At 35.3% G+C, this 72,089-nt stretch overlaps 3 protein-coding genes and 1 pseudogene across 4 annotated transcripts in view; 2 read left to right on the plus strand and 2 right to left on the minus strand.

Annotated features, from left to right (window-relative positions):
- LOC133796612 (glyoxylate/hydroxypyruvate reductase HPR3-like) overlaps positions 1-156 on the plus strand; it is a 2,300-nt gene extending 2,144 nt beyond the window's left edge. Inside the window, exon 3 of the mRNA XM_062234194.1 lies at positions 1-156. This exon is cut by the window's left edge and continues 303 nt beyond it. The gene's annotated coding sequence lies outside the window, so the exon portion shown is untranslated.
- A 20,098-nt stretch (positions 157-20,254) lies between these two features.
- On the plus strand, positions 20,255-22,897 carry LOC133796613 (glyoxylate/hydroxypyruvate reductase HPR3-like; annotated as a pseudogene).
- Positions 22,898-31,559: 8,662 nt separating this feature from the next.
- LOC133793642 (gibberellin 20 oxidase 1-D-like) lies at positions 31,560-33,711 on the minus strand. Its single transcript, XM_062230950.1, has 3 exons — positions 32,728-33,711; positions 32,272-32,593; positions 31,560-32,116 (listed from the first exon to the last, which is right to left on the minus strand). The coding sequence occupies exons 1-3, from the start codon at positions 33,291-33,293 to the stop codon at positions 31,850-31,852; spliced, it is 1,155 nt and encodes a 384-aa protein (XP_062086934.1). The 5' UTR covers positions 33,294-33,711; the 3' UTR covers positions 31,560-31,849.
- Positions 33,712-36,825: 3,114 nt separating this feature from the next.
- On the minus strand, positions 36,826-42,998 carry LOC133796614 (polygalacturonate 4-alpha-galacturonosyltransferase). Of its 2 annotated transcripts, none has more exons than XM_062234195.1 (11): positions 42,566-42,998; positions 42,317-42,480; positions 40,639-40,673; positions 40,212-40,271; positions 39,981-40,109; positions 39,829-39,892; positions 39,699-39,745; positions 39,203-39,537; positions 38,739-39,096; positions 37,596-38,183; positions 36,826-37,416 (listed from the first exon to the last, which is right to left on the minus strand). In XM_062234195.1, the coding sequence occupies exons 2-11, from the start codon at positions 42,465-42,467 to the stop codon at positions 37,141-37,143; spliced, it is 2,043 nt and encodes a 680-aa protein (XP_062090179.1). In that variant the 5' UTR covers positions 42,468-42,480; positions 42,566-42,998; the 3' UTR covers positions 36,826-37,140. The 2 variants fall into 2 exon arrangements, with proteins under 2 accessions (XP_062090179.1, XP_062090180.1); XM_062234196.1 differs by having other exon boundaries at positions 39,847-39,892; positions 42,566-42,997.
- Positions 42,999-72,089: the final 29,091 nt, after the last annotated feature.

Genomic DNA, 72,089 nt, shown 5'->3' on the forward strand with positions numbered 1-72,089 from the left:
CTCTAGTTTTTGGCTTGGGAAGTATTATCGGCGCAATTTTTTTTATGGCTATTGTAGTTATTTATAATATAGTGACAGTTTTTTTTATTCACGTAGAAGGTAACTTGTTTGAATCTTATTTTTGGCAATGTAAATTAAAAATTAATTTACAATTTACAGGATGCTCTAAATAACTACATTGTACACGGTCATTAAAAAAAATTGATGAAAATATTTCTCGAGCTAAAAACACCAAGAGAGTGCATCGGTGTACCCCTTTTGGGGGGTGCACTGGAGAATCCTCTAATATTATGTGGGCCTTCAAAAATAAATAAGAAATATAGGTACCAATGGTTGGGCCTTCAAAAATAAATAAGAAATATAGGTACCAATGGTTATTGCTTTAGCGGTATAAGAGAATCACATATGGATAAACAACACAATTTGTTTTGTGTGGTTCCAGTGGATGTCGTTTCTTCTGTAATATGCACACGGAGCAGGGATTTAGCGGGGAGTGCTCCCCTTGTCCCTGCTTATTCCCCATCAAGGACGGGTGGAGAATCCTCACGAGGATTTCATTTATTTAAAAAAATCAATTTTATATTAAAATTAAATTAGTAAATTATATGTAAATTAAAATATTAGACAATATTTATGATTTAAAATACTGAACATGATCCCAAATAAAATTTAAAATATTAAAAAAATTACTAATATATTACAATAATGCATAAAAGATATAAAATACATATGAAATATTATAAAAATATATAATAATTTAAACAGTCTCTCTGGGTGAGAAGTGCAATCCCTGCCCCTGTCTGATTTAACATTCGTGGATTGAAAATTATCTGTATCCGTCCTGTTTCCCATTTAGACAGGCATTTCTCGCCCTTAATAGGGCGGGTTTCTGCAGGGCTCCGTCCACATGAGGAAAATGTGCATATCTAAATATGAGCAATTGGATGATTATTTTCCTATTTCAGTTTATGTATTAAGTATATAGTAAACATCAGTAATCATGGTAATTAGTTACTAAACTAAAAACATACAACTATCTAATTTCTAATACAATCCATATAATAATAATAATAATATGTGTAATCATGGTAACTAGTTACTAAACTAAAAACATACATGTAACTAATCTTCAATCCAACCCATATAATAATAACACCAATGAATAGTTGCTAAACTAGTAACATATGGTTTCTAAATCACAAACATGCCACTATTTGTAACCCATTATTGGTTTGTAAATCGTAAATAAACCAAAAATGAAAAAAATTAATTAACCAATAACTAAACCAATTAGAAGTTAGTAACTAAATCAATAACAAAGAATTTTTCAATAAAATCTAGAACTAATATTAGTCAAAATCATTTTCGTAAGTGATGATGAAATATAAACACATGGACATGACTGAGAAAGATGAAAATAATCTCTAAATTTAAAACTCGAAAATTTGAATGAAATAAAAAGATAGGTAGAAAAAAGAAGAGTAAAGTTGAAAAGAACTTGGAGTTCAATAGATGCACAATTGCACGTGAATTATAGAGGATGGAATGTTAATGAGTTGTCGCGGAAGTTTTTAATTAATTAGATAAAATATTTCTAAAATAAGAAAATTGAGATATTTGCAGTGAAAGTACCTAAATTATTACATTTGTAGCACTTAAGTACCCAAGTTATTTTTTAGCCGATGAAAGTACATTTCATCTATATTTTGTTGCGGTTGTCTCATTTAACTATTAAGTGCGTTTGTGACATGTTGGCAAAAGTATCAAATTAAATAAATATTTGCGGTGAAAGTACCTAATTTAAGAGATATATGCAGCAAAAGTACCAAAGTTATGAAATATTAGTGGCAAAGGTACCCAAATTATAAGCAAATTTGATGTCACGTGGTGGACTTAGCGGAAAAATAAACAGATTAAACAAAATATGGATGGAAGGTACTTTCGTCGGCAAAAAAATAACTTGGATACTTAAGTGTTACAAACATAATAATTTATGTACTTTCGTCACAAATATCCCTAAGAAAATTATGTATAATTAGAAATAAAAAGTTAATTAAAATAAAAAAAACATTAAATAAAGTTAATAATAACTTTTTAAAAAATGGGAAGTTCAATCATTAAAAGGAGAGTCTTCTTACTTATTGTTAGGTAGAAGGCAATCTTCGAGACAGATTAAATCTCCCAATGCAAACTTGCAATTTCATTCAACATAATTTCTCAAAGTATTACAAAATACTATTTATACTCAGTATCTAACTGAATTTGGTTACATACTCTCACTCCCTCAACGTCCCAATATCATCACGTAGTCTCTCAACCAACGAGGTCTCATGCTTTCTCTCTTGCTACACGCTATCCCACCCCATGTTTCGTTGCTGATCTTTTCTTCTTTAGCTCGAGTGTTGCAAGTGCCTTCTTCACGCACCAGAGCTTCTTCAATTAGCTGAGTCGAGTCCCTCTCCCAGCTTGCTCCTGGGTTGCAATAGAGTCTAGCTCAATTGGGCCTGCATCTTGGGCCTCACTAACACTACTCCCCTCCACGAAAATAACCTTGTCCTCAAGGTTGGGCAACTTGTACATGTGGATGAAAGTGTCGAAGTCTTCCCAAGTTGCATCTTCTGGAGAGCTCAAGGACCACTGTACCAACACTTGCCTAGTGGCTTTGTTGTTGACCATGTGAATCCGAGTAGCTAGAATGGTCACGAGAATCATGACAGGTTTTTTGGCAAGGCTTAACTCCGGTAACGGGTAGCAGCTGGTTGGTTTCATTCCATGGTATGGTTTAAGCAAGGATACATGGAAGGTAGGGTGGATACAGCTACCTTGGGGAAGCTTCAATGTGTTTGCTACTGGGCCAACTCGAGCTATGACTTCAAAGGGGCCAAAATAACGACGACATAGCTTGGGGTTGAGGTGCTTGGAAACTGTTGTCTGACGGTATGGATGGAGCTTTACAAGGACCAAATCACGAAGCTTGAATTCGAAATCCCTGTGTTTCTTGTTGGCTTGTTGGTGCATGTGGTTTCGAGCTTGCTACAGATTGTGTCTCAGTTGTTACAAAATTTCATCCCGTGTAAGCAGATCATCCTCTACTGCATGAATGGTCGTAGCACCCTGAGTGTAAGAGGGAATTGTGGGAGGAGTGCGTCCACAAACTGCCTGGAAAGGTGTTATACCGATAGTTGAGTGATGACTAGTGTTGTAATGGTATTCTGCCCATGACAAAAACTTGCTCCATTGCTTCAGATTCTCTGCTGTAAAAGCCTGCAAATATTGTTCGAAGTAATGGTTGGTGAGTATGGTTTGGTCATTTGTTTGGGGGTGGTAAGCCGAGCTCATCTTCAAGATAGTGCCCCTCAATTCAAACAACTTCTTCCAAAAGGCACTAGTGAAAATAGGGTCCTTATCCAAGATAATAGTTCGAGGCATGCCGTGAAGTTGAATCACCATGTTAGAAAAGAGATCAGCCACTTTAGTAGCAGAGTAGTGATTCGGTAGAGCTCCAAAATGAGCATATTTAGTGAACCTATCAATCACCACCAAGATATTAGTTACTCCATGTGAGTTAGGCAGTCCCACAATAAAATCCATAGCCAAATCATCCCAAACTCTCTCAGGAGTTTCGAGTGGTTGAAGCAAATCATAGGGAGCTATTGGTGAATATTTAATAGTTTGGCAAACCAAACAAGATGAAACAAATTGGCGTACATACTTGCGCATACCGTCCCAAAATTTTTTTTGCTCCCAAGTGTAAGAAGGTCTTGCTGATTCCCGCGTGACCCACTAGAAGAGAAGCATGAAATTCCTAGAGTAGTCGCTGCTTTAAATTCGAGTACTCATTGATAAAAAGCTTCTGGTGGTAATAAAGCAAGCCATCCCTAATTGAGTGCAGAGTATCAACTAACTTTCCTTACTGCAACTGTTCATGATAAAGTCAAAGATCATGGAAGTTTATATTCTCTCCTTGTGTAACTCCTCCAAAAAATCAAAATGACCTGCACTCATGGCCAAATGAAGAGAAGAAAGTGACCCCTCAGACTGCTTGGATGGTGCATCGGCAGCAGAATTTTGATTACCAACTTTATACTCGATGGAGAATTGGAATCCCAGAAGTTTTCAAATGAAGTGTTGTTGCTCCGGGGTCTGAATAACTTATGTTAATAGTTCTCGGAGGCTTTATGATATGTCCGAATAATGAAATGTTGTCCAAACAAATACTGGCGCCAGTTGGAGCAGCCTCAACAATGGCTCGCAACTCTTGGATGTATGCTGAAGCTCCAACAAACCTGGGACCAAGCTTCTTGCTGAAATATGCCAGGGGGTGCCCCTATTTCATTAATACCCCTCCTATTCCAACATTAGATGCATCTGTCTCAACAAAAAACTCCTTAGAAAATATGGCAGTCGAAGTACGGGTGTTTCAGTCACGACATTCTTTAGTTGCTCAAACGCAGCAGCTGTTGAATTAGACCAATGAAAATTGTCTCGTTTCAATAACTCCGTGAGTGGGGGGGGCATTCCACCATGGTTGTAATTTTTTAGGGATCAACTTGTACACCCTGCGAATACACCAAATGCCCCCAATATTCGATCGTACACTGAAAAAACTGGCACTTACTTGCCTTGGAAAAAAAAGCTATGCTCTCGGAGTAGCTGGAGGTCCATCATGAGGTGTTCAACAAGTTCTTCTTTATTATTAATGTATATTAAAATGTCATCATAGCAAATAAAATGACAAAATGCCTAAAAAATGGATGAAATACTTGGTTCATTACAACCTGAAATGTCGAAGGGGCATTGGTAAGCCCGAATGATATTACCACAAATTCATAATGCCCCTCATGAGTACGAAATGTCATCTTATGGATATCTCTGCGATCCACACAGATTTGGTGATAGCCAGCTCGAAGATCTAACTTAGAAAAAATCTCAACATTGCCCAACTCATTCAAAAGCTCATCAATGGTAGGAATAGGAAACCTATCCTTAACCGTAATTCCACATAGAGCTCTATAATCCACACAAAAACGCCATGAACCATCCTTCTTTTTCACTAACATGACCGGCGATGAATATGGGCTGGTACTCGATTGTATAAACCCCATCTCCATCATTTCTTTCACTAACTTTTCTATAACATCTTTCTCAATATAGGGGTACTTGTAGGGTCTGACATTCACAGGTGTTGAACCCGGTTGCAGGAAAATTCTGTGATCCACGAATTTATACAGAGGCAGTTGTTTGGGTTCATCAAACACGTTTGCATATTGAGTAAGAAGTCCCTTGCCTTGTGAAGGAAATGTAACCTCCAAAACAGGTAACTCTGCCACTGTATTACTTGGCTCCTCCATGAAAGCAGTTATACAATGCAATCCTCTAACCTCACCCCTCTCGCAAAAGGGCATTAAATTGAGTATACGACAGATGGTGTGCAGAGACATCTGTGGAACCAGTCAACTTCACCACACTTCCTTTCCAAGAAAATTCCATTGTCAAAGCCTTATGGTCATGAACACAAGGGCCCAAAGTATGTAACCATTGCATTCCAAGTACCGCATCAAGACCACAAATAGGAAATACATAAAGATCAACAACTTTGCAAATTTTCGAACATAGAAGAAAATTTCCATTTCCCATATACACCTTGAAATGTTTGGTTTCCTCCCAAGAAAGATTCATCTGAGCAGCTAGGGAATCTTGAATAAAGTTGTTGTTGCTGCTCGTATTAATCAAAACTTCCAAAGTTTTAGTACCGTGTTTTGCCATAATCTAACAAATCTGCAGATTCATCGAATTAGATAGTGAATTGAGGCTCACCTCATCCTCGACTGTTTATTCTGCCTCTTGAAACTCTTTGTCTTTGAATGAGTCACAATCCTCATCATCATATCCACACAAAATGAGCATACGATTCTTACAATTATGGCCATAATTAAATTTCTCGTCACAAGTGAAACAAAGTCCCTTATCCCTCCTATCCTTCAATTCAGCTGGAGACAAACGCTTAATTGGTAAGGATTGATTACCTGAGAAAGAAGTCTTGTATGCAGCTACCATACGAGATGTATTCTGCTTGCTCACTGGTTGTGGTAGTGTGACGGTACCCTGACTAGAATTTTTTGAACAAGAGGACCAAGTGGAACGTCCTACCTCAAAATGATTGTGGTTGCTAAGATCATCATGGCGATCCTCAAACAATTGAGCTTTTGCCATTGCATCGGGTAAATCAACCGGTTTCAGCATCAGAAGTTCCCTCTGAATTTATAGCTTAAGACCCCAAACAAAGAAATTCAGGAACATAGATTCAGCTACCCCCAGAATTCTTGGCATCAATGATTCAAATTCTGCACGATAATTCAACACCTTTCCTGTCTAAGAAAGCTTCGAAATACGCCTTAGTGGATCATCATAAATTGAAGTGCCAAAAGGGATCTGCAGAACCTGGAGAAAAGACTCCTAATCTGAGAATGCTCCCCCCTTTTCCATCCATTGAAACCAAGTGTCTGGAGCTCCATCCAAATGAAAATCAACAACAGACAATCTCATGGTATGGTCAACACGATAAAGATAAAAAAATTTATTGATCTTATAGTTCCAGTCCTCTACATTAGCTCTATCAAATCGAGGTACCTTAACCTTGAGTGTTTTGAGAATGAAATTAAGGTCACGAAAATCAGGCTGAGAATCAGAACGCTTACCCGCCGACTTGTTCGTATCCTTGGCAGCGCTTGTATCCCCTTCAGTGACCGGCGATGGTGGACGAGGCACTTGAGCGTGCTGGTCTAGAAGTGACTTGAAATTATCCAGCTGAGCATACGAATACTGGTGGAATTTGAGGTCCAGTGACTGCAACAGGGCAGTGATCTCTTCATTCGTCATGAAGATGATGAAGAAGGAACAATGAAAGCACCAATGTTAGGTAAAAGATTCTCTTAGAGAGAGAGAAAATCTCTCAATGCAAACTTGCAATTTCATTCAACATAATTTCTCAAAGTATTACAAAATACTATTTATACTCAGTAGCTAACAAACAATTGCTAACTGAATTTGGTTACATATTCTCACTCCTTCAACGTCCCAATATCATCACGTAGTCTCTCAACCAATGAGGCCTCACGCGCTCTCTCTTGCTACCCGCTATCCCACCCTCTGTTTCGTTGCTGGTCTCCTCTTCTTCCGCTCGAGTGTTGCAGGTGCCTTCTTCATGCACTGGAGCTTCTTAATTAGCTGAGCCGAGTCCCTTTCCCAGCTTCTCATTTGCTCCTGGATTTGCAATAGAGTCCAGCTTAATTGGGCCTGCATCTTGGGCCTCACTAACATAAAACATTTTTAAAAAATCTGGAATAATATTTTTTTTTTTAAATGTGGAAATCTAATTAAAAAGTTTCCCAATATGGAAAATTACAGAAAGTATAAATATTGAATCTCCATAAGCAATTAGAATGAGTGCAAAAAATGCTAAAATTCACGATAAAAAAAATCAACACCATCCCTCTGCATTTCCTTTTCGCCGATCACCCACCCTCTACAATTCCTTGTCGTTGATGAAGAATTTTCTCCAGTTCTCCTTCATTTTGTTGACGTTGAAACTACAATTTTATTACGATTGGAAGATTTCGCCAATGATAAGAACTGCACTCTCCAAGATCACCATCTAAATTCCTCTTTCTTGATTGGATGTTTGGGAGAAAGGTAATTTCTAGTTAAAATTTGTATTATGATATGATCTCAATAAATAATTTTTTCATTTGGTTTGATATAAAATTTTATTCTGGAATGTCTGCATTTTTTAAGCTAGTTCATCATTTTTAAAATTTTGCTAGTTGTTCATATTTTTCTGCAAAAGTAACCTGACATTTGTATCCCTATGTTTTTTTTAGTTGGATTGTGTAACTTGGTACCTAGTTGGATTAATTTGAGAGAGTTTGAAGAATTTGCTTTGATTTTGTGAATTGTTGCCTGAAATAGGAAAAAAATAACTTGGTATTTGTATCCCTGCCTTTTTTTTTAGTTGGATTGTGCAACATGGTACTTGGCTGGATTAATTTGAGAGAGTTTGAAGAATTTTCATTGGTTTTGTGAATTTGCCTGAAATAGAAAAAAATTAATCTAGTTTTTGTATTCCTACCCTTTTTTTGAGTTGGATTGTGTAACCTGGTACCTGTCTGAAATAATTTGAGAGAGTTTGAAGAATTTATTTTGGTTTTGTGAATTGTTGCCTGAAATAGAAAAAACATAATCTGTATTTGTATCCTTGCCTTTTTTTAGTTGGATTGTGTAACCTGGTACCTTACTGAATTAATTGAGAGAGTTTGCTGAATTTACTTTGGTTTTTTGAATTGTTGCTTGAAATAGAAAAAAAGTAACCTGATATTTGTATCTCTGCCCTTTTTTTGAGTTGGATTGTGTAACCTTGTACATGGCTGGATTAATTTGAGAGAGTTTGAAGAATTTTCTTTGGTTTTGTGAATTCTTTCTTGAAATAAGAAAAAATGATGATTTTTGTATCCCTGCCCTTTTTTTGAGTTGGAATGTGTAACCTGGTACCTTAGTTCTGTTATATGTTTCAGGAATTGATTTCATTAAAGCATTGATTCATTATGGAGGAAAATGGAATGAAGAGAATTGTTACTCGAATTATGAAGTAGTTGGACTACATATTCCACCAAAATGTTCACTTCAAAATCTAAAGAACTTGATTAGAAATGAAATAAATAGTGGCTTGGAAGGTTACCAAACATGGGCAAGATCCCACTCACCCAAATAAATAATGGTTGTTCTAGAAAAAATAGATGTCCGCATAAGACCTTCTTGCAAAAGGTAGGTTACCAAACATGGACAAGATCCCACTCACCCAATAAAATATATACCATGATGACCTCGAATATAGCTGAGTCTATCAGTGCAACAATTAAAGCAGCAAGGAATTTACCAATAACCTTAATGTTGGAATACATAAGAAGTTAGGTACAACAATAGGTATGGACTAATGGAAATGAAGCAAAATGAACATTCACAAATATATCATTAGAAGCAGAATCTGTTCTCAAAGAAAACTACTTGAATTGCACAAAATTTGAGGTAACAAGTGATAGTTAAAAAATTGCAATTATTTTTCAAAATGAATATAATGTAACCTGGTACTTTTATCATCTGAATATTTTAAATCAGGTTACCTTTTTAAGAAAACTGTTTATTTTTTTATATTATTTACAAGTTAGACCATGCACCACCATCATTGTAACGTCTCAAAATTACCTAATAAGGCCTAGGGCCTTGATTAGGAGGTCGGGATGGCAATATGTAAAAATATGTGTTTAATTGTTATGTTGATTTTAATTATGTGAATTACGTGATAATATGACTAGATGTGCATATTTAGGGGTATTAAATATGCATGTGGGCCCGCTTCTTATTAGAAAGGCTACTTTGGTAATTTGGCCCGTTGCGAGCATAATTGTGTATTTATGTGCATATATGTGATATATGTGAGAGACCACATTATTATGTAGGTTTATTTGAACTATTCGACATGAGGCGATCCTAGGGAGCAAGTTAGTGGGAAAGTCACAATAGGACTCGGTACCCCAAGCCTTGGGATTAACTTAAGTCACTTAAGGGACAAAAGACAAAAGTGAGAAACATGTTGTAATGACCCACTAATCTAGACTAATTGGACCATTATCGAAACTATACATAAAACTTACATTTTTACGAAAATACCATAATTTATTGAGTAACTTGAAAATAAGAGTTATTTACAAATAAACAGAATACTAAGAAGGATTTTGGGATCCCATTGTCTTTAAAACAAAACAAGATTTAAAATAAAAGACATTACATAATAATGCGGAAAATACACATAAAAACCATAAAAAAAACATAAAAGGAGACTATATCCTCGAATCGAATAACGCTCGGCCCCTTGACTCCATTCATCATCGATACACATTCTCCAAGCGTCACGAATCTTTCCGCCTCTAAACTTATTTTCCTGCACATAAACAGAAAGGAGTGATTTTCCTGCACATAAACAGAAAGGAGTGAGCCTAATGCCCAGTAAGGAAAATCTAACACAAAGTCACATACATAATTTCATAAGAAAACATAAAGACTTAACATAATACATATAACATACACTTATTATAATGGCCATTATTACTTGGGGTCCCATAGGCTAAACAAGCATATGCCCATGGGGTTAATGGGGTCCTACTAGCTAAGTAGGTCATATGCCCATAACCCATTTGGGGTCTTGTTAGTCATATGGGTCATATGCCCAAGCCTACAAACATACACATATATCATAACACTTTTAATAACATAAAACATATAGATAACATAATCACATAACATGTTGATTCTAGCCTATTTCCTTACCAAAGTTACCGAGATTATGGACTGAGTTGGGATTGTTGGAACACTCCTAAAACCATAAGAAAGAGTAAGTCTAAAGAAAGGAGATGAAATGAAAGAGATGGAAAGACTAAACCATAGAAAACATACTTACCGACTTATATGCTTAAAAGCTTGGATTCCCTAACCAAAATAAGAATAAGGTTAGGGGACTGAGTAGAAGGTTTTGAGAAAGGAAATAACATAAAAATACAGAAAAGAACTAGAGTTTTGGGTTTACCTCAAAGATTGCAAGATCAATCTAACATCCACCGAAATACTATAGCACTCACTTCCCAAAGTGTTTGATAAGCTTATGATGTTTAAGCTTATAGTTTTTCCCCAAACCAAGTGTTTACACTCTTACACTCACTTAACACTAGCAGCCTCTGAACTTAGAGCAAATGGTGAATAATGGCTGGGTACTAGGTCCTATTTATAGAGTTTGGGAATGAAAATATCTTGATTTTACTTGAATAAAAATAATGGCTTTTTTAAGTGAAAATCATTTGAATAATCGTTCAGCAGAGGCTGAAGACTCGTTCAGAAGATGCTGGACTGTTGAAGGAGTTTGAATGGCTGAAGGGAAAAGAATTCAAATGTATTTGAATTCATGCTGGTGGAGGCGATATATCGCCCCCTATAGGCGATATATCGCCTGGACCTTTGTTCCCGAGGCGACCGTGCATCGATTCGTGTTTTCCGTATCTACGTGCTGCGATATATCGCCCCTTATAGCTGCGATATATCGGCATACGCTGAATATTTAAACACGAATTTACACATTTTTAGCTGAGTTTGAATGGAGTAAACAGCCTTGACTAAGCCCTCAACGTGCTCAAAGCTGCTGACTGACCCTATACATTCAAACTTTTACCCTTATTTAATTTAATCCTCAAAAATACTTAATCCTTAATTACCATTCAAAACATGTGCTTAAAATCCTATTGGTTGATGTCTAAACCTTATAATATAATAATATAATCCTTAATATCAGACACATTAATCAAACCTTAGGTTATACTTAATATTCTTAAACTATAGGTTAAACATAGAAAATCTATAAGTACTACTATGAGTGTCCAAATAACTCCCGGTCTGAACCAAAAATCCAAAGTAACAATGATAACACTAAACATACTATAATACTACTAAACAATTAGCTAAGTAAAGTTCTTGGACTCTACACATGTAGATCTGCCTAAACCGACTCTCCCTCTCAAAACACTCTCTTATTTTTCTCTCAAGGACTTCCAAGCTTGAACCATTGAAACTAAGGGATTTTTGGGCTAGGTTCACAAGAATTGGGGCTCAAAACTTTGGGAATAGATTCAGTAACAACTTGTGGATTCAAATAGAAATTGAGGTAAGCTTTGTATTATAATTTATGGCCATTAATTTCTGAGTTGTTTGGTTGTTCTATGAGTGTTCTTGAACCCTTTTAGCTTATGAATTGAAGTGAGAATTTGATGAGTTTTAAAGCTAGATTTTTTTATGGGTTTTGTTGCTGGGAACATGTTAGAGTGTTTGGGATAATTGAATTATGTTTTTGGGTGATTTTTGTGTTGGTTTGGCTTGGGTTTAGCTGCTGAAAGTGGAGAAATTTCTGGGTTCGAGGGGTTAAGTCGCGACCTTGTTCTTGACAAGTCGCGACTTAGCTTGAACTAGGCACCTTGGGAGGTCTCTGCCTGGGAAACGCGTCGCGACTTGATAGGCCAAGTCGCGACCCGTGCCTCTGGACAGAGAGGAGGAAGAGGCTGGTCGAGGGGGTGCGCCGCGACCCACAAGGGGCAAGTCGCGGCCCGCCTAGGCAGTTTTGCCTTGGGAGTTTGTTTTCAAAATAGAACTTTTTCCTTAGGGCTCGGGATTGTTTCCAATACCCGTTTTGGTGGAACCTGTAATGCCCCGGATTCCCTATTGTGGTTAATGGCTGGTTTAGTAGGCCGGGAGGGCCATAACTGTTTAATTACGCCATTAAATGTGTTTATGCATGTTTATGAGAATTATGTTATTATATGATGTTAAATGCATGCTTGTGAGTCCACATTTGTTTACAGGGGTATTATGGTAATTTGGCCCGTTGAGGGTATAATTGTATATTTGTATGTGCGATAATGATATATTGTGAGACCACATTATAATGTGGATTGGTTCGAGTATTCCGACATGAGACGATCGTTAAACGTAATTATCGGTTTGGTCATAACAGGTTTGAGCTCGGGGCTCGGGGTGAGTCTCGGGGTGATATTAAAGGTTATAGCGTTACCAGGGATTTTAGGGTAACGGGTTATGAAATATTGGTGTTTGAGGATTTTGAGATTAGCGGGAATTGGGAAGCGTTAATTATAATTAACGGGTTAAGCTAGAAGTACCAATTTTACCCCTAGAGTAGTTTGAAAGGCTTTAGATGTCACAAGGGCATTTTGGTCTTTTTAGGGGAGGATATATATAAGGTTTAGTGGCTGAAGGCTGTGGAATAAAACAGTGTAAAAACAGATTTTTGCCTCCTCCATTCCCGTACATCACCCTCTTCATTACTCCTTTGAGGTTTTGAGCTCTAGGAGTGGGATCAAGCTAAGGAAATTGAAAGGCAAGGTTGGAACACTTGTTTTAGCTGGTGTGGGAGGTTTAAAGCTAGTTCCAAGGTGAGTTTTTACTATATATCACAGCTGGTGCTCTGTTTTATCTTTGGTATTTAGTTCATGGTTTTTGATGTGGGAAGTGAGGATTAAAGGGAGTTCTTGGTGTTAGATGATTGGGTTTTGGTGAGGAGGTGTTATAGGTAAGGTTTGGGGGTTCAATTACATGTTTGGAGAAGGTTTTAAGATGATTCAAGGGACTGGTTTGAAGGGAAAAATGCAGGGTTAAATTCTGGTTCGTGTGTGGCCGACTTGCTGATCTGGGCTGGGCGCCGCGGTGCAGCAAGGGTGCGCCGCGGCCCTTGGCGTTTGGCAGGCAGGGAGCCTCTCTGTCTGGAGGCGCGCCGCGGCGCAAAAGCAGGGAGGGTCGCAGCCCTTAGAGCCAATTTTTCTAAAATAAGGTTTTTAGCTTGGGGATTCAAACCATAGGCCTCGGGGTTGGACCTAGTACCCGGTTGGGTAGTATTTGATGTCTCGGGGGCTGGGATTTGGTTTGGGAACCCTTGGTTATCATTTTTATTGATGAATCCTATATTTTGGTTATGACCAGGTGACCGTCGAGGAATTTAAAGGTTGATCGTTCTCAGGGGTCGTTCATATTATAATACTCACTCGAACCAGAGGTAAGAAAACGGTGTTTTAGTACAGTTGCACCCTGTATAGATATATGGCATGCATGGTTTGATATTTGAGGCATGCTGGTTGATATATGTGGACATGGATTGCATATTAAGTGCTAGTGAACGCTGATTATCTGCTTAAGACACTGACTAGTCAGGGACCGACTCTAAAGTCGAGAATCATGCATTGAATGGCTCTATAGCATTAATTTCTGACCGACCCTAGGGTCGAGAAACTTATAAGCGCTTGCCTGGTCTACGACCAGATGATTATAGCCAAGATATATGACCCCGGTGACCGTTTGTCACAAGGCTAAGGGACGTTGTCCATAGTTTCGACTCTAGAGTCGTGAGGAAGGTTATGTTGGTGACTAATCACCTTGCACCTGTCCTAAACAAACTTATAAATGAAACACTTATCGATTAAGCCCTGGTGACCCTATCGTCACATGGCTAGAGGGAGTGATGCTCATTATTGTGACTTTTGGCTATTATCACCTATTCATTGGACTGATAGTCCTGAGGGAATAACTGTGATTATTGTTGATATTATATCATGCTATATTGTGTTTTCTTGCTGGGCCTCGGCTCATGGGTGCTATGTGGTGCAGGTAAAGGGAAGGAAAAGCTTTGCCAGCCTTGAGTGGAGAGCTTGGGCGATGTAATGTACATACATGGCCGCTTGACCGCCACGGTCGAGGAGTTCTCAGAGGGACTAGGGGTTTACCCTATTTTTGCCACTTAGGCCGGCGGAGTTTGTAAATTTGAAACTGTAGCGACTCTTTTGTAATACGAACTACTTGTAAACATTTTAAAAGGCTCATGAGCAGTTTGTTTACTTAACGAAATGTGCCCTTTCCTTTTTGCTGGTTTTTCACCTTAACCTGATATTAACACTTAGATCACGTTTCTAACCAAAGGACTCGGGTAGCGGGTCAAATTTTCGGTTCACCGTTCACCGTAACTGTTCTGGGGTAACCAGGGCGTTACAGAACCCAAGGCCCCGGAGGCTAGGACTTGGTCCGGAAGCCTTTGATCGCTCGATTTTAATAGGATCCTATTTCATGGTTGTGACTTAGGGTATCACTAAGGGCTCGGAACTGGGATCGTGCTCGAGGGTCGTTCTCATTTACGCTTGCTTGGACCTAAGGTAAGAAAACTGCACCCAGAACGCGTTGTGTGTGATTACGGCTTGGCCCGTTCATTAGGTGTTATTATGATTAGGGCTTGGCCCGTCTCTTGTATTTGAATATGGTTAAGGCTAGGGCCCCTGGATTGGTTATGTTGGGCTATTGTTTTCAATGTTTGCTAATGAATGCTTAAGTGCTCCCCGTTATGTGAATATGTTTGGTATTATGGAAATAGTTATCCAATGGGATTGTATGATTATGTGCTTAATTTTCTGGATGTGCCTATCCACATCTATTTCTTATAGGTAGGGTATGTAATCCTGGATCAGGGCTTGACTTATAAGTCAAGGACGGCAATAGCGCGTTGTGCGTTGGTCGCAAGGCATTGGCCTAAACTAGCAACGTATTATTACGTTGATCGACTCTAAGGTTGAAGGTGAACCACGGGGGTTGGGCTAGCTTTATGGCTAGTGAGACAGAGCTAAGGGCGAGGCCCCAGGTGACTCTATGGTCACGTAGCTAGGGCATAGCCCCGAGAGTTGGCTTAAAAGCCAACTGAATAAGGCAACGACCCCAGGTTGATCCAATGATCATGTGATTTAACTTTAATGATATTGGATATGAATTAATGTTAATGATTATTGTTGAATGGTTATTTTAAAGTTATATTCTCTGTTGTTGCACATTATGTTTTCTTGCTGAGCCTCGGCTCACAGGTGCTTTGTGGTGTAGGTAAGGGAAAAGGAAAGCTTGACCAGCCATGAGTTGGAGAGCTTCGGTGGCGGCGTATTGCTCGACCATCACGGCCGGGGTTATCTTAGAGGAACTAGGGTTGTAGCCCTGTTTTGCTGCTTAAGCCGACTGATGTAACTTTTGTTATGTATTTATTCTTTTTAACAGTTGAGTTGTAATATTTTGGGATACCATGTTATATAAAACTTTTGGAGTAAAAGTCAACGATTATTTGGCCAAAATTTTTAACCTTAATGTTGTGTAAATTCGATATGCAAGTACACGTAATCGTAACAAGTAATAATGAGTAAGTAAGATCGTTCCCACGAGGACTGTATACTAAGTACCAAAACTTAGTTCCTATTTCTATTTGGCTTACGATAAATAAGTCTTAAGAATTAACTAAAATTGTAAAACAAAATTCTTAAATTAACTTCAATAACTGAAAATAAATAACGTTAAGAAAATTCAATGGATTAAAAACTAGGGCAATTAATTTCATCAACCATCCTCTTTAATTCTCCTTAACACAAATCTTACTATTCAATTTCTCTCTTGTGATAGCAGGTCAACAATAATAACTTATATTCGTACTAGGATATATAAGTCTCAATCTTATGCAAATTTTCTACATCTCTGTGATAAATAAACATAAAATAAGCCTTAAGATTAACAACCCTAAAACTACACAGACCACACAGGTACTCTCGTCCTAATATGAAATCTATGTTTATTCAATTACAGCATATTCAATTCTCACTTTTCAGATTTCGAATCAAAATCATATATTTCATGTTAATGGTGATCAATCATTCACAAGCATTAGGTTCGAATTGAATAAATCACAAGATAAAATTGAAATCATAAAACTTGCATTAATTTAAAATAAAGGTTCAGGAGAATCCATTAACACCCTAGAAAACTAGTTTAGTTCATGATCAAATCCATAATAACCATAGAAGAAATAAAAAAACATCCGAAATACAGAAATTCAGAGTAGAAAAGAAGAAAACTGTGATGAATTCTTCAATTCTGCTTGCAATCCTCTACAATGTGCTTTTTTTGCCGTCTCCTAGGTTAATCTCCTTTTAAAAACGTCATTAAGAAAGCTTTTATAATCCCTAATTAATTATGTGCGAAAGTTTCAAAATTGCCCTTGAAAAATTCCCTACTTCGGCTTCCGTACGGACTGGCGCCGCGGCGCTACTGAATAGAGCCGCGGCTCTAGTGCATTTCGCGATCCAGGATTCCTCTCTGACTTCTTGTAGCGCCGCGGCCCCAATTGATAGAGCCGCGGCTCAAATGACAACTTAATTTGTGCCTTCTCTGTAAATCTTAGGGCCGCGGCTCTACACCATAGAGCTGCGGCTCAAATTCCATTTTTCACCAAATCTTCAATTTGACCCCCGGTTTCACCTAGCTTTCCTTCCTTAGCCCGTTTAACACCGTTTCTTCAAGAATTAAGCGCTTTTCCTTCAATTTCAAACTATTTCCTTCATAACCACACTTAATCCTGAAAACACAATAAACACCGACATAATATCGCACAAAACCAAATAAAAGATTAAAATTGCCTCTTAAAACACGCCATAAAAACATACCAAAACTAATCCTAACACTTAACCCTTGTCACTAACCTTAGTTACACGTTTTAAACCAAATGACCTGATTAGCAGGTCTGACACAATTTTAAGTACACAGTGTAACGGTCCTGGATTAGGAGGGTGTTACAATTCTTTTCTAAGTAATTGAAGAAAATAGAACATTTACTGTGAACATTCATGAGAATACTTGCTCATGCCGACGATTTGATCTAGATGAAGTACCATGTTTACATGCCTTAGCAGTCATTGCAAAGAGAAGGCTGAGATGTTATGACTATTGTTCCAACTACTACAAAACTGAAACAATGAGAGCCACATATGCAGAAATAGTGCATCCACTTCCAAATGAATCTAAATGGCATTTATCAGAAAATTTAGACATCCTTGTGCTACCTTCGAAAGCTATAATTCCTCCCGGAAGGCCAAGAAAGAAAAAGATAAGATCACGTGGAGAGCCAAAAATGATTATGAAGTGCAGAAATTGTGGAAAACAAGGACATAATAGGAGAACTTGTAGAAATCCACCAATGGAGAAGCCACCCAAGGCAATGAAGCCAAACAAATGATTCATTTAGACTTACTGTGTAATAAATCATTTTGTACGTTCATATTTCAAAAACAAAGTTACTATAGACAATAAAGTTTTTTAAAAAAAATTATACACGAAAAGTAACCAATAACTTGTTTCTGTGCAATTTTTATTCAAATTAAGTAACCTAGTACGTTGCCTATCTTATCCATATAATGTGTGGAGCATTAATGAATATTTTAAATGGTAACTTGATAGAGTAAAGAGTCACCTATACTTATCAGTTTTTTAGTAGAATATGTTTAACATGTTCGAAATCTCAAGAAAATACTGGTAGTGAAAAAGTAACCTATAAAAGTTTCTCTACTTTTTTTTTTTCTTTTCAGATTTAAGTAACCTGACTATTCATTAGTGTCTTTTCTTATCTTATAAAAGTAACCTAGTACTTGACCTTTGTTGTTCATTTAATAAGTCGAGCCTTATTTAATTTTAGGAAAAAGTAGCCTGAAAGAAAATAATATAACCTGGCATATGAAATTTGAATTTTAATTCCTTATAGAAGTACCAGCATACTCGAATTCGTGTTTTACTAAAAAGTAACATAATATAATCATTTATCAATATTTTGCAATTGTTTTGCTTTGAAAAGTAACCTATAAATTGTGAAGACAGATAATCTTGAGAGAATTGATTGAATACTACATTCTTAATATATACAGGTATTTCATTTTGTTCAAAGTTAACATACTATTTACTAACAACAAAAAGAAATTGTAAAATTTGAATTGTCCAACAAAAAAAAACATGCCAAGATCAAACTTTTCATAAACAACTACATCTTCCTTTGCTTCTTCTTCAACCTTGTAGGCTTCTCATCATCAGATTGTTAACCCTCCTCTTTCTTCTTCATAGCATGCTTGTAAAGGCAAACAACAAGTTCATCACGATAAATGACAATGTTAAGTTGAGTAGATATGTTGTTGATGGTCTCATAAATAATGTTATCAGCAAAAGCAACCACAAATGTGCCACAATCGTTGCATACATTAAAGCAAAATAATATGAAGAATAATGATTTGAAATTACCAAAAACTAACACATAACGAAAATAAACAACTACTTACCAATTTTCTTGTTGAGGAACACCTTCAGCAACCTTAACAGACAAATGATCTGACCTTGAGACAGAATATGCACCTTCATTGAAGTCTAAATCTTGTCTAGCATCATAAAAGCCAATGTTTTCCAAAAATAAAGGAATTAAAACAGAAAATGCTTCAACAGTTTTCAAAGCAAGATTCTTGCACTTCTTATCCTTAAGAGAATTGTATATGATCAAATTTTGCTCTATAAATATTAGTAAGATTGAGAAATTCATAGAAGTTAGATTTTTTCTTAAATATGAAACATAGGGTCATGCTTTTGGAGGAAGGCAAGGACCCTGGAGCCGCTATAATACGACAAGCCAATATAAGGCAACGCCCACGAGTCTACTTCAGTTATTTATATTGTTTCTAGCTTTGTGTATTACATTTGCTGTTATTAGCATATACACTATTGGCCATTTTGGAATATATAATCTTTGAAGGTTCTAAATATTACATTTATGTTTCTAACTAAGAGGCCAATGCCATGACACCTCCATAACAGTTCCATTTTTAATCATTCTTCAATTTTCATATTCTACAAAAAGACAACCTCAATTCCACCTTGTACGATTAATTTGTTCATAAATGGCAAATGTTTTGAATATTATTAACCTCAAATACGACTTGCAATAAAATACAAAACAAAGTTTGCTATTATTTATTTTCTTTAGTCTTCACATCAACAAAACACCAAGTAATCTAATTCAAATTTTAAGCATTAATTAACTTAATTCATAGCCAAACAAGAATCCATCGTAATAATTCAATTCAGTAGTTGAAGAATTTTATTCAATTTATGTGTACACTTGCACTAATTATCATGAACCTTGCATTATAAATCTAGATAAGGCAAACACCATCAAATTGAATGTAGTTATATATACATGAAATTCAAAAATATTTACACATTGCATTATCTATTAACTAGTGCCAAACATCAACTCTTCACATGGGTAAAGTCAAAAAAATTAAACAATGGAGGTATATAATACTTGAAATCGGACAGAGTAATAAGAAAATAATGAGAAGGCGACGGAGAAACCCAGAAAACCAATGGATTGTTTGCCGAAAATGGAGGTCCACAACCTTTTTTTCTACCTAAAATCGGACATAAATGAAAGCAAAAATATCATAGCTAGACATGCAGATAAAAGAAGATGGGGAAGCCATTAATGGTGTTCCACAACACCTAAAATTTACAGCAACAACAATAAGACAGTCGAAGAAACTAGCAATAACAAGAAGAAGAGGAATAAGGCAATAATGGAGGTAGATTTTTTCCTAAAACCGGACAGAGTAAGAGGAGCAAGCTGATCGATGGATAAACCTAGGAATCAGTGGAGAAACCTTCTCCCTGGTTTTAGACTAAGCTAACGAGAAGAAAGAAATATTTAATCAAATATAATTAAAAATTTGAAATGACAAAAACATCCGTAGAACAATACTCCACATATTTAGTATTAATTAAACAAAATACATAATTTTTATAAAATGTGATTTTTCCCAAGAAACCTAAAATTTTCATATTCTAATTTCCACTTAAGATTATTATTATTATTTTACTTTTCAATTAAAAAGAATTGTTTCGTTATTTTGGGTCAATTAAATCTAAAATTTTCCAAAATTAAAAAATTTCTGCCTGCGCTCTCCAACTCCTCGTCCCCAAAATATACACCCAAAAAAACAAGGAAAACCTCCAAAGTCAACCAGACGATCGGCCAGAAGTCCTACTGGTTGTACGGATGCTACCCGCTCTTTTCTCGCCATTGTTCAATCAAAAATTCCGATTGGTGAAAGCATGGGAGTCGGAGCTGCCTCTGGACCAGTTTTTGACGGTAGTGCAAACTCAGTCAGAGCGATGATTGCCGACCACACCAACGCCGTCAACACCGAGCTACTCCAACTTCTTCCGGCGCTGCGACTGGTGGTGACTTCCAATACAGGGGTCAATCAGGAGGTCGACTTAGCCGAGTGCCGTCTCCGAGGGATTTCGGTGGCCAATGTTGGGAACGCTTTCTCGGAAGATGTGGCCGATATGGCCGTGGGGTTGTGGTTGATATGCTTAGGAAAGTTTCGGCTGCCGATCGCTACGTCAGACATGGGTTCTGGAAAACCAAAGGAGATTTTGCTCTTGCTTACAAGGTACACACTATGCCACTATTACGTTTTTAGAGGAAAAAGGTCACTGTAGTAACTTGTAAAAAATGTCATTCTTATTTGGGTTCTCCATATTGTTATGTAATTTGATATAATAAGAAGAAAATGAGAGTTATTTTGATCTCTATATTGTTATGTAATTTGATATAGTAACATGACATGAAGAAGGTAAATGGCACTTGGTTTCTAACTTTACTTTAGGTCCTTCAATGAATTTTTATAATATTTTGATCTTAAACTTATAAGTTTGTATCATGTTAGTTCTTTTTTTTTTTTTTTTTTGAAGAGGGTATCGTGTTAGTTCTTAGATTTGTTTTTTATCTAACAACTATTATTAAATGTCACGCTTCATGAACATAAACAAACACATATGAGAAATTATGTAAATAATAAGTTTCTAACCCTTATAAGGTCTATCAATTGAGCTTTTATCTATATTTATATGTGCATTATGTGAGTCTGTGACTCTGACATTTAACAGCTATTTAACTGAAATAGTTTAGGGACTTGGGTGATTTGAAAATTCAAATATTACACATTAATTTGGAGACCTAAACTATATAATAAGATTAGGTTGGGGACCTATATGCGATTAACACCCCATGAAGAACACAAACTAAGGACTTGTCAAACCGAATTGTCTTTCACATTGTCCTATCTTCGGTTACGGTCCAAGAGGTCTTTGAAGCGTCACCGCTGCTTAAAAATTTCTTAAGTAGCAGCCAAGAAGTTAAACTAACACTTAGGGTTGTTAATTTTCAGCTGAGAGGAAAGCGTGTTGGGATTGTTGGTTTGGGGAGTATTGGCTTTGAAGTCGCTAAAAGGCTTGAGGCTTTTGGCTGCACCATTTCTTACAACTCAAGGAGCAAAAAGCCCTCTACCGCATACCCTTTTGATTCCAATGTTAAAGAACTTGCTGCAAGTAACGATATTATCATCTTGTGCTGCAGTTTAACAGGTGAAACACACCATATGGTTAACAAGGAAGTTCTTTCAGCTTTGGGAAAGGAGGGAGTGATTGTTAATGTTGGGCGCGGGACTCTTATTGATGAGAAGGAACTGGTGAGGTGTTTGGTGGGAGGAGATATCAGAGGGGCTGGTTTGGATGTGTTTGAGAATGGTTCAAATGTTCCTGAAGAGCTCTTCCAATTGGATAATGTTGTTCTTACTCCACATACGGCTGTATGTACTCCTGAGTCTTTTGAGAATGCTGTTTCAGTTATGATTGCGAATCTGGAGGCTTTCTTCTTAAACAAACTGTTATTGATTCCTGTGACCAAAGTAAGTTCCCTATTTTCTTATTTTATTGGTTTAAACATTTTCAACCTTGGCCTTCTTTTTGGTGCAAGTGTACAAAAAATGGATATAATTATAGAAGTGACTCTGCTTTATAAGTCAGCCCTTGTTAAGATATTAGTTTATGGCCTGACCTACTACTTAACTGCAGGATTCTGAAAAATTCGTTTGATGAAACATGAAGTATTGAACCATGAAAAAAAAGAGGCTTTTTGACAATCTAAGCTTCTGGAGTTGATCTCTTTTTGGTTCACGATTACTCTGCAATAGATTGTACAATACAAGTGCTAACTTAGTGGGGAAGAACATGGTCGATGTAGTCAAAATATGTTTACATGCATATGTAAGGACTAGAAACGTGGTGGATGCTTGAGATTTTTATGAGCAGAATGATATGGTGGGTGCGGCAATGATGGTACTAAATAATTTTTCAAGTAAATAATCTGTGGGCCTTGAAAGTAAATAGGAGAGATAGGTGCCTATGGTTATTGTTTTAGCCGTATAGAAGAGGATCATTTGGATAAACGACACAGTTTGTCTTGTGTGCTTCCAGAACAGCAAATTGATGTCGTTTCTTCTGTTGTAATATGGGTAACTGCCAACTGGATGATCATTTCAGTTTATGTATTAATTATATCAGTTATTTATATTCTGAGTTTCATTTAAAAAAAAAATAATAAATGAACTAAATCATATTTTACCGTACAATCATATTGCATTAAATTTTGAAAAGAAACATGTGGTTTAGAGAACTCACAAAGTTTTCTATTTTATTATTCAAAATACCTCATTAAAATTCAACATATAAGCGTATAACACTTAATAATTAAATAATTGTTTAGCTAATAAATAGTACTCAGTGTAGCTAAAATACAGTCGTCATACATAAAAATTAGATAAATTGGAGAATCTGATGGAGTATCATTTTAACCGACCCAAAACTCCTTCGTACTGTGTAAAACTTGCATTCTTAATTATTTTTAATTATGGAATGGAAACCAAAAACCAAGAATAATAAATGGCTCATGCGTCTCTCGTCCTATATAATTTATAATTATTATGATTTAAATCACTAATTAGCATTTGTTATATGATGTCATTCATTTGTGTTGTACTACAAGTGACAAGGTCTAGTCCAGGCTGTGCTGCTTTCTTGCACCTCACCTGGATTTGACATAATATATGTTTTTTCATTTTTGATATAATATATGTGATGGTTGGAGATTCGAACTAACCTTGGTTAGTTGTTACTTACAATGAGTTAATATTTTTAGTAAGGTTAGTAGTATATATATATGTACGGTTCTTTAGTCTTGTCATGATGTCATATTATTCTCAACAATAAGAGAGAGAACAAGAGTTATATATTGTATTGAGAGATTTCTTTGTGAAAGTGAGAGAAGGGACTTCTTTTTAAAAGAGCTAAAGGTAAAGGTTAAGAAGGTTCATCATTAGTTTCTTTAACTGAGTATTTTACTAGTGACTTTGTTTTGAGTTTTTTACTGGGTGAGTTTGTTTTGACTTGCATTATGGGTGTTCTGATAAGATTCTGGATAAGGAAATTTCCATCATTATTTAATACGTGAAAAGCTTGTGAGTTGAGTGTTACAATAGATAAATTAACATGGTTGTGTATGTAACCCGTTCTTATTCTCTTTGCTAGTGGAAGTTTCTTTGCTAGTGGAAGTAGGTTATTGATTGGTTTAAAAGGTTGTCTTGAATTTTCTTGTTATAAGCTTGAGTAGTATAAGGATTTTACAACAGTGATAAATGGATATATATCTTTGTTGTGTTGAAGATTCAAGTGAAATGCTTTTTTTTTTTACATTAGTCCCACATTGGTGAGATATGATATGCATTGAGCATTAATCTTACATTGGTGAGATTGTGCCTTTTTTGCTCTATATACATAACAAGCTCGTATCACTCTCTAACACTATAATAGGTGATTATGTAGATTAATTCAGCCTTTGGTATCAAAACATTAAAAAAAAAGACTTATTAAATTCGTTGCATATAAAATATAAAATAATAATAATATACAGAAATTAAACATTTAAGTTTTATACCGAAAATAGATCATTATTATTTAATTAGCTTTTCTTATGACTAGTTTTATTATTAATTGTCCAGGATTCCGAAATTCAATTGAAGAAGATGAAATGAAGGATCGAATTACTTTGGAGCAGATTGCATGAGAGCTGACAATTGAGGAAGAGTATAGTTTAACCAATATGTTTTCAGAAAACAATTTTTAAAAACAAAGTTACAAAAAATAGAAAATTTTGAAAACAAGAAAAAGTTGTTTTCTGTTGTTCTCAAATTTTCTCATTTTTTATTTTTCATCATTTTTTCTTTTAAATTATTTTATCTCATTATTTATTACAAACTTTTAAAATATTTTTCTCTTTGTAAATATATTTGTTAATCTTTTATTTAAGATTTAAAAAAAATAAAACTAAAAAATTGTTTTTAGAAAATATTAACCAAACACCTCTTGTTTTTTTAAAACTACAAAAACAGTTTTCTGTTCTCATTTCTGAGAATACAATTTTGAAAACAAAAAACAATACCAAACAGGCCCTAAGCTACTTAAGAACATTTTAAGTTATAAGTTGACAACTGATTGAGCATTATCTCCCATTATATATCTCTAATAAGTGCACTGTTTTCTTTTTGTATGAAAATCAAAACCCAATTCAGCATGCCTATTTACTTGAAATAGAAAAATTAACATGTAAAACTCAATGTAAAGTTAAAAAAGAGTTAAGGTTCCGCTATTTATTTTGTTTACAAGAGAGTATAAACATTTATTTTTGGGGGCAAAAAATGAGTAATTTTAATTGTTGGTATAAATGAAATGAATGAATGAGAGTGGTACTGGTGATGGTACATTTGTAACCAACCAATATAAAAGTGAAGGTGAGAGTGAGTGAAATTAGGAAATGCAAAAGAATTACCTGATCTTATCAATAAGAACAGGGGCAGACAAGACGATGATGATGATTGGTTCAAGGACGATGATAAACGTCAGTTTCAGAACAGAAATACAGCATCAACATTATTCATGTCGTATTAGTAAAAATACACCCAAAAAAAGTAAAATGAGGAGAAAACCAATCTCCCAGATAGAATGGAGGAGATCACCCTTTCAAGGGTGGTAAGGCCGAATAGTGCGAGAGGAGTGATCATCAGGGCCCATATCCATGGACCATGGCTAGCTGTTGTGTGTGTGTGGAACTATAGCTCATTACATGCTTCCAAATTTCCAAGTGAAGATAGGCACTCGTACCCGTACGAAAAGGCTACTGGAAAATCTTCGTATAGCTGAACAGTGCTTTACTCTGATTGAAAATGAGAGAGTGTGAGAGTGACTCACTTGATTGACTATGTACTTACTGATCTGATATATCCCACTATTAGTGATACACATTAAATAGTATTGGTGACTGGTGAGTGAGTGAACTTATTATTTCAAAATTAAAGCTAAGATATATATATATATTTATATATATATATTTATAGAGAGAGAGAGAGAGAGAGAGATCGTGCTTCCAACTTCCATATATGTGTGGGTGTGGCCCACAATATATACACATGGGTGAACTCATATTGATGTCGATACTTGAGGTATATATATATATATTGCATAACTCACGTATCTAAATTATACTTTTCATAGGGTGTAGATTAGATTAGTCCTATGACCAAATATTCTCTTAATTACGAAATCTTTAAATCTAACACACCTCAACTTCTTGTCCACCCCTTCCTTTTTCATCTACAGCCATTGGCCGACACATATTAGACAGGAGCTTATCACCATGGAACCAACCATTAATCGATGATACAACATATAAATCACACATTTGACTAAAAAGAATATGTTCATGGTTCGATCGATGGCCATGTTCCCCACACCCAAATGAAAATATATATAAAAAAATCACAAGGCACCCAAAACTGGCAACTTGAGGTTGAGCTCCTTTTGACTTAGTTCTCATTTACATTTGTAACCCATTTTCATGATAAAGAGGAAATTAGACAATCAATTAATGTCGGCCATAAGGCAATAATAACAACTTTTGCGTTATCTTATTTTTAATAAGTGAAAGTGAAAGAATAACCTGATCATTTTTATACCATCTATAGACACACAATCCTTTTCATTCATTTTGTTCTTCTTCTTTTGTGTGCGCATTAATATTTACACATACAATGGCGTAATTGAGAATTTAAACAAAGATATAAACATATAATTATTGAAAAGGAAATTTAAATTGTACCGAAATTCTATTTGATCTTGTTCCAAAAGTTGTGGTGTGACATTTATAAAAACATAAAAATAAATTGTGGTGTGACATTTTATAGTGAATTAAAATTATGAGAATTTTTTTAGGCTATATGTTGGTGGGGGAGAGATCAATTGTACCGAGGTGTGAGAGCGGAACCCCTTGTTGTAGTATGGACCTATATTGGTTTTTTTTTTTTTTATCTTTCATATGTTGTATGACTAGAGTATACACCGTAATATATAATGATTTCATATATACTTTTCGTTTTGACATATAAATTTTCTCTTTTCTGTCCGTAGTTTTTTCTAAAAAGATTTCTACTCATAAAATGTGTATTCTTATTTTTCTTTCAATTGTTAATTTATTTGACTCTATTTTTAACAAATACAGAAAGCATAGTACATTTTTTTTGAACTAGAAAAAAACAAGTATGATAAGAGAAAATTTGAGAAAAGTGGATTATGATAAGTAATTGTAGATGAACAAATAAGTGGAAAGTGATTATTAGGTGATTTTATTTCCTAATTTATAATTTATATGTTCTCATTTTTAGATGTACGTATTATGAACTTTGTGAAAATCGCTATACTAAATGTTAATTTTCTTTTGTTTTTTGGGTAGAAACTTAATACAAGTATCTGTGACAACTGTGACAAAGATACTTCACAAAATTTAAAAGATCGATCATTACTTTTATCAGCTCCCAAATTATTACTCTAAATGTACTTATTTCAGCATAAAAATATTTTATTTTCTTCTTTCATTTGGGTCATTTCGTTACTCTTTTCCAAATGAATGGAAATGGCAATGACTCATAAACTTTAAAATGTCCCTAGTTTATTAGATGATGATGTTCTATCAAAAGGTCTTGTCTTAAAACTCATCTATACCTTTTTGCTTAACAAACACAAAAGATGTGACTCTCGTGTGTACAAAACTTAACAATATTTTATTTCAATAAAATATAATTATTTTGTTCATTTAATAGTAATTTCCTTGTGATAATGAATATTTACTTTCTTAGAGGATTAGTGATTTTTATTATACTCGGTGTACAACAGGTTGAAGTACAATTAAACTATTTAAAAAAAACGTGTAATATATAACTCAATTTAAAAAAAAAACTATATTGCTCAAGTTTTTTCTTCTTCTATATATTTATTATCAAATTACTATATAACAGATATCTAAATTATAATACATCTAATAATGTGGTTTGTCAATAGTAAATGAGAACTAAATTTGTTTTAGTAACAGTAAAATTACCAAAAACAAATATATTCTTATAGCTCATTTGAGCATTATCTTCTATCCGATTTATCTGTTGACACAAATTGACGATAAAGGGTAAAGCGAGAAATCTCAATATATAATTGTTTCAAAGTTGCCAATATATTTTATTGAATATTCTCATTAACATTATATGATGGTTCAGTCAAAAATAAATAAATAAATAAAAATCATGAGTCAAAATAAAATTAAGGACCAAAGTTATTGTTTTTTCCGTCAATGTGACAACTAAGACATTTTAATAAGCAGGGGTCAACTGAGATTAGACTGATAGTTAGTTCGTATGTAACACAAAGAAAAAAAAAACACTCCTACAAAATATTATACATAATAGCACAAAATAAAACATTTATACATCATATCAATCATCCAAAAATGGTTATTTATATACATAAATACTCAACTAAATATAATAATATGTTAAAAAGTAAGTGCAACAATTAGCATGAAGATTTTGGTTGGTAAATGGAAGTATGCAAATATATTTCTTTTTGCCAAACAAAAAAAGGTATTGATTGAGATGTTGAATTTAATATTTATTATTACACAATACCATATAAAAATAAATATTTATATATGTATACATATGCCTCTTTCGATAGTGATTGAAAAAAGAAGTCATAGCCGTACGTCTAGTATATGATTAGTGAATATATAATAATAATTCGCATTTGGTTTCTGGATTTTGCTTTGTTGGGTTTCGCCAATAATTAATTTTAAAAGTAGTTTGTGTAATATTCTTTTGTTTAATTATTTACTAATAATATCCTTTCTGAGTCTTTATCGTATATATATATATATATATAGGCATAACGGTCTCTAATCTATAGTGATGGACGAAACCAATCTCTTTCCAGCAAAAGAAGACAATCTCTGCCTTGTTGGATTAAAATGAACAAACATGGATCTTCTATTGGCTCATGTGACTGATTAAGCATCTCTAATTTTGTGTTTATAATTATTTAAATTAATATTAAAATTTATTAACTAAATTTTGAGTAATTATTTAAAAGGAATCTTATTATACTTTGAGGTGTCCTGTCCTATGTAAATATGTGTTACGAAATTGAGCAATCAATTTGATCTGCAGGAGAAGTAGATTGTTAGTCAATTGAGGACTCAATGAAAGACAAGAAGACAGTCGTCCCGTGACTTTTTACATGTTAATTTTTTTTAGTGTAATATTTTCTTTTTGCATTTTAGTTTTTTTATTTTATATTAAAATAATTCTTCTTATTATTTTTTCACCACATAATATAATGTTGGGGTAATTCTATGGTGCATACAGTGCATATTTTTTGTGTTTCTTGTCTCGTGAATAGTTTTCGGCATGATTTTTTTTATGACTGTGTTTATTGTAGTTATTTAGAGCATCCTGCAAATTTTCAGGAAATTTTGAATAATTTATAATGCCGAAAACTAGGTTCAAATAGATTGTTTTCCACCCATATAAAAAAAATCAATCACGCGTGCAACAACCTGTTTGGACCTAGTTTTCGGTATTGTAAATTATTCAGAATTTTCTGAAAATTTGCGGGATACTCTAAATAACTACAATAAACACAATCATTAAAAAAATTGCGTCGAAAAATGTTCACGAGCCGAGAAACACAAAAAGTCACAAAAGGTATATGCACCATAACAATACCCTATAATGTTTTATGTCAAAAAAATTTTTAAATGAAAGAATAGTAAGTAATTCGAAAAATTAATAATAAGGAATAAATAAGAAGAAAGGAAAATTTAATTTTTTTTTTAATATTTTTAAACTTAAATGTATTTAAAATGAATTTAAAATAATTTTAGTCTTTTATTAAAAAAATTTAATAATTTGAAAAATAGATTTTAAAATTTTTATAATTAAATGGGGCACAATTTGGTAGTTGTCAAAGTTCAGGGAGCGATAATGTTAATTATTTTATGCAAATCGTAATAAGGGATATGATATGATAGTATCAATAGTTCAGGTTTAACCGTTTATTTTAGGGGGCACAATTTGGTAGTGTCAAAATTTAATGGGGCGAAAAAGCTATTTATTCTAATATTTAATATAAATAAGTGATTAGCAAAGTATTAAGGTTGTTTTGATTTACGAGAAGTAGGGTTGTGCAAAAGTTTTTGCAAACTGCCAAACTCGAATAAACGACCCAAACCAAACCGATAAAATTGACAAAAAATGCAACTTGAATAACTCAACAAAAATTCAAACTGCCCAATTATGATATTGGGTGGTTTAAGAATTATACTAACCCGCCCAAATAACCCAAATAAAACGATTAAGAATTTTTTTTTTCATTTATAGATACATATATTATCTGAATAAACCGCCCAAATCAAATTGAAAAAACTGACAAAAAATGCAACCCGAAAAACCTGAAAAAAAAATTCAAACCGCTCAATTATTATATTGGACAGTTTGGGAATTATACCAACCCGCTCAAATAACCTGAATAAACTGATTAAAAGTTTTTTTTTTCATTCATACATACATATATTACATATAATATTACATATATTATATGTAATATTAAATATTATTTTTAAAATTTTAACAATGAATTTAGAATAATATTTTAAAGTTTCAAGTTAAAATAATATGTTTAAATTTGGAAGATATATATTATACTTTTAGTTTGTTGAATTTAACTATTTGATTTTTTTTTATTTTAAAAAAAGAACTTAAGATTGGTTGAGTGGATTAACCTTGACAATTTAGTTGATTAAAATATATTATAACTCGACCAAACCCATCATTGAATACCCTTATGAAAAGTTCAAAATTTTCTAAAATAGTATTTGTTTTTGATAGTAATATTTGTGCTAGATTTCTATAAATATCTAATAACATTAACATTCGGTTAGGTTGCTCAGATAAATATTATAATTTGTAAGTTTTATTTAATTACATAACAGAAAATAATCTGAAATGTAATTATTTGGATGAGTTATTACCTAATTATTCAAAATAATTTTGCATAGCACAATTAGTTGAGCATGTCAGGCTATGCTTCACTATTTACATGCATGGAAGAATTTAGGGTTTAGTATAGCTAGCTAGATAGACTATTGTGTCACTATAACTAACACAAAAATAAGTCAACTGGAAGTCTAGCTAGCTAGCTAGCTAGTATTACTCGTACATGTGCATGCAACTCTCTCTAGGTCCCTTTAAGATGGTGGAAAATACTATATTTTATGATATATATACTCAGTCATATAAATAGGATAAGCCAACAAAAAAACTAGTGGAGTGTCTGAATACATGTAATATAATATTACTAAGTCAACTTATTGTTTTTTTTTCAGGATAATTTGTCAGGATGAATAAGAATATGAATATGCATTATAGAAGGCTTCTTACTTCCATTTTATATTCAATTTTTTTTGGTTAACTGCTCAAATTGAATTTTAGTAGTTTAATTCTTAGTTTGGAACTCATATTTTTATGAGGGATTTTACTTTATTTATTTATTTTTTAAAATTTAGAGAACTTAGAATTATAAAATAATAATAGTCTTTTTTAATGCAAGTAGATAAATTGTTTTCTCTTTTTCCCTTAAGATTTCCATCACAAAATTTTCCTCCACTAATCCATAGTCAAAACAAGTCAAATAGAGGGAGAAAAAGTCCCAATCAATTTGGCAATGTCAACACAACAACACATCACTATTAGCCAAAGAAATTCCATATTCTTGATTTTATACTAGAAAAGCAAAATTATAACAAGCAAATTTTTAGAGCCTATGTAAGCAACCCTTCTCTATAACACCACACTCCAAATATCTACTAATTAATTATATATATATTTTCATTTCATTTACATAATTCTCTCCATCAATTGTGACAAGTACTGATCACAACAACTTCAATCCCACTTTTTAGATCAGCCTAGGAAATGCAACGAACAGAGCTCATACAAAGTAAAATCAAATCACCTTCATTTTTTTTTTCTTTTTTTGGTGATGAAAATTTAAAAAAAAAAAGGAAGAGTGTAGTATTATATATGTGTTTTGATCAGTCGATTTGGTGAGAGATGATCCACTGGGTAAAGGCATTGAGGGTTTTCATGTCTGCCCTATAATGCTTCTGAGTGAATTCTAGAAGAGAAGACCAGGTGAAATCAGGATACAACCTAGGATTGTTGGGACCCGCCAAACAATTTGGTGGAATTACCAATTTGTCCATCTTTGGGGATAGGAAGAAAGCCAGGGATCTTCTCACTGTTTTGTTGTTTACCACTGCTCTGTGCAAGCAACTCTTGTAAATCCCATTTGATAGAGCCTGCAACAACCAATGCATACAAAATATATATAAAAAAAGAAACATTCAAAGCTTTTTAAGCGAGTGAAATATTCTACTGTTGAAACTATGTTTATTTGAAAAGCAGAGCATGTTGCCAATACTTAAGGAAAATTTAAGTATTAAACAACCCATACCATGAAAGTGTCACCGATATTAACAACAAAAGCATCTGGGTTAGGAGTAATGGCATGCCATTCATCGTCTACAAACACCTGAAGACCACCCACTTGATCCTGATGAAGAATTGTTAGAGAAGTGGGATCACAGTGAGGCCCAGTCCCCAGTGTTAGATCTGGTTTTTGGCAAACTGGGTAGTAATTCAATCTCATTATGGAATCATTTCCTTCGAAGTATTCTCTGAAATACTCTCTCCCAACTCCTAGGCTCATCCCCAGAAGCTCCATCACCCCAAGTGAGATCCTGCTCATGGCTTCACAGTATTCTTGGTACACTTTCCTAAACGCACAGTAAACACGCATGAAAATCGAGTCAGTAACATATAATTCTTTAATCTAAAGCTATCACATATGCACACACACGTAATATTTGCATGCTATTTGATTATGAAGATATGGGTGGTTTTTTCTCACCCAAATTCTCTGAAATGTTCACCCATTACACCAACGAAGTAGTCCTCAACAATGGTCGGAAACTGTTGGTCGTGACAGAAACGAAAAGAGAGTGTTTCCTTCCATGGAAGTTTGGAGGAGAATCTGCCAGTGAAGCTGCTAGCATATCCACAGAGCTCGCCAACCTTTCTCTGAGCTCTCTGTTTCTCGGGGAGCTGCATTCCAAAGAAAAGGTCCATGTAGTGGTGTGCCTTTTTGATGAGCTCAGAATCGATCCCATGGTTGACAACAAGGAAAAATCCATGTTTTCTGCAAGCCTCATTGACCAGCTTTGATGCATTAGACATTGCCAGATCATCTCCATCGAAAACGCCCTTCAAATCAATGGGAGGGATCACTAGCTCGGGTGACCCTGTGGAGCCTGGCTTCTCATGGTCTGGCCAAATGAATTCTTGGGGTATGGTTGGTTGGTACTGAAGAACCGAGGAGTCAAAAACCAAAGGGTTTTTCTTTTCTTTATCTTCACTTGTCCTACTATTATTGAATGGAGGAGGTTTAGGAAGAGAGACAGTTGTCATATTTAGCATGTAATATGTATATATATAATATATATATATATATATTAATGGAAGATATTGCAGCAGCAGCAGTAGTAGAAGTAGTAGTTGTTGTAGTAGCTGCTGCAGCAGTAGCAGTAGTAGTGTGTTTTTGAAAGAGAAAAAGAGGGCTATATATTCAAGCAAGATTGTAACTATGGGATCAAAGAAGGGATATGATCATGAAAGGAATGGGGGGGGTTTTGATGAGAGGAGTAATTACTGATTAGTGGGGAAGAGGGCACTAATGAGAGAGAGTTATAATAAAGAAGAAAAGAGTAGAGAAGAAAAAATCCAAGGCTTTTTCATTGGAGAAGTCGGCATACAAATATGGGAATCTAATTGTTTCTGCACTGTTGCGTCATTCCTCTAACTTTTAAGTCTAGCAGTGTCTCTGGTGTTGGTCTTTTTATTTTGTCCCCTATGATATGCTACCCTCTTTTTTACTTGCTAATAATAATAACCCATTTAAATAGAACATACATAGGATACAACACAAAAACACTTCTATATATATATATCCAAATATTTCTTTTTTAAAAAAAATATTATATATAATTACATCAAACAAAAAGGGAAGGAACAACTTCCCATTAAAAGGGAATATTATTCAATAAGCAAGCAAAAAAGTTTCTCAATAATATCATACTACTGTGATAAAAATAAAATGAAAAAGAGTTTAAAAGGGGTCTCTAGTAGGAAGAAGGTTCTCCTCCTTGGATGCCAGTTACCACCAACCAGAATCTTCATAGATATGTTGGCTCAAATTTAATCCATGTATCTTTAATTTCTTGCCACATAAACATATATTTTGTGTGTTTAACAAATATGTATATATATACATAGATATGTAATTCTCATACAGGATAAAATTATAGAAACTTGTTGGTATATTGCAAAGAACAGGGACAAAAATTATGACAGCAAAATAATTATTCGAAAGTAAAGAAAGAAAAACAGATTTTATCTGGAATTATATATTGTTATTCACTGCAATGCTTTTTATATAGAGCCAACAAAAATTAAAAAACAGAAATCAAAATAACTTCCTAATATCAAGCCAAGTTTAACTCAATATTCCTACGCACTTGGTCTATTGACCCTTTATTTAGCAAATCTGTAACTGAAGCGACTAAGGCACGTTTCCAACAAAGCTAGATTTCTTTAATCCAGTCCTCAAATAAAATTCTATGGAGATTTTTTTTAAAGGTACTGATATTAATGACTTTTCAGGATAAAATTATAGCTTAATTCCTTCTCATAATCATAATTTATACATGTGATCATATATATGATGAAAATTCTGGCAGGTTAAAATTAAAACCTAGCTATACCATGCACATGTTAATGAATCTTTAATTTTTTTTTCTTTTGTCCAAATCACATACTACCTATATACATGCTACTAGTTGGTCCTTTATACCACAAAAATCCATAATCATATTAATATATATATATATATATATATATATTACATAATGCTTAGCCAACATTAATCAAATCTAGCTATATATATAGATCTAGGATCCATTAATAAAAACAAAATACATGGGAAATACTCATTTTATATTGAGGGACATTTCCTTGTGAGGCATATCACTGGTTAGGGGGGCATCAAACCAGCTCTCCTTCACTTAGGGACATTACATTATATGAGTATTGACCATATCATCACTATTCTCCGAGTCCCGCTGGTCCTTTAGTGGGTTTGTAAAGATGGGAAAGTTGCCCTTAGCTTGAAACTTAAACTACAATTAATGTTTATTAGGTTTGTCTCAATATGTGTAATTAAGGGAGCCAAGGGCAAATAAGGACAATACAATAACAGAAAAACATATTGAGAAACTCTTGCATGTTCATAAAATCTTTCCTTGCGTATCATCTTACATATTACTATGTATGTAGGTGTGTGTATCATTATTGTTATTATTAAAAACACTGATATAGAATAAATCTCAAACGGGTTTGGACATGAGTAAATATCTTTAGCATAAATATATATATATTAAACAAAAGAAAGCAGAGAGATCGATCACGTGAAAAAGGGATTGGATATTCTTTGTGGTGTTTGAACAGTCCTCATAATAGAACCCAATATAAAGTCAAGTGGAGGATGGAATGACAATGGAGGATAGATTCTACTTTCTAGAGGGGCTGAACATATTAATGTGTATATAAAATTATGTATTATCTTTTACTTAAAATCTTTTAGAAATGGTTTAGGGAGTCTAATCTGAATTCTGGTCTTAAACAAGCCTGATCATTAAGCATCTTAATATTACTATTATTATTATTATTATTATTCTTGAAATCTATCTCCAACTTTATGAATAGCCCAAAACGACTAATATATGGATGAGAGAAACGCACGCCTTATATCGGTAATTAAATATACTCATATACTCAAAATTCCAAGAAAAATTAGCCAATCTTGTGCTTGTCTCAATCATAAACAGAGGCCCCAATACTGCAGAGTGTACACGTAAACTGCCAAAGTATTGGAGAAAGTGGTATCCAATCAACGACTCTTTTATTACAAACGAATTTTCTTGGATTATATTTGCTCAGCTAGCTATGTAATTTAAAATCATTCACGATTCACCAGTAATTTTTACTGATTATCAACTACTACTGAACTATGCTATGATTTTATTTCCAGACAAAGAACCACGTGTCACACTTCACAAGATTTCTTACAAGGTTCGCATCTGTTTTTTTTTTTAAATTTGACACTAAGATACATCTCACCGCTTTTATTGTACTACCAAATAATTATTAGTGATGCATCAGACCCTCTTTATTGTACTACTCACCATCGACACTGAATTTTCTTTATACATACATATATGTATATATATATATATAATGTGTAAGTCATTTAATTGTGACTATAGGATAATATAGTTGTTACATTTCGGTAGAGGAAGCATTTTCAAAATTCTCTTTAAGAATCCACTAATCAATGAGGCTCTGTTATATCCTCCACAAAGTTTAACGTTGAGAAGCAAATCAAAATCACATTTTGTGTAGATTTTTCCACTATAAATATCCCAATTCATTTTGTTGCCCATCACACCCACCAACTCAAATCGACTATTGTAAGCATTACGTTTACGGGTAATCATTTTACATGCATTGCTTTTGATCGTTTTACCTCACTCACTCATCCATCAAAAAGTTCCGAAAAGAAAAGAGAGTTGGAAAAAGAAGAAGAAGAAGAAAACTGAAGTGCATAGAATGACCAGATAGACGACAAGTTGACATGAAACCTTACCCCGTGTGGAAAAATAAAGCATCAAACTTGGGACATCTTCTCAGTTAAACACCGAGTTCAAAAAGTGGCAGAAAATTCTATTCCCAATCAGAAATTGGGATTAAAAAGCAGGGCTAGAATAATACTAATAACATCATTATTAATACTGTATCTCATTGTAGAGCATTTAATAGTGAGAGGACGTGATTCCACTGAGATGAGAAGCATACAAGTTGGCATTTTACAGAAGTGAGCAAGTTATTCAAAGAATAGAGCAACTGACATTCAATTCCTATTAGTGTTCATATCTTAGCTCCAAAGCAAAATAAGTGGAGTTTTTACAGGTCAACAAGGCAAAAGAATTTGTAAAATACCTTGTACTAATGGGTGAGGGCTAACAAATCGAATGAATTAAAAAAGGAGGAATAAACAATGTGGAGGGAAAAGAAGGAAAAATAGGAGAAAATAACATCATACAGTATGTAAAACCCATCCCTTATCCTAAAGCAAACTAGAATTGCTTTTCCATTTTAGGAAGAAAAAAGTTTTTTTTTTTACCATATTCAGAAGGGCTCCATTAGAGGTTTATTCACTTAGCTTGCAGTTGCGGAGGTAGGGATGATCATATTTTATGTACTTGGTCCAGTATGATCTGTACTTTGTCATTGCCAACTCCAACCACGGCTTCATGTTGCCGTTGTAGTGTATGACTGCTGCATTCTCAATGTCAGACCGATCAACACTTGGATTGTAACCCAAACCAAGAACATGCCATGTTTTTGCAAGTGGATGTGTCAATCCATAGAATGTAATAAGCCCTGGTGGTAATGTCCCAAGCTTCCAAAGAGCCCTATCTTCGTTCTAAATACCAACACAAAAAAGGGAAATAGTTAAGTGATAGAGATACTATTTTTCAATTAAATATTTTTGTATATAAGAGTTCTAAGATATTTGGAGTGACTACTCTTGCATGCCTCACATACATCCTTGTATGTGTAACAATTAAAACCACATGGCAAGAGAAGGATTAGAAAACTCACCATGTTCTGCCACTTGTGATATATGCCTGTAATATCCTGATTTTTCCACTCTTTAAGATCAAAGATGTTCATTCCATACGCCCACCCACATGCATTGGGATCGAAGTTTCTTGCAATATGAGGATTTGTAAAGTTTAAGTACTTGTCAAATCGATGGAAGCTCTCACCACAAGTTTCCACAGCACCATTTACTTTTCCATTAAGATTCACAGACCACAATCCAGTCAGATCTTTCTGGACAACAATGTCATCGTCAAGAAATAGTATCTTATCCAACTTGGGATAAACTTGTGGGAGATAGAACCTCAAATGGTTAAGCATAGAGAGATACTTTGGGTTCCTGTACTTGAGATTAGAAGCCCCGGATGAAAGGGTAGTTGGATGTCCAGCCTTGAAATAATACTCCTTCATTGCAGCGGATTCCAGCTGCCGCAGAACTGGGCAATATGATGAATTCAGCCACTTAAACTCATCAACATTTTCAACATGTATTGTGGCTTTTCCAGGTGGATTCAACAGAAACCACATATTCATGGCTCCAAAGTTAAGTTTATCTGTTACAAGGTGGAATACATGTTTTGAAGGATCCTACAAATCAAGCAAGATAATATTAACTTGCATGACATGACTACAAATTATTTGTCAGTACACACGGATGGGGAACAAAATTAGTGTCTACCACAAGCTGTCTGGGCTTTAGTTAAGAAAAAGAAATATATATATATACATATATATTTATATGAATTCTCACTATGCACGTGCACATGTACAATATATCTATGATTTGTGACAATCATATGAGCGCACCAAAGTCTTGATAATTCAAGTTTAAGAATCCAATGCATCGGCTAGCTCCACTGTCTAACTTCTTGTTGAAAAGAGAAAAAGAAAAGTATGCAATAAATCATCTACCAGATCCAGCTAACATTTATATTCTGAGAAAAACTAGCTGAAAATCATTTCGAACCTTGGTTTATTTAGGCCAAAAGTAGACTCTGGACACCCTTAGAAATTAAATACCAGTACTATATGATGAAAGAAACTTGAATACCAAATGATAAAAGAAACTTAAATTTTCAATCTTAAGAAAGCAAAATTATATGCATCTCAATAAAGTACTGTATAAAAAATAATTTAGGTCACCTTAGCATTCATGACAGTTGAGTTGACTACGACTGATGCTGCCAAGACATTGTCCGAGAACAGTGCATAGTGATAAAGGTTTGGATTTTCAAAATTCTCACTCTTAGGGAACTTTCTCTTCTCTAAAGGAAGGAGGTAGTAATCTATTGTGAGGCGCATTGACAAACAGTGGATTCCATTTGGAATTGTCTTGGCAGCTAACTGGCTCAGAAATGTGCTCTGCTTTTTCAAGCTCCTCACTTGTTCATCAGCAGTTTGAAGCATTGCTCTCAGTTTCCCTGTTACCAATTTGCAATCATACAGTTGCTCTCTGGCTTTCGATAGAACCTGGCCCATAGCCCTTAGTTTCCCGGGCACACTAGAAGCACATTTGGACATCAAACAAGGTTAAGTCCAAAAAATATCACTTGATACAAAAATAAATGCAGCTTAGGCATAAAATAACATATGTGATGGCCAGCTACCTTTGATGTAAATCAGAATCGGAGCTAGCCTCTCCCAGGGCACGCTGGCTCTCTTTGAGCCGGGTCTGTAGTTCTTGATATAAATCAAGCTTCCCCTTCATCTGTGCAATGCTTAAATAAACCCTTGCCATTATGATTTGGTCCCGCATCAACCGCACCGTAGAATCAGGATTCTCGTTCTCATTCTCTCTCCTCCAAATGCTGTATTTGCCAAGAACTGCAGTGTCAACAGACTTGGACCGCTCAATGGCAGCATTTTCAAGTTTTACAATTGCCTCATCATCCTGTTGTACCAACTCAGAAGCACGCTTGTCACGTCTTTTCTCCCTCAATTGCTGCAGAAATTCGTAGTCAAGGTAATGCACATAAATAGAATTAAAATCAAAACGGATAAATAATGGCAAGCACAAAAAATTATTACTAACTTGCAATGAAAAACAAGCTTTTTTTCACCTAAAATGTACATAAAATCAAAGAATCCAAGTTGAATTATTACCCTTCGGGCTAATTTTGCAGGTGAGTCAGTAGATTGACTGTAATGATCTGCATTGCACAACAAGATCAGATATATGCCAAAAAAAAAAAAAAATTGAAGCCTTGCAAAGATAAAAATAGCATATTTCCACCGGAAGAATTGTTCCTACTGATTTTTGGCCTTTCTTGTCTAAATTCTGGCGCTGTTTGGTTTACCTTTGAGCACAAATAACAATGGCAAACATGTCAGCACAATCTTGATAAGGAATAACCATGATTAAAAAGTCAAGCAGAACATTCTAACCTCAGAATTAGTAACAATTGAAGCATCTACCCCAACAAATTTCCATGAAGCAGACAAATTATTTTTTCTAAAAGAATCAAGGCTATACGGTCCTGTCTCCTTTGTGCTGTTTATGATTACATCGATGACCTGAATAGTAAGCAATTTACTGGCTAATAAGTTTAGGAATTAAAAACAAAATACTTAGTCTCATATGAAATAGACAAGCAAATAACACATGCATGCACTTGCCTCTTTTGAGAAAAGGTATTTTAGGTGCTGCGTTGCGACCCTTTCTCTCCAACCCACACCCTGCAAGCATGTTTAATAAAAATTCAAAATACATAACAAAGTAGTTATATATACATTTTATAACTACTTATAATATACATACGAGTTCTTTGGCGAAATGACCTATGTTTTAAAGTCATTTTGCACTTTGGTATAGTTTTAATAATTTTTTGCAAAATGACCTCCGACACTCCAGTCAGCAATTCTAAGCCGTTGTCGTTTTGCAAAAAATTATCAAAACTAAGCTGGAATACAAAATGACTTCTTTGAAGTCATTCATTTTCACCAATTACTCTACATATTATAAATTCTATAAATGCATAATACATAATGTGTGTGCTGGGTAAGACCAGTAATATCAAAATGGTAAATGCAAGCAAAATAATACCTGTTTTTCAGGGATAGGTAAAACATCATTGTCATCTGCATTAATAGAAATAATCAGTTTTATAAACTGCATCACAATGCATACATAATACTGGCAAACAACAGATTTTCAGAAGGACAAGAATATCAACACCTTATGAAGTTTTGAAAAATGTCAAATCAGGACTCAAGTAACAGAAAACTGTGTCTAGTCTTTCAATCCGCGATAGCCTAAAAGCAAATGAGGAGCTAAGATCTCTAATTTAGTCTGGAAACTTGACCACTACGAATTTTCCTAAGAGAGACATGAAAAATAAACCATTTTGGTTGTTAACCCTTAAAGTTCTCAGTGCCCGGAGCCGGAACTTAATGAATGCATCATGGCAAGCTTCAAAGTTGTATCCAAAAGGAAATCCTGTCTCTAACCAGCTATACAATCCTAATTAATTCTTCTGTTAATCTCATCAAACCAATCATGCGCACATTTTTTAAAGTACACAATATACTTTTTGTTGTTGATAAAAGGAATTGAGCTCCAGACAACTCAAGTACCAACCCAAATTGGTTTGCCTCAAGTGGTCAAACCAAACAATATACTTAAACTAAGATTGACATTGCTATGTAATTAAAAAAATCATTGAGTCTAGTCAATCTACAAGCGCACAAACTGCAAATCAAGTCTACAATATAGAATTTTCGTCATGTTCTTCAAACAATTGTTATTTAAATTATCAACTTCACATGTTAATCCAGGATGAACCTAAATTCATACTCATCATTGGTTTACACATGCATAAAAGTAGAAATAATTCCATAACTACAATATACAATTTTCGTCATGTTCTTTAAACAATTGTTATTTAAATCATCAACTTCACATGGTAATCCAGGATGAACCTAAATTCATACTCATCATTGGTTTACACATGCATAGAAGTAGAAATAATTCCATAACTACCTTGCCAGCAAGGTTCACAACTTTTTCGGCTGACTTAAAAATACTAATTTATTTTTTGGCGCTGACTAAAACAACCTAATTACTCCAGATTTTCTTATGTATTGAATTCCAAACTGTCTTAAAATACAACAAAAATTTAAGCACAGTTTAGAAACATGCCCAATTAGCAATCAAATAGTTTGTCTGTCAAAGTTCCACCAAAAATTAAAACTACACTCGCAAATTCTCATTAACAATTCAAATCAACACTACTGGATTAGGGGAATAAAATTAGTTTTGTACCAGGAGCAATGCAAAAGTAATTAAAATCCACCTCAAAAATTTCACAGCCAATTAACCCAAATGAACCCAATGCCACCAGGGCAGCAAATCCAAGTTACCATGAACAAAACAAGGCATTCAATTTTCCTTCGGAAAAGCCCCACGCCCTAAACACTGCCTAAGTTTAGTATTTCTCAACTTAGTCTCAAAATCCAATCCCGCAGGGACAAAATTCAAATTAGTCTAAAATTCAATTCTTACACTGAAGAAAATTGTTAATCCTTCCTTAAGCAAAAGGATACTGCAACTGAGACCAAGAACCACTACCCACATTCAAATCCCAAAACGTAATTATCAAGAAGAATAATAGGAAACGCAGACACCAAGACGAGTAACATATTTGAGATCTATAAATCTTATATACCTAGATCTTTATAAGTAAATATTAGGGAAGAAAACTAAAAGGAGGTCGAGAACTGACAAGAAGAGGTGTGGAGCCCACGGCCGAAGAAAAAAATCAAGGGGGCGAGAAGCATCGCGAAGAAAACAAGAATGACAAAAGGAAATCGAGATCCAGCACCGCCTCGCCCCCTCAGGGCGGCAGCCGCTGGCGTTCCCCGCCTCGAAGCCATTGTGGATCGGAACCTGTAATTCCACCAAAAGAATAAGAAAACAAAACCAAACAAATCTTCAAGAAGAAGACAATTCTAGAAAGAGAAATAAAAATTACCAGTGGAATGAAGGTAAGAGAGAGAGAGAAAGAGAAGGAAGAGTGAGGGAGGGATCGAGAAAGGGAGCGAAATGCTAGTAGCAATCGGAATCCATGGCTTCTATCAATGTAGTTCACTGATAGAAGAGAGTCAAACGAAGAAGACGAGGTCTGACTCTGCGATTAGCCTTCGTCTCTATCTCAGATTTCAACTCTCCTCCCCAACCCAAAACCCAGAGTTTAAGCAGAGAAATTAAGAAAAAGAAACAAACAAACAGCGATCTTTTTTATTTGCGACTATTTCGCTTTCAGTCCCTTCCTCTTAATTTTTTTTTTTAATTTTGTATAATCACTGATTCACTGATGATGATGATGTTTCTCATAACGGGCACCAAAATTGACGGACGACGTCGTTTTCATGTGCTACAGATGTAAAAGTAATACAGAAGGCGCTAGCTGAAGTCCACACTTGACACTCTACTCCTCCACACAAATACTTCTTTCTCTTTTTTTTTCTCTTTTTTTTTTCTCTACTCTTCCTTTGCTTTTAAGTTTTACTCTTATCATATCCGCCCATTGTATTTTAATTATTAAATAAAATTGACGTTCAAACAAATAATAATAATAATAATAGTAGTGTTTATATTTGGTATTTTAAGTTATTCAATACAATATAAAATATGAGATGATATTATATAATTAGTTAACAATATTTAAATATATTTAAATATGTGGGACCTTAACAATTCTCTAATAATAATAATAGGACAGAATGTTTTGTTTTGTTATGTGTGGTCCAATAAAAAACACTCTAGTGTTGCTAGGCTAACATTTTGATGGATCATATGGTCCTATTAATTTCATCTTACTTGTATCTATACTATTATTACTACAAATTTTTCTAACTTGTTAATCACCGTTCTATAAATTTGTCGGCAGCAATTAATATGGATAGTCACCCCTTAATTATCTTTTTTTTTTATCCCTAATAGTATAAAACATTTTGTTTTTTAAATTTCGTTTCCAATTCAATGCTACTACTAGATAGACAAGTAAAACATATATAAAACTTTCTTTCTTTTTTTTCTCTGTTTTTTCCTGTGCCGACATTTTCTCGATGAAGACAATTAAAATGTTTTATCTTTAACTATATTTAAATGTGTTCCCTCATATTCCCAAATTAATCAGATTAGTAGTTTTTTTCCTTTTGCGTGATAATAATTATATAATTGCTTCTTCCTTTTTCTGCTAAAAACATGGGTTTCCTAACTTTTTATTATAATTAATCTCACCATTTGAAACAAAAATATCTTAGAAAAGTAGAAAACGTCATAATACAATATATAATGATTTATCATTGAGATGTTAGTCATGCATCCAAAACAAAATCTCACATTGTTCAATAACAAAAAAGCAAAACAAAACTATATTAAATTAAACGAAAAAAAAATGTCAGCACATACCTAATAGTAAACCCACTACACTAAAAATATTGATGTACTAAACAAAAAATTTCAATTCGATGAAGCAAATGATATACATAAGTAAACTAAGTGGTGTCCACATCTCAAATTTTGTTCTAAACATTATATATCCAATAAAGATAAGAAGACTTATGGCCACATACCAGCATCCAAGTGAAGTAATCTACAATTAATCTACCTATAAATGAAGTGTATGAGCAAATGGATAATACAATTTTTTTATATATTATAATTATTGGTTTAACAAAAATTATTTTTTCGTTAAATTTAACATTTTTTATTGTTTTCTAAAACCGTTAGTTTTAGAGTTATTTAAATAAAATAATTAAATTAAAAAAATTAATATAATCATCTTAATAAAGTAAACAAATTGAAAAAAAAATAAAAAGTAATAAATGACCTATAATAATTTATCATCACATATTTTAAAATTTCTTATTAAAGTATTTAAATTACTCTATCAATTATGTTTTCAAAACTATAATAAAAAAATATTTATGTGCTTAATTTTTTTTATTAATTATATTTATTTTGTTTATCCAAACATATATGTAATAGTAAAATAAGACATAAATATACATATTTTTCTTATTTTTTAGTTTAATTTTTTTTAATGACAAATTACTTATTTTTATTGATTTAGCCATTAATTAAATAATATACATTTACATATATCCTTTTTGTTGATTTTAAAATTTTAAAATTAAATAATTAAAATTTGATTAAATAAATTTTTTTAACTCATAGTTTTAATTTAGAATTTTTTAATATTTTATTATATTAAAATTCATAAGTATTATTATTGTAATTACATTTTATAATATTTAAATTTATATTAATATAAGTATTAAATATTTAATCTCGTATTAAATATAATTGTAATAATAATATTTTATAATATTTAAATTTATATTAATATAATCAATAAATATTTATTATTAATTAGTTTTAAATATATATTTTGTTAAAGTTAATAAAACAAACTGTTAAAATCAATAATTTTTGTTATCAACACAAATGCGCATATATGATATAACAATGATATAAATTTAATAAAATATAATTAATCGATTGAATGTATTGTCCACAAAGAAAGGTCCTTTATTATATAACTAAAATAGCGTAAGACAATTACTAATTTATATATATATTATATTCATCATTCTTATATACTAAGCAACACATATCTATATATGTCTTGACTTTTGTCATGGTCTAAGTTTGTAGTGCTCTTCGTTATTGTCCTTATTCTCTTTGTCGTATTTTGGTTTTTCGCATCCCTGAATGGCTTCTCCTAGTAATATACAACAAGCCATTAACAATATCAGTTTGTCAGAGGAAGAAACTGGTGGATTGGCACTACAGGATTTCACAGGCGAACAGGCAGAAGATGCTATCTTTGATTGGAGATTGTGTCTAGTGGGCAGATTCATCGCCCCTGGGGCTCTGGACTTTCAAGCGATGCAACAAACATTGGCAGCACTATGGCGACCAGGTAAAGGGGTTTATATTAAAGAACTGGACACCAACAAGTTCCTATTCCAGTTCTACCATGAGATTGATATCAAACGAGTGGTGGAGGGAAGTCCATGGTATTTTAATAGGAAGGTACTGGTAATTGCAAGAATGGATTGTGACATAAACCCCCGCATCTTACCCCTGAATAGGCTGGATTTATGGGTACAGATTCATGATCTCCCTATTGGCTTTACAACATCTAGAATACTGGAAGCCATAGGCGGCTACATTGGAGTATTCAAGGAGTCTTGTGATAAAAATTTTATGGGTACTTGGCGTGATTATATGAGGATCCGTGTCTTTGTGGATCTAAACATTCCATTGAAGAGAAGAATGCGTCTGAAGAGGGGTAGTGATGAGTGGTTATGGACAAATTTCAAGTATGAAAATGTACCTACCTTCTGTTTCATATGTGGCTTGATAAGTCACTCAGAAATTTTTTGCCCAAAACGATTTGAAATCCCAGAAGATGAGTTGATTCAACCTTATGGTGAGTGGATGAGAGCTCCTCTCCGCCGCCAAACTAAACTCATTGGGGCTCAATGGTTGAGAAGCAGTCCGAGGGAGGAGGATAGTCCTCAGTTTACTCACAGTACAACTCCGGCGGCCGTGTATGGTGGTTCATCTAGTGGGTCTAGTCAGTTTTACCCTATCCCTGAAAATCCGGCCTCACACTTAATGCCCCCAAATCGTGGGCAGCAGTTATTAGGAGAATCTGCATTGGTTTCGGACTCTAGTCAACTTTCTACAAACTTAATTCCACAGAGTAATGAGCTGGCAGAAACCACTTTGGACCCAAGTCAAAGGCCCATCATTGTGGAGTCCAAAAAAAGGAGAACTGCCCAGCTTACGGGCCTTGGTACAACCCAAATGATGATTACTGAAATGGGCCCTGACTCTTTTGCTGAAGACCATTCCCAAACAATGGAAGTTGAAAAATGCCACCAAAAAAACTTGCACTCGGCGGGCCACGTTTCGCGGTCCCGCCAGGAATTATGAGCATATTAAGTTGGAATTGCCGCGGGCTTGGGACCCCGTGGAACGTTCAATTCCTAAAGGAGCTAGTTCTCCGCAAGAAACCCAATTTCGTTTTTCTTTGTGAAATTATGTGTAGAAAAGATAAAGTTGAAAAGCTCAAATCTAGTTTGGGCTTTGCTGGCCTGTTTGTTGTTGAGGCCCAGGGTCATAAGGGTGGTATTGCTTTTCTTTGGAGATATGACGAGGAAGCCCAGCTCATAAATTTTAGTACATCTCATATTGACCTTGTCATTAACTCACGTGGCAGCCCTAGGTACCGCCTCACTAGTTTATACGGTGAGCCAAACAGGTCTAATCGTCAATGTACATGGTCCTTGCTTGAATCTCTGGTCAACCTCTCTCCTCTCCCTTGGTGCATCATTGGTGACATGAACAATGTCCTTAGCCAGCAAGATAAAAGAGGCGGTCAACCATATCCTCAGTGGCTCATTAATGGTTTTGCCAGTGCTCTTCAAAATTGTGGTTTATTCGACTTGGAGCTTCATGGGTATCCATATACGTGGGAGAGAGGTAGGAACAGCTCAAATCTCATAGAAATACGACTTGATCGAGCCCTTGCTAATTCTAGTTGGATTCATTCTTTCCCAGAAGCTATACTCAGCAACCATGAAATTTCTACCTCAGATCACTGCCCCATTATATTATCTCCGATCCCCACTACCAGATTTTCTGTTGCTAGGCGTTTTAAATTTGAAAATGCTTGGCTTCGCGAGCCCATGTGTCGTCAAATTGTTGAAGAGGTCTGGAAAGCTAATCGGCATCATCCTATTCAGAAGAAAATTTCCATTTGTGCCGAAGTTTTGGGCCCTTGGGGTCACGATATTACAGGGAGTTTTAAGAGAAGATTAGACCAATGTAATCGAACCTTGAAGCTTCTGAAACCTCTCCATGACAGTCATTCTATAAAGAAATTCCAAGAAGCCTCTACATCGCTATTTGAGATTCTAACACAGCAGGAAGTATTTTGGAAGCAGAGGTCCAAACAGTTGTGGTTGCGTGAAGGGGATTTAAACTCCAAGTACTTTCATGCCTCGGCCAGAACCCGTAGACGTGCTAATCATATTGAGAGTCTGCGAAATGCTACAGGTGAGATGGTGGATTGGAAGTCTGGCCTTGAGCATCTTATGGTGGAGTATTTTCAGACTCTGTTCAAGTCTTCAGTTGATGAGTGGGACGAAGTTGTTGACTGTATTGCACCGACCATAACCCCTAATCAGAATGCGATGTTGTTGGCTCCAATAGAGGATGATGAAGTTAAATCGGCATTGTTTCATATGCACCCAGACAAGTCTCCTGGGCCGGATGGGATGAGTCCTGGATTCTATCAGAAGTTTTGGCCTATTGTTGGGCAAGATGTTATTCACGAGATGAAGAGGTTCTGGCAAACCGAGACATTTAATGCGCAGCTACCCCTTACTAATATTGTCTTGGTGCCAAAGAAAAAGAGGCCTATGTCCATGCTTGACTTACGCCCTATCTCGCTATGTAATGTGCTGTATAAGATTATGTCTAAGGTACTAGCGAACCGTCTCAAGCAGGTTATTGATTGTGTCATATCTGAAGCTCAGTCAGCTTTCATACCGGGGCGACTTATAACAGACAACATAATGATATCGTACGAGATCATGCATTATTTGAAGCGGAAAACTAAGGGCAAGAAGGGATGTATGGCTTTAAAATTGGACATGAGTAAAGCTTACGATCGGGTTGAGTGGGGTTATTTAAGAGCTGTTCTATCCAAAATGGGATTCGATAGAAAGCTGGTATCTTTATTCATGCATTGTGTTACCTCTGCCAGATATCAGATTTCTAATGCTGGGCGAGAGTTTGGGCACATCATTCCAGAGCGAGGTTTGCGTCAAGGAGACCCTCTATCTTCTTACCTCTTTATTATTTGCACTGAAGGATTTTTAGCCCTTCTGAGAGATTATGAGCGCAGGAGGATGTTCAGAGGAGTTCAGGTAGCTCGAGGTGCCCCGATACTATCCCATATGTTTTTTGCAGATGACACTTATATATTTTGTAAAGCTACTATTGAAGATGCCGAGCATGTATTGCACCTCCTATCAGTGTTCGAAAGGGCATCAGGCCAAAAGATCAATTATGATAAGTCGTCTATCTTCTTCAGTCGCAATACCGAGGTGAGATTACGTGATAGTATTTGTGGAGAAGTGGGGATTCATGAGGCCGATGATACTAGTACTTATTTGGGACTACCCAACATTCTAGGTCGCAAAAAATCTGTAATTCTGGGCTATTTAAAAGACCGTATTTAGCAGCGCATTCATGGGTGGGAGGGGCGGTTCCTATCTCGCGCAGGCAAAGAAATTTTACTCAAAACAGTAGCTCAAGCCCTACCTAATTATGCTATGAGCGTCTTTCTTCGTCCCTCTGAATTGTGCAAAGATATTGAGCGCCTAATGTGTAAATATTGGTGGCAATCTTCGGCTAACAAAAATAGTATTCACTGGATGAGGTGGGATCGAATGAGTAAACCTAAAGCTAGTGGGGGGCTCGGTTTTAGATCGCTTCGTGACTTCAACTTAGCTCTACTTGGCAAGCAAGGTTGGCGTCTCTTACTACATCCCAATTCTTTAGTAAGCAGGGTATATAAAGCTCGCTATTTCCCCCGTGATAATTTTCTCTCGGCAAAGTTAGGTGGCTCACCAAGCTTTATATGGCGCTGTATTGTGGAGGCTCAGCAGATTGTAAAAAAAGGTGCTTCGGTCAGAGTGGGGTCAGGTAGAACAATTTCTATTCTTGAGGACCCGTGGCTACCTAATGTTGAAGATCCCTACATTCATACATCACACCCCTCTTTGGTCAACTCAAATGTTTCTCAACTAATGATACCTGGACAACACCAATGGGATGAGGACATTTTACAGGATATTTTTATTGCTAGAGATGTGGATTTGATTAGCAGCATCCCCATTAATGAGACAGAGCCCGATTCCTGGTATTGGAGGTTTGAGCATCGTGGCATTTATACTGTTAAGAGTGCTTATGCCGCTATTCAGGCTGAGAAGAATGCACATGCTAACAGTGACAATTCTGGCTTTTGGAGGAGTTTATGGCAACTTAAGGTGCCTCCAAAAATAAAAAACTTTCTCTGGCAGGCTTCCTCCGACTGTTTACCAACAAAAGAGCTACTGCAAACGAGACATGTTGCTGTGAACGTTCTCTGCCCTTTGTGCAATACAGACCGCGAATCTATTTGCCATGTTCTCATTACATGTTCTTTTGCCCAGGCCTGCTGGAATAGACTCGGTATTGGCAGTATTCCCTACCCTCAAGGTTCATTTTCTAGCTGGCTCTCCTCTATATTATCGCTGTACTCAGGAGAAAAGAGGCAATGGGCTGTCATGTTACTGTGGGCATTGTGGAAAAGCAGAAACGACCTTGTTTGGAAGCAAAGTGGAAATGAAGTGGACGAAGTGATTGCATTGGCTAAGACTGTGCTTAATCAATGGATTAGTGCTCAAGACAGATCCTTTGATCTCTCAATGGGTTTTGTTACTCAGTTTGATGGCAGCGAGCACTGGAACCCCCCAGCAGATGGAATGATTAAGCTTAATACTGATGCAGCTATTTTTGAAGCTTCCCAAACTTTCAGCTTCTCTTGTGTAGCTCGGGACTCCACAGGTTCTTTGATAGAAGCTTTTGCTAAGAATGATCGGGGTACTGTAACTCCTGAGCTGGCTGAAGCTTTAGGCATCAAAGAGGCATTAAGTTGGGTCAAGGAGAAACAATGGAGCAGAGTACAGATCGAGTCCGATTGTCTGGTCGCAGTACAAGCGATTCGGAGTACAACACCTCTATATTCCTACTTTGGGAGAATTATTACTGACTGCAGGAGTCTTATGGAAGAATTGCAATCAAGATTTGTTTCTATTAACTTTATTAAACGATCTGTTAATACTGTGGCTCACTTTCTAGTGAGATCCACAAGTGTAATTTCTGATCGTCATTGGGGTATCTCTAATGTACCCTCTGAACTATTATCTGTATTATTGCAAGATTTGCATTTCTAATGAAAGTTTATATCTTTGTCAAAAAAAAAAAATAGAGTAAGACAAATTAGAGTTCCATTCATTGGAAACAAACAAACAATCCCATATATGAATTTTAAGATTACTTGTAATTAAGTTTCTTTACTTCTCTTAGACCAATGCTGCCTCACAACTTAGCCCAAAAAAATTGATGAAAGCAAAAGCTGTCAACCCATAAAATTAAAACATGTAGTGATATTTGAGTCAGATTAGCAAATTACCCGCCTTTTCTGCAACTTCATTTGTTTTTTAACCAAATTTTAAGTCAATAATCGCATTCCACTTTTTATATTATGTGTAAATAAAGAAAAAGAAAGATTTAATTAACAAACTTATTTGGCCATGTAAGCTGAAAATTAATATATCTTTTTTGGCAGTGTAACGTTATGTGTATTATATTATTACATTTCACATCTCAAAACTATAATGAAATTATGAAAAGTGCAATCAGGTTACCTGTTACAGTTTCAGGGTAAATTACACTTTACTGGAAACTCCTCCTATCAAGTATTTTCCAGAGACCAACCTCTCTCTCACCAAAAGCAAAGGACAGATTCAAAGAAAAGATAATCTAATTAAAAAGAGATATGGGAAACATATGATAATAGTGTTCATAATTCTAGATTCTTACGATATGTTCACCAATGAATTAGTTAAATCTAGGAATATATAGTATTGGCGAATGTGGGAAAACAGAAAGTTCCAAGCTTACTTATAATTTGGATCTTATCCAAATAAAATATTTAGCTCACATTTGAATATTGTGATTGGGTATGATTACAAAATATAAGGGACAAAAATATAGAAGAATTAATGAGTTGATCATTTCTCAAGACAAAAGAAAATAAGGTGGATATAATACCAAGGAAATATATAGAGGAAGGGATTGAAAATGATAAAATTATTCCAAATTTTTCAATATGATTAAGTTATTCCAAACTACGAGAATTATTTAGATTGTTGATTACTTTTTTCAACGACCTATCTAATTTGGTAACAAAATTACACACTATAAAAATTATCCAATCCAAACGATGACTTAAATGATTGGACAGAATTGTTGGTCCCTCCATAATCCATTTATTTTCACTCTCTCCCTCACCTTCAGAATATACAGATACTGAGTATATCACTATTTGGAAGGCCCAGTACAAACTGAGCTTTATTTTCCCGAGTTATGTATTATTGTAAACTGGCAGTTAAGTTTCAGCATAATTATGGTATTAGAAAAGTACAAGAGAAAAATGTAATAGTTTTCAAAACCTGATTTTTGTGTGTGTTTAATGTTGTGAAATTACATTTTATATGGGTTTTTCAATAAAGTTTAAAAAAATATGGCTTTTTTTTTACAAGTATTATTTTATGGCTTTTTAAATTTTGTATTCCCTTCAATGAGATTTTTTTCCCATATTTTTGTAAAAAAAATCATTATTATGCCATATTTTTGTAAAAAATCATTATTGTGCCATATTTTTTTTCCCATAATCTGATTTTTTTTTAATTAAATTTGTCCATACAAACCAAGAAAAGTTTAATTATTATATTTTTGCATATTAATGACTAAAAAGCCATATTTATGAAAAAAAATCCCTTTAATGTTTGCAAAATTTACATTTGGACCAACCTCTTTCTGACTGGTTTTGTTAGATGGGTCCAGCTATTAATTTTGGGCCTGAGGCCCCTCAAAACACTCTTTGTTTTTTATTTTGCATATTATAAAAAGGGGATTTTTCAAAAATATGGCTTTTATACCATCAATGTGCAAAAATATGGGAATTATACTTTTCTTAATTTGTATGGGAAAATTTATTAAAGACAAAATTAAAATATGAGAAACACAATTAGTAGCTAACTAAAATATGGAAATGTCACTTTTTTTTTTATCATAGTTATATTTTCTTTAATTTTGAAAGTGATTTTATTTTTTTATTTTTTTCAATTTTTTAATTATTTTTTCAGTTATTTTTTTTTCTTTTTTCCTTACTTATTTATTTATTTTTCTACCAATTTTTTTCTTTATCTTTTTTTTTCTTTCCATTTTTCCATTCCACCTCCTCTTCTTCTTCTTCTTTATTAATTTATCAAATTTTTTATTTCATTTGTAATGTTTTTTTTTCATATTTTTTTCAGTTTTTTTTCCTTTTTTTTCTTCATTTTGTATTTATTATTTTCTCCTCCCATTTTTTTTCTTCTTTTTTCACACATATGAGCTTTTTTTTTCTTCTTCTATTTTTTTTTTCATTTTTCAAACATATGAGCTTTTTCTTTCTTTCTTTTTTTCTTCTTCCATTTTTTTTCAATTTTTTCTACCAATTTTTTCTTTCCATTTTCCCATTATTTTTCTTCTTCTTTTCATTTTTATTCATTCATCTATTTTTTCCTTCATCATTTCTTTTGTTTTGTTTTTTCATATTTTTTTTAGTTTTCTTTCCTAAGTTTTTTTTCTTTCTTTTTTCTTATTTTTTTGCACTTATTTTTTTCTCATTCCATTTTCTTTTTTCCCCTTTTTTCACACATATTTTAACATTACATAATTATTTTACTATTTTTTATGTATTATCTTTTATTATTGTAATTTTTTTTATGGTTTTTTCCACTATATATAAAAATTCAAATCAATTTTTTCAGCATTTTCTTTTTACTGTAATCCTTATAGGAACACCAAAATTTGGAAATAAAACTAATAAAAATATGCAAACGTGAATGGATAACTAGTTACCCTGATGGGAACATTCAAATCTAGAAAAAAAAATTATATGAAGAAGAAGAGAGAGAAGAAGGGATGGATCTAATTTTTTTTTCTATCTTCAAATTTGGGGAAACTGGTTACCTTCCCGTTATTTGTATGTATATTTCTGGGGTAACTGGTTACATTCACGTTTTTTGTGTGTATATTTCTATGGGTAACTGGTTACCTTCACGTTATGATGTGTGTATATATTTATGGGTTCTTTATGGTAACTAGTTACCTATGTTACTAAAATCATAGTTATTTATTCATTTTTTCAATGAAGTGTTCTTCCTCTTTTTCATTCAGATTTGATGTTTCTTTTCATATTTAATAAGAGTAACCCGTCACTCCTCTTATGGTAACTAGTTACCCCTCTTATGGCAGAAGGTTACTTCTCTCAGGGTAACTAGTTACTCTTCCTGGTACATGTTATTTAACCTAGCTCTAGGATTTTTTTTTACATAATTGTCAAAGATAAATCAAGTAACTGGTTACCTTACCCAGAATTTGAAAAAAGAAACATACAATATAAAAATAAGAAAAAAAATGTTTATAATAAATAAATAAAAAATAATAAACACAATTCATATCACAAAAAGAAAAAAAAAAAGATTTTTGCAAAACAACCAAATAACAAATTAGTATAAAATTAGTTATATAAAGAGAATTCTAATTCAAATTTTGACTTAGGAGTAAAAGAATTCTAGTAATGGGGAAGTTTCATTCCAAGTAAATTAAGAGTGCAAAAAAGATAAGTAAATATTGTGATTGTTAAGAATGAGTAGTATATCAAATCATTTGTGTGGAGTGGAATTAAAGAAATTCGATAGAAATTACAAAATGTGAAAGTCAAAGGGATTGTTTGCTTACCCCAAGTGTTTGGCTAAAACAATCTTAGAGTAGGACCCAAGAATAGGAGTTGGCTAAGATATATAATAGAACCTGATTATCAACCTACCAAAACACCTAAAAGGGTGGTCCCCATCGTTTATAATACTAAGACAAAATGTATATGCCCTCTTGCTATGTCTATATATGTGTATTTATTTGTTCTGGTGCTTTAATTGTACCAATGTCCTTTAGTGCATTTCTTTTTCTTAATATGTTCAGTAACATTCAGTAAACTTTTTCTCTAAATTTTGTAGTTTTGCACCATTGATGAGGCTCTTGAGAAAAATGACCAATATTTTGTCAGAACTAATAAAAATCTCATGGACAGGAAAGGAAAATTATTATGAGAACTGGTTGATTTTAGATGGCAGGAGGAAGCTTTCAAGATATTTTTTAAAATGATTTTAAAATACCAACGACAATTCTTGCTTCATGCTTATTTAGTTGGTTTGATGTCACCTAAAATAATATAAAAAGTAATATAAAAAAGTTAAAATAAAATAATATAAAAATATGAAAACTACCCTTTATAATAACTAAAAATGTAAGTTTTTTTCCATAAAAAATGTAGTATAGAAAAGTTAAAAAAAATTAAATAAAATGACATTACAAAACTATCATTCTACTTGAAAAAAAAAAAGTTCAATAGTAATAAAGATATGGCATAATCAGAAATTTTGACAAAAATGTGGAAAAAAAAAGCCATAAAAATGATAAAAAAGTATAAAAAGCCATAAAAAATTTATGCTGAAAAAAAAGCCATATTTTTGAAAACTTCAATAAAAAGTCCATATAAAATGTAATTTCCACTTATAAAAACAAAATCATCATCCATGCTTCTGTATATTTGTCTTTGAAGAGGAACGATGGGCTTTGAAATAAGGAACAAGCATAGACAGGGCCACAATGGGAGGGTTCAAGCACCCGACACTTTTATTTTCTCTTTGTTTTATTGTTATTTAAGTTAAAAAAAATAAAATAAAAATTATTGTTTTACCCCTCTAAAAATTTGTAAATTTTAAGGTCTGATTGGTTCGCAATTAGAAAACTGTATTTTTTAAAAGTGAGATTCTAAAATGAAAATTTGAATTTAGTAACTAAAATCATGTTTCTGAAAATACGATTTGTTTAATGTCAGTAAACTGTTTTTGAGTTTTAAAAATATAAATCTGTAATTGGTATTAAATTTGAAAATATAACAGAAACTGAATATGTGATTGGAACAGCTGAATTTGAATATTATTTTAATTTTATATATTTTATATACATAGGTTGTATAATATTAAATTTTGATTTATCAATAGATTTAATTAAGTAAAATTTAATTATATTGATAAATTAAAATTTAATAATAATTATTGATTAAATTCATAACAATATTGCATTGTCATCTATAAAAATACCAGCACAGCTAATTTTTGAATTGTGCATAAATGTCATAAAATGTTCCATAAACACCTTATTACTAGTGGGAACATACTCAAGTCATAAAAATTGGCAAAAAAAAATAAATAAATACAAGCAATGATACAAATGATAGGAGTAGAGAGAACAAACAAATCCTGATTTTGATTTTAAGTTTTTGGAGAAAAAATCACAAAACAGAGAAAACGCAAAATTGTTATTTTCTAAATTACAACACAAAATTAGAATTCTGATTATGATATAGTTTTAAAAAACAATCTACCAATCAAATATTTTGGTAGGTCCCACAAATTTTAAGTTTTCAAAATCATAAAATCATTTCCAAATCAACTACCAATCACACCCTTATTTGCCCAAATAAGAAAAACTGGCTCTGTCACTAAAAAAATTATACAAACATGATAGCTAGATGACTTGAGAAGTTTTTTTTAATTTTGAAAACAAAACGCCTAGTAGCCTAGAGTTTAAAGAATTTCAAAGTTACCTTTTAAACAATTATAATAATTCAGCTAAAGCTATGGTTTTTTTTACTGTGAACAAGTAAAAGAAATACAAACATTATAGGTAGATGACTTGAGAAGTTTTTTTAATTTGAAAAACAAAAGGCCTAGTAGCCTAAGGTTAAAAGAATTTCTAAAGTTACCTTTTAAACAAGGGAATATACTCATTTGGTACCCTATATTTTTGCAAAGTATCATTTTGGTACCCTCTGTTTTCAATAATGCTCATATGGTACCCTGTATTTTAAAATCGTACATATTTGGTACCCTTACTCAAATTTGATAAATAAAATTTTGTCAATTTAATCAAACTGCTGTCAATTATGTAAGTTACAAATTTAAATTTAATTACATATAACTGATGACAGTTTGAACATATTGACAAAATTTTATCTATCAAATTTGAGTTTAGGGTACCAAATATGTACGATTTTAAAATACAGGGTACCATATGAACATTATTGAAAACAGATGGTACCAAAATGATACTTTGCAAAAACATAGGGTACCAAATGAGTATATTCCCTTTAAACAATTATAATAATTCAACTAACGCTATTTTTATACTCGCACATATTCCATTATGTTAACCATAAAATATGTCTTTGAATCTTTAAAGATTTATTTTCATTGGCTAGAAAATTCATTTTAATAAAATTTGTTAGAGTTTTTTTTAAGGGTTTATACAATTTTGAGTTTCTTTATTTTAGCTTAATTTCACAATGGATCATCTATTTTAAAGAAATATATATTTTATGACCATGTATTTTGTTAATTTGTTAAAAATGGTCCCCTAAATTCAAATTTTGTCAAAATATTTTTGTCCTCATATTTTATTTACAGGGTCATCGACTTAGAACATGTGTGGATCTCTGATGGACATATATTTGAAAATACTTTAACTAAATTTGGACCAAGGGACCTTTTTAACCATTTAACAAAAGGTTTTTTTTTCTTAAATATATTTTATTAGTATTTTTTTATGATTCTTAATTTTTTTCTTCAAAAATACGTACTTAAGTTTTCAAAATTATGATTTTCAAAGTTTCATAATTACAAAAATACGATCTTAAAAAAAAACAACTAAAAAGCAACTTGAAAATAACTTACTACATCAACCCAAAATAAACTTAAAAAAATAATATATATCGAAACAACTAAATATCAACAAAAAATATATATATAAAAATTTGGGAAAAAAAACACAAAATTGTAAAAATGTAAAAATTTCCTCAAAACTGTAAAATTGAAGAAAAAAAATTTGACAGTAAAAATGTAATTTTTTTTTATCGAAATCAAGTATTTTATATGAAAAGTTAAAATACATGGTTAAAAAATGTATTTTTTAAAATAGAGAGTCCATTATAGAATTAAATTGTTTTTAAATATTAGTATGAAGAAGCAGATTTTTTAAAAATAAATAAATTTATTCTTAAAACTTGAATAAAATTGAAACCAGGCAAAAAAAAATCTTCCTAATCTCAACAAAATTTAATTCAAGCTAAATACGAAAAAGGCAAGGAAAAAAAACGTGTCTTAGAAATAAAGAAAAAAGAAACATAATGATGAACTATGTTTTGGTATATAATAACTAATAAATCACGTGAGAAAGCCTATTATTGTGTATACATTTTTGTTATCTGAAAAGGAAATTAATTAAAACTCAGAAAAGAGAATGGTAGCCACAAAGGGAACTACCTCCTTAACCAAGAACACACCATTAGCAACAATTTTAGCACCCCACTAAGCGAGGGTACGAGAGCGGACCTATTACAGCTCCAGGGAATCCAAATAACATTAGTCTTAACAAGTTTAACTAAGTCAAAGATACTGTAAAATAGATGAGGACATTTCCAATAAGAAATAGCTTCATTTATCACCCAAATGACAAGAATTTGGCAGTTAGAGAACATCACAAGGGAAGACCATCCGTGGAAGCACGCCTCCTGTAGTGCCATGAGCACGACCAACGCTTCCGCCTCAAACACCGCAATAACATCCATCTTATTAAGATTCTTCAGAAAAATAATCTTTGAGTTACCATCCCTAACCACCATTGCAGTTACCCCTTGCCATCCTTATAAGCATCATCCACAAACACACAAGTGATCCCAATAACAAGGGGGAGAAAGCCAGACCTGCCTTGTATTGTGGCCTCCTTGTGTATTTTCTCCTCCATAGGTCTAGCAAGAAGAAACTCCTCAATATCATTATGAATTTTCACCAAAGTTCTGCGAGGATCACATCTATGGTTTTGGTGATATGAAGCATCGTGGCATACCACAAGGTATAGAGACAGCGAACAAAAGATAAGGGGCACGCGCAGTATACTGGTTTTATTTTATTTTTTATACGTTGCTAAGTATAACGAGCACGTGCCATATATTGTTGATTATATAGTTTATGTGTAAAACCAGGCACACTTATTTTACACATTATTTACACTGTATGGTATGTATATATATATATTGGAAAAGTATGTATTTGAAATCATACGTAAAAGAATGTGGTCTCATTTTAATACATTTAAATGGTTTACAACACAGGCTATTGTGTGTAAAATAACCGAATGCGCGAGCTAAGATAATTTGAACATCAAAAGTAAAGTGTTTGGATATAACCAAATGCGCGAGCCAAGATAATTTGGATATAACCAAAATATTAAAAAGTGTCCGGATACGACTAGATACGCCAACCAGTACGATCTAGATATAACTAGATCGAAAATATATAAGTGTATGGATTATGAACCAAACACGACCTAAATAGGTTTGGAACAAACCAACTAAAATTGATCGACGCGGATGGGATATAAATGAACCCACTTCAAGTTAAGTCGCGATCGAGGTTGGAATATCTTGCAAAAAGATAGTTTCGACCTCATAACTTTAGGGAGCTACCCGAGGACGAGGAAAAGCAACTATAAAAGCAGGATATAACTAAACTACCTACCTTACACGCCATATAAGTACTTTCACGTGCATGGTAAAAGTAAGACTCGACCTTGACAAATAACGAGATCGGACACGGAAATATTGAGCAAACTATGCGATAATGCATAGAAACTCGAGCTGAAATCCACCATGTGTTTGTATGAATAAACAAACATAAATGCAAACTTTTAATGTAAATTGCTTAAAATATTTTGATTTAAGAGATGTAAAGCAAAAATATTAAAGTAAAGTCAAATATGGTATTATAAATATCATAAGAAAATAGCTCTTTTACGAGCTATAAATTGTCTTAGCCTCCTCCGCATCAAGTCGAGCTTGCCATTTGGCCACAAGCTCTTCCTCAAAAGAGCCTAGGAAGCTGGTGTCGAGATCGGCGTTGCTGGCCCAGATCCTGTACATGGTCAGGTCAACCGCCCGATCTTCTCTCCTTGAACTCTTCGAGAAGACGAGACTTTTCACCCTCCATTATCTCAAAGGTGGCTTTTTTCTCCTCCTCGAGCTTGGCATTGGTCTTCTCAAGCTCCTCAACCCTGGCCTTCATCTGCTCGACCTCATCCTCCAACTTTGATTTTGCGGCCTTAAACTCGTCAACGAGCTTCAGTTGAAGATTATTCGACTCCTGGGCATAGGACATGCTCGCGTGGACCTCATTGTTCAGCTTGTAATTTAGCTGAGCATCTGCAGTAAGAGACCGACACACAAAAAAATCAAGTTAGAACATACACTAAGCACAATTACAACAAATAGTAAGGTGAGAGAGGTTACCATAGCGGCGAGCTTAACACTCTTGTCATAAAGGACGTTGTAGTCCCGAGCATTGACCAAAAACTGCCACTGGGGAGCCTCAAGACTACTGATGCTTTGGCCTACCCGAGACAGGACGTCCGAGCCAAGTGTGGCTCCATGAGTCCCAGCAGCGTTGTCGACGACATACTCATCAACATGGGTAAAAATCGACAACAGACGCCCTTTGGAGGTCACTGGTTTCTTCGGAGGTCGGCCGAGCGTGGGGAGGATCTTGAAGGATCGACCAGGGAGGTAGGATCCGTGGCTGGGCTCGTAACAATGGGAGCTGGGGGAGGAGGAGTATTCTAGGTCCTCTTAGGGACCTTAGCAGGCCGATCAGACTTTTGCGAGGCTCTCGGGCGCTTACTCTTCTTGGCCCCCTCACCCTTGGCGAGCATGGTCTCGAGATCGGAGTCCATAGTACCTGCACAATCAAATCACATTAGAAAATGATCTCAAGACGCTAAAATTAGCATAATGCAGATAGTTAGAGGAACCTAACTGGAACTCTCCCCCGAGCTCGTGCTCGGTGACCACGTAATTCCCCTATCTTCGGAAGAGGCAGGGGGAGTCCCTTCCTATATGTGGAAGTCAACCTCGAAAGGTCCCTATATTCATTCGTCCCGTATTGGACAACTATTCCGTCCCAAACTTCCTTCAGACTATACATTGTGTCGTACTTCCCTAGCCAGCTATCGAACCTATGGACCCTATCGTCTACCCAAGACGATACATAAAAATTGTCCCTATCATCTGGGCACAAGATTAGGGTGTCGGGCTTATGCTTAAATAGGGAGGGAGACCACAAGGCCGAGCTGAGAATGACTTTACCTCTATCGCCGAGCTCGATGCCTCGTCATTAGCATCGTTCCCCGAGCTAGGACTCCTGCGACGATGAACTGGGGATCGTGCCTTAGAGTTTCACCTTGGGGGAAGGCTGCCAGTTGGAAGAGGCACAAACTCCCACTTGGTGTACTTCTTGTAGGCCATATCGTCTGTGGATTGATCCTTCTCCAGGAGACCACAGGCTCGAGGATTATCTTCATGAAGAAGATAAGAAAGGGAGTGCCTACCATAAGGGAGTTGAAGCAAAGTCTTCTTGTGCTCCTTCTTCTCATCTATGGGAGTAAGGCGATGATAGTTGGCTGAAGAAGTGAATATATTATGAGTGGTTCGAGCTTAAGCAAAAATTCGAGCATAAAAAGAAAAAAGATCGTATACTTACAGATTCGCCTGAACGAATAGTATCTGGAGGGAGCTAGGCCGTCCGTCCAAAAGAAAGCCAGCTTGAAGTTGGGAGGATGGTTGGGCATATCCTCAAATATCTTCCTCTTCCTGGGATAGCTCGAGAGGTAGTGGAAGCCATCTCCTCCCCGAGCTCGGGAGGGGTTGTTTTTCAAGCAAAAGAGATACAAAATCTCTTTTGGTGAAGGTCCTTCCCACTTTATCTCGTGGTAAAGCGACCTCAGGGCTGACAAGACCCTGTATGAGTTGGTCTGGAGTTGGAAGGGTGAGAGCCCAACAAATTCTAGAAAGTCCTTAAAAAAGGACTTCAAGGGAAATAAGGCCCCTACCCTCATATGCTCGTGGCTCCAAGCCACGACCTTTAGCTTATTGTCGGGATTACCATCTCCCGGGGCATGGCAGCTACACTCGGTGGAGGTCGGAGCTCAACACCTTAATGAGCCTGATAATCCTAGGATGTTGGTTATCTGCCCCAATGAGGAGACCGAGCTCCAATAATTCTCGCCCTTGAAAAATTCTCCCCTTGAGGTGGGAAAAGCGGTTGGCTGCAAGGTGGATGGGGGATTTGATGGTTCTTCCATCAGTGAAAATTTGAGATCGCCCGGTTTGAATGCGACTGTCACTTTAAGAGTAGGGTCGATAGGGATTGGTATGGGCTCGAGATCCGGGTCTGGATAGATCGCGACCCTAAGTTTTTTCCTCTTTTTCTCTTCAACCTCGTCGATTTGGCGTCGAAAGTGAGCTCAGGTGTCCTCTTGCTCACACCTCAATTCGTGCTTTTTGAATCAAGCACTGGTTCCAAGTAAAGGGTGACTCCGGGCTCGAAGTTTTCGGTGAGTAAGGAATCGCAAGTATTGACTCCCATCGCTTTTCCAAATTCTGCGACATCTACAAGAAAGAAAAAGGGTGAGGGCTAGATGAACAAGAGATTAAGAATAAAAATCAAGACGACCTGAGCTCGAATGCTTGAGACTATAGAACGAGCTTGGTCAAAATAACAAGATCAGGCTCGGAGCGTGTATTGCACATAAAGGGGAAAAGTGGATTTATTTTTAAGAATCCCGAATTTTCAGGGAAAAAGTTGGCGGTTACTCAAAAAGTGATATTTTTGGAAAATGTGCAATTTGGAAACCCTAATCATATACCCAGTTTCTTGGTCTACACGATATGATAGTCGAAATCAAGATAACCCAGTAAAAGCCATATTTGCATCATTTATGCAAAATCTGGGTTTGGAAAATCGTAACATCAGATGAGCCTAAAAACTACACGACATTGACTAGAGCATTCTGGTACTAAAACTGGTATCCATAGTGCTACTACAACATAAACATGCACGGAAAAAGCATAATGTACATGAACATATGAGAACAGGAACAGATACTTACACAGTGTGGCTAGTGGGTACATAAAAATTGATGACCGAAGGATTGGTTGCAAGAACGATTTCACGGAGTCGAACAGACCAGCGGTGTTTTTCTTCCTCAGCTTAGAGAACATGCAAGAGTCGAACGAGTTTTGAGTTCTGGTTTTTTGTTCTTCTCTTCTCTCTAAAAAGTGAAAGTAAGGGAAGAAGAAGGCACAAGCATATTTATAGGCCACAAAAGAATGTCAATCGACGAATCAATCTGGATCGTTGGACGAGTTTGGTACCTGATCAAACAAACGGGTACAGGCGTGGAAATGGTGGAAAAAAGGTGGCAGGTTAAAAGACGTGGGCATGGTGCAAACATACTCAAGTACTCTGATCATCCTATACCTGCCTGACGCGTGTCCACACTCGAGTACAATTGATGGTACAGTTTCCAAGAAGGGCAGTTCAAAAGTTTTCTTCTCACGGGATTCGAACTGATACTTTTGAGAGGGCAAAATGTTACACCCAGATTTCGAGATAAGAAGTTATGACCCCGAAAACTGGGCTCGTCAGGTGTGAGCTCGAAATATCTGCAGTCATCATATGATCGCACCGTCGAACCTCTTTGAGACCTCGAGGGGTGTGCAGCCTCAAATATTCTCTAAGCTCGCAATGGCATGGTTCGACACTCAAATATATTTTTCACTGATTGCCTTCAAACAAGATGGTTTGAGCTCGGGAAGTGCAAGCTCGAATGTGACAACATTGCCCGCATCTACTTTTTTTTAGCATAAGTGAAACTAGGCGGCAAGCTTGTGAATGACTCACGGTCTCGGCAAACTCAATGCCAATGGCTGATCTCGAAGATTTGATGAATCATATGGGATAATTAGTTACGTGTGAACATGTTTATTGTTGTACAATCCCAATATTTAAGGGATATCATTTAATCTGTTATCTGTTCCCGATCTTCATGGGACGTTTCCGTGTATGTAGGAAATAATGCATTAAATAGCATTATATTAATTGATTTACAAAATATTTTCCCGAAATATGTGGGAATGAATTCTGCAACCTTCTCTATAAATAGAGAAGGAAACACCATTTGTAAAGGACAGATTTTCTGATTTCTTGAGAGAAAACTCTGGGCAACTCTCCTCTGAAAAGTTTCCAGAAAACTCTCAAGTCTTAATAACATAGACTCGTGGACTAGGCAGAGTTAACTGTTGAACCATGTAAAAATCCTCTAGTTTTCCTCTTTATTCATTTGCACCAATATTTTATTGTTTAATTGCTCTACTATTTAAGTTGACGAAAAACAGCATCAACAAGATCCAAACAAATACAAATCAGAAATAGAAGACCCAAGACCTGAAAATCCAAACAAACACAACCTGGGAGCCACCACTTGAAAATGAAGATCCGCCTGCAAGCCATGGCCTCTGTAAGCCACCACTGCCGCGAGCTACATTCGTTGCCAGCACTCGCCTGCGAGCCACCACCTGCGAGCCACCATCTGCGAGCCACTGAGATTCGAGTCCTACCTCCACGAACCACCGTTACAGCAAGCCCCCTACCCGTCGTGAGCCACCGACGTTGATGTGGTGCATCTGCTTGAGCGAGTCGCGGATCTCGTCGATGGCGTCCATGTGCGGCCATGTGGTTGGTCTTGGAATGGCTGAGGGAGACGAGGAGAAGCAAGGGTCGGGATGGGGAGAACAACAGCTTGGGGTAGATTTTAGGGTTAGTTGTGTTTTAGACTTTAGTTTTAGGTCATATTTTTTTTTAAATACAATATTCGGGTATAATTTGGGTATAACCCCAAATAAATAAAATACAATATTCTTTCTTTTTTAAAAAAATAAAAATAAAATAAATCTGTTTTTTTAATTTAGTTATTAAAATAAAGCTTTAATTTATTCATTTATTTGTCATTTTTTACTTAAAATTTTTTAGGACACCCAAAGTGAGCCCTTAAAAGTTACCACTTAAAATTTGCCAATTCTGACTAATGAGTCAGTACCATGCACAAGTGAGCAAGATTTGCTAAGCATTCAATAATCAATCCATGTCCACATTTACACCATCAACATGCCTCAAGAATAATCATTCATGTCACATATGGGGTGTAGTTTTCTTACCTCTGATTCGAGCTAGAATGAATAGAAGAACGACCCTTGAGAACGATTTGACTTTTAGTCCTTTAGCGGTCACCTAACCATAACCAAATATGGGATACCATCAATAAAATAAATAATAAAATATTCCCGGGCCAAAATCTAGCCTCCGGGACATCGAATCCCACTAAACCGGGTAGTAGGATCGATCTCGAGGCCTAAGGTTTGCATCCCTAGGTCAAAAACACATTCTTGGTAAAAATTACTTTCAAGCGCCGCAGCCCTTCCCCAAAACAGAAACAATCCCCTTACGCCTCTGCCTCAAGCGCCGCGGCCCTTCCCCAAGCGCCGCAGCCCTTCGGCCCCAGTTAAGCCAATACCCTGGTTTTTCTTCCCTTGCGTTTTTCCTTGGAACCAACCTTTCAAACCAAGCTCAAACACCACTCAACCCTCCAATACAACCCCTAGAATTGATCTATAACACTCCCTCATCAAAACCCAAGTTAAATCCCAACCAAAACTTCCATCAATTCCAACTATCCACAACAAAATCATGAGCTAAACTAAACATCAAAACAGAGCATACTTGGAAACTAATGGCTAGAAACTTACCTCAAATTCAGGTTGTGATGCTCTTCAGTGGTAGACCACTCTCCCAAACTCCCAAGGCCTACTTCCCAAGCTAGAATCCTCAACAAGAGCTCAAAAATCACAAAGGAGATGAAGGAGGAGGAAGGTACGGGTAAGCTCTTGATCACACTCTGTTTTCTCTTCAATTCTACAGCTTAACTCAGTTTATATCTATCCTAGGGGTAAAAAGACCATTATTGTAATGCCCCGAATTCTCCGATGTGTTTAATGGCTGGAATAGTAGGCCGGGAGGGCCATACTTGTTTAACTGTGCCATTAAATGAATATATGCATGTTTATGATAATTATATTATAATATGATGTTAAATGCATGCGTGTGGGTCCACATTTATTTACAGGGGTATTTTGGTAATTTGGCCCGTTGAGGGCATAATTGTATATTTGTTTGCATGTCAATGATATATTGTGAGGCCACATTATAATGTGGATTGGTTCGAGTTATTCGGCAGGAGACAATCTTTAAATATAAATTATCGGTTTGGTCATAACAAGCTTGAGCTCGGGGCTCGGGGGTGAGTCTCGGGGTGTTTTGGTGAATAGAGCGTTACCGGGAGTTTGAGGGTAACGGGATAAGAATATTTGGTATTTGAGAATATTGAGATTAGCGGGAATTGGAAAGTGTTAATTATGATTAACGAGATAGGTGGAAAATACCAATTTTACCCTTGGAATGACTTTAGAAACCTTAAGTGACCTAGGGGCATTTAGGTCATTTGGCTTGGGTTTATATAAGACTTTAGTTGGCTGTAGAAAAACAGAACAAAAATAGAGCCCTCACTTCTCCTTCCCGTACATCATTTTCTCTCATTTCTCCTTTGGAGTTTTTGAGCCCAAATTGAGGAGTTAAGCTAGGAAATCAAGGATTTGAGTTTGTGGAGTTGGTTCATCCATTGAAGGGGGTTTAATCTCAAGTTTGAGGTAAGTTTCAGCCATTAGTTTTCTGGTTTTACTCTGCTTTGGTTTAAGTTTTCAGTTTGTAATTTCTTGGTGGATAGTTGGAATTAATGGAAGTTTGGGTGGTGTTTAACTTGGGTTTTGATGAGGGTGAGTTGTAGATGAAGTTTAGGGGTTGAATTGGGGTGTTAGGTTGATGTTTGGGACTGGTTTGAAGGGTTGGTGTAACGCCCCAAACTCCAGGGACCGTTACGGTGTGCCTTGTAAACAGTGCTAAACTCGCTAACCGAGTCATTTGGCCAAAATCGTGATCTAGGTATGATTAGCGGTTTAGGGATTAAAACTTTGGTTAGGAGATAACGTTTCACTAGAACGTTTAATATATACATTGGGATCCCGAAAATATAATTTCAGAGTTTATTACAGAAAATATTTACAACAGGCTGTTCTAAGCGGCAAAACAGGGTTCAACCCTAGTTCCACTTTAAACCTCGGCCGTGGCGGACGAGCAGCCGCATATGTACACGTCATCACCTAAGCTCTCCAACTCAAGGATGGTCCAGCTTCCTCTTGCCTTTACCTGCACCACGTAGCACCCGTGAGCCAAAGCCCAGAAAGAAAACACAATAGAGCATGATATAATATCAACAACGATCATAATAACCATTCGGGACTATCAGTCCAAGCAAATAGGTGACAATAGCCAAAAGTCACAATAATGAGCATCGCTCCCTCTAGCCATGTGACGATAGGGTCATCAGGGCTTAACTGATAAGTGATTCTTTCTTAAGTTTGATTAGGACAGGTGCAAGGTGATTAGTCACCAACATAACCTTCCTCACGACTCTAGAGTTGAAACTATGGACAACGTCCCTTAGCCATGTGACAAACGGTCACCGGGGTCATATACCTTGGCTATAGTCATCTGGTCGTAGACTAGGCAAGCGCTTATAAGTTCTTCGACCCTAGGGTCGGTCTAGCATTAGTGCCATAGAGCCATTCAATGCATGATTCTCGACTTTAGAGTCGGTCCCTGACTAGTCAGTGTCATTCACAAGTAAGACATGCCACCAATCATATATCACATGTTCAATATCCACAAACAAGGTATTTAGCATGCTTACTAAACAGATACCAGTACAATTAGGACCATGCACAACCACAGAGGCTCAAGCTCTGAACAATATCATGCCCAGTATACAAAGCATGTCCTAATCACATGTTTCTCATGCGTCATATGCAATATATCCAGCAATCCAACATGCACCAATAACATCCATGCATGTCACGTTTAATAGTCAACCAACATGCATCAAGAGTAGCCATGCATGTCATACATAATAATCAACCGACATGCATCAATAATAACCACGCATGTCATACTCAGTAATCAACCAACATGCATCATAATAGCCATGCATGTCACATATACACAGGGTGCAGTTTTCTTACCTCAAAGTCGAGCTAGAATGATTTATAGAACGATCAACCTTTAGTCCTTTAGCGGTCACCTAGTCATAACCAAATATAAGATACCATCAATAAAAATGGTCAACATAAGTTTCCAAACCAATATCTAGCCTCCGGGACATCAATCCCCACTTAACCGGGTACTAGGATCAACCCCGAGGCCTTAAGCTAGCATCCCTAGGCCAAAAACCCATTTTTGGCCAAATCTGCCTTGATGGGCCGCGGCTCACCATAGCCATGCCGCGGATCATCCCCCTGACAAAGGCATACTTGCCTCAGAAACCATCGTCGGCCGCGGCACACAAAAGCCAGGCCGCGGCTCATTACCCTGACAGCCCAAAAACCAGCAACGCACCAGCAAACTCCCCTGCGTTTTTCCTCTCAAACCAGCCCTTCAAACTTGTCCCAAACCCCAACCTAACACCCAATTCAACCACCAAACATCCTCTACAACTCACCCTCATCAAAACCCAAAGTAAACATCACCCGAACCTCCATTAATTCAAACTTCCTACAAGTGACTCACAAGTCAAAAGCTAAAACTCAAAACAGAGTATGAACCATAAATTAATGGTAGAAACTTACCCCAAACATGATTTGAATCCTTCCCAATGGCTGAACTCAAGCTAAACCTCCCCAAGCTTGACTCCCTAGCTTGCTTCCTCAAGATAGGCTCTCAAAACTTAAAGAAGAGGGTGAAGGAGAACTTGTACGAGAAGGAAGGAAGAAAGAGAGGATAGGCTCTGTTTTAATATCAATCCACAGCCTTCCAAAATTCCTAAGGCTGATATAAATCTTTAAGGTCAAAAGACCATATTGCCCTTAAGCCAAATAAATCCCTCTAAAAGCTTCCGAGGGTAAAATCGTCCTTTCCCGCCTATCTCGTTAATTATAATTAACGCTCTCCAATTCCCGCTATTCTCAATATTCCAAAATACCAATAAATCATATCCCATTACCCTTTAATTCTCGGTAATGCTCCAATCTTTAAATTCACCCCGAGACTCACCCCGAGCCCCGAACTTAAACCCGTTATGACTAGACCGAACACTTACACCTCATGATCGTCTCATGTCGAATAGCTCGAACCAATCCACCTTATAATGTGGCTATATTAATTAATCACAACCATGCACCCAAAATGTACAATTACGCCCACAGTGGCCAAATTACCAAAACACCCTCACAATAATAAATTCTCCCATATGCATGCATCCACCATCATATAATAATATAATTCACGTAAACATGCATATAATCATTAAATACTATAATAAATCAATTATGGCCCTCCCGGCCTCCTAATCAAGGTCCTAAACCTTATTAGGAAATTTGGGGCATTACAGTTAGGGGTGAGCATCTAAACCGGCAAACCGTGGCGACCGACCGCACCGCACCACACTACACCGCAAACCGTGGTGTCAAAAGTGGGATGGTTCGGTATGGTTTGTATCTTAGCTAAATCGCGCGGTGCGGTGCGGTGCGTGGTTTGGCGGTGTGAAATTTTGGTTCGCACCACACCGCACCGTATACTTACAAATATGTTTAAAAAAAAATTAAACTTTACATATATACCATTTTTTAGTAACCCAATTTGAAACTAAAAGCCCACTTAAATTAGGGTATACCTTATTCTCTAACATATCATACACGACAACTTCTTCCTCTCTCATCTCATTTGCGCTTCCTCCCTATCACCATCTCTATCTCACACATATTTTTTAACATACTTACACCGTGGAAAACCACCCAAACCACACCGCAAAAAATGGTTTGGTTTGGTCGGTTTGGTGCAACGAAATCACACCGCACGGTGTGTTCTAGCTACTACACCGCACTTGTGGCGTGGTGTATTAAAAAGTGTTCAAACCACCCAAACCACACCGTGCACACCCCTAATTACAGTTGGTTTCAAGGAGAACGCAGGGGAGAAAAGTTTGGTTCCTTGCTGTTTTGCATAATGAGCCGCGGCATGGCTTTGGTGAGCCACGGCCTACGTTGGTTGGCAGGGAAGGGTCGCCTCTGTCTAAGGGGAAAACCGCGGCGCGGCTAGGGAGGGTCGCGGCCCATAGGACATTTTTGGCCAGAAATGAGTTTTTAGCTTGGGGATTCAAGCCTTAGGCCTCGGGATTAGTCCTACTACTCAGTTTGGTAGGATTCGATGTCTCGGAGGCTAGGTTTTGGTTTGGGAACCTTTGTTAATCAATTTCATTGATGGATCCTATATTTTTGTTATGACCAGGTGACCGTCAAGGAGTTAAAAGATTGATCGTTCTCAAGGGTCGTTCTTATATTATTTTTCACTCGAACCAGAGGTAAGAAAAACTGCACTCTGAGTATATGTGACATGCGTGTTTGTACTGAGGCATGTTGATTGATAAATGTGGACATGGATTGCATATTGAATGCTAGAAAATATTGTTTATCTGTATATGGCACTGACTAGTCAGGGACACTGACCTAAGAGTCAGAAATGGCATAGCGTCATGAACGTCGAGCCAAATCAAGATTAGATCTAATCGATATCAACATTGAATGGCTCTATGGCATTAATTCTAGACCGACCCTAAGGTCAATGAACTTATAAGCACTTGACTAGTCTAAGACTAGTACTCAGAGCAAGGGCATAAGGCCCCGGTGACTGTTGTCACATGGCTAGGGAGCGATGTTCCAGGGTTATGACTTTATGGTCATGAGGAGGGTTATGTTGGTGACTATTCTCCATACACCTATTCTGGTCAAACTTATGAAAGGATTACTTATCAGTTAAGCCCTGGTGACCCTATCGTCACATGGCTAGAGGGAGCTGTACCCACTTTTGTGACTTTTGTTACTGCCACCTATCTGTTTTGGACTGATAGTCCTGAATGATTATTATGATCATTGTTGATATTATATCATGCTTAATTGTGTTTTCTTGCTGGGCCTTGGCTCATGGGTGCTATGTGGTGCAGGTAAAGGGAAAGAAAAGCTCACCCTGCCTTGAGTGGAGAGCTTAGGTGGTGATGTGTACATATGCAGCCGCTTGACCACCACGGCCAAGGAGTTCTCAGAGGGACTAGGGGGTTTATCCTATTTTTGTCGCTTAGGTCGGCGGGTTTGTGATTTTGAAACTGTAATGACCATTTTGAGTTGTAAATAACTTGTAAATCTTTTATGGGCCCATGAACAGTTTTATGTATTAAATAAAACATATCCTTTCCTTTTTACTGATTTTTCACCTTAACCTGATAATAACACTTAGATCACGTTTTTAACCAAAGGACTCGGGTAGCGGGTCAAATTTCCGGTTCACCGTAACTGTTCTGGGGTAACCAGGGCATTACAATTATACCCCTAGGTAAATTAAAGATTTCTAAAGGCTCCCAAGGGCAATATTGTCCTTTCCAACCTATCTCGTTAATCATAATTAACGCTCTCCAATTCCCGCTATTCTCGATAATCCCAAACACCAATAATTTATATCCCGTTGCCCTTTAATTACCGGTAACGCTCTAATCATTAAAAATCACCACGAGACTCATCCCGGGCCTCGAACTTAAACTTGTTATGACTAGACCGCTAATCAATAATCCAAGATCGTCTCATGCCGAATAGCTCGAACAAACCCACATTATAATGTGGTCTCAACAACATATCATTGACATGCATACAACTATACAATTATACCCTCAATGGGCCAAATTACTATCACACCCCTGTTATCAAATGTGGACCCACATGCATGCATTTAACATCATATTATAATATAATTCACATATACATGCATTTTATCAATTAATTGCATAATTAAACAAGTATGGCCCTCCTGGCCTACTATTCCCGCTATTAAACCATATCAGAGATTTCGGGGCATTACAGTTTTTTAGGACCCACATATGTTTTTAGGATACTCATAGCAGTCCGCGAGCCCTAAAAAAGTGTCCTAAAATGGTGTTTTTGTAGTAATGCCAATTCCGTCAAAATAGTAACGGTTTGCTGACGAGATAGTTAAAAAATTATTTAAAAATATTTTTTTATCAATTAATTGATATTAAATTAAAAAATAAAAATCATTTTAAAAAATAAAAAATTAATATAAATTTGTTGACACCGTTTTTCGTCAACTTAAATCTGAAGAGCACTAAACAAAGATTTAAGAAATAAGGAAAGAACATTAAGATTTTTACGTGGTTCAGCAGTTAAAATATGTCTAGTCCACGAGTCAATATTATTGATTCGTGATACTTTCTCAAAGCAATTCAACAGAATATTCTCAGTACAATCTTGTGCTTCTCTACAAATGAAATTCCCCAGGCTATTTATAGACCTGGTTGACAGAATATCTTCCCCTTATTACAGGAAGATACAATCAATCATTCAAATTTGAAATAAATATAAATAAATGCATTAATTACATAATATCCCATGCTAATTGGGATTTAACATCAGATAA

The sequence above is a fragment of the Humulus lupulus genome, chromosome 8 (assembly GCF_963169125.1).
Source record: "Humulus lupulus chromosome 8, drHumLupu1.1, whole genome shotgun sequence".
NCBI classification, from domain to species: Eukaryota; Viridiplantae; Streptophyta; class Magnoliopsida; order Rosales; family Cannabaceae; genus Humulus; species Humulus lupulus.

What these genes read in the sequence shown, in the direction of transcription:
- LOC133793642 (XM_062230950.1), bottom strand. Translation starts at nt 33,293, where the DNA reads ATGCTAAATATGACAACTGTCTCTCTTCCTAAACCTCCTCCATTCAAT. An exon ending in GAACATTTCAGAGAATTTGG is followed by an intron (nt 32,594 to 32,727) that starts GTGAGAAAAAAC and finishes CTGTGCGTTTAG; the next exon opens with GAAAGTGTACCAAGAATACT. An exon ending in ATATCGGTGACACTTTCATG is followed by an intron (nt 32,117 to 32,271) that starts GTATGGGTTGTT and finishes TGGTTGTTGCAG; the next exon opens with GCTCTATCAAATGGGATTTA.
- LOC133796614 (XM_062234195.1), bottom strand. Translation starts at nt 42,467, where the DNA reads ATGGCTTCGAGGCGGGGAACGCCAGCGGCTGCCGCCCTGAGGGGGCGA. An exon ending in AATACCTTTTCTCAAAAGAG is followed by an intron (nt 40,110 to 40,211) that starts GCAAGTGCATGC and finishes CTTACTATTCAG; the next exon opens with GTCATCGATGTAATCATAAA. An exon ending in CTGCAAAATTAGCCCGAAGG is followed by an intron (nt 39,538 to 39,698) that starts GTAATAATTCAA and finishes GAATTTCTGCAG; the next exon opens with CAATTGAGGGAGAAAAGACG.